The sequence below is a fragment of the Lycium barbarum genome, chromosome 5 (assembly GCF_019175385.1).
Source record: "Lycium barbarum isolate Lr01 chromosome 5, ASM1917538v2, whole genome shotgun sequence".
NCBI lineage: Eukaryota > Viridiplantae > Streptophyta > Magnoliopsida > Solanales > Solanaceae > Lycium > Lycium barbarum.
In genome coordinates, this window is record NC_083341.1 from 123,194,350 (window position 1) to 123,266,438 (window position 72,089).

General features: G+C 36.4%; 2 protein-coding genes, 2 long non-coding RNA genes and 2 pseudogenes across 4 annotated transcripts; 4 read left to right on the forward strand and 2 right to left on the reverse strand.

The window, feature by feature from the left end:
* The first annotated feature begins 25,900 nt into the window (after positions 1-25,900).
* Positions 25,901-27,387, forward strand: LOC132642682 (uncharacterized). The gene is made up of 2 exons (XR_009583299.1): positions 25,901-25,943; positions 27,112-27,387. It is a non-coding gene; the product is annotated as an uncharacterized LOC132642682 (long non-coding RNA).
* Positions 27,388-33,366: 5,979 nt separating this feature from the next.
* LOC132639720 (uncharacterized) lies at positions 33,367-36,700 on the reverse strand. The gene is made up of 7 exons (XM_060356150.1): positions 36,315-36,700; positions 36,151-36,233; positions 35,359-35,530; positions 34,873-35,243; positions 34,228-34,732; positions 33,633-34,167; positions 33,367-33,579 (listed from the first exon to the last, which is right to left on the reverse strand). Exons 1-7 carry the CDS (start codon positions 36,698-36,700, stop codon positions 33,367-33,369), a joined length of 2,265 nt encoding a protein of 754 aa, XP_060212133.1.
* A 1,965-nt stretch (positions 36,701-38,665) lies between these two features.
* LOC132639721 (uncharacterized) lies at positions 38,666-39,995 on the forward strand. Its single transcript, XM_060356151.1, has one exon. It carries the CDS (start codon positions 38,666-38,668, stop codon positions 39,839-39,841), a length of 1,176 nt encoding a protein of 391 aa, XP_060212134.1. The 3' UTR covers positions 39,842-39,995.
* A 285-nt stretch (positions 39,996-40,280) lies between these two features.
* LOC132642683 (omega-3 fatty acid desaturase, endoplasmic reticulum-like) lies at positions 40,281-42,051 on the reverse strand (annotated as a pseudogene).
* Positions 42,052-59,680: 17,629 nt separating this feature from the next.
* Positions 59,681-64,879, forward strand: LOC132641352 (uncharacterized). Its single transcript, XR_009582822.1, has 2 exons — positions 59,681-62,928; positions 64,634-64,879. It is a non-coding gene; the product is annotated as an uncharacterized LOC132641352 (long non-coding RNA).
* A 4,816-nt stretch (positions 64,880-69,695) lies between these two features.
* The window catches only part of LOC132639723 (wax ester synthase/diacylglycerol acyltransferase 11-like), a 4,415-nt pseudogene continuing 2,021 nt past the window's right edge, over positions 69,696-72,089 (forward strand).

Sequence of the window (72,089 nt, forward strand, 5' to 3'; positions counted from 1 at the left end):
CAGTGTTACACCCCGTACCTCAGAGAAGCACTGGTTAAATTTGAATGTAAGTATGTCGAGCTATTTGGAGTGTGAGGAACGAGGCATTATTAAGTATATTATTTAAGTAAAGGATGAATTATGATCTTGTAAGTCGTAATCGGGAAGGACAACCTTGGAACCAAAGGATATGACCATTGTCAAGTATGATTAGTGATAAATATCATGTATGGAGAGTTTCGGAAGATTTCGGGATCAAGCAAATCGAAGAAAATAAGTTTGACAAAAATTTGAAAAAAATTGGCAGGATTTTGGGTAGATTTTTAGTCAATTTTGGAGGGGTATATCTCCTAGTATATTAGGAGTTTTTAGCTATTTCAAAAGCCTAAGATTAAGTTCGTCGGGCCTAGTTTCTAACGCAACAAACCACTTGTCGATACGACGTCGGAGTAGAGAATTATGGACGTTACAATTTAGGCGGACAGAGTAGGTTGTGCTGCTACAGTGCTGCTACAGTGATGCCGACTTTGGCACACTATATAAGGGGCAAAACCCCATTTTTTCTTCACAAAAATTTTCCCAAATGCTCTAGAGAGTTCATCAAACATATGAGAGCCTATATATCATATAAAAGTGAGGATTTTGAGTAATTTCAAGTTACGGAGTATTAATAGAGGTCCGGACTGTTGACACCTAATTTTGGCTCGACGTGCTTAAAATTAACGTTTTGGGGGGCCCTGATTCGTTAAAGAGCACGAAATACATTTTTTACACATTTTTACATTTTTGTTTTATAATTTATTGATGATTTTCCTTATTTTAGGAATTTTATCAATTTATTGTCATTTTCCAAGAATCATTATTTTGCACATGTATAGCGTAATACTACCATTTTCGTGCAATTAATAATTGTTTCTTAATTTTATAGCAATACATTCTCATATCTTACACATTAATATTTATATTTTATACTTACGTTATTATTTATACATGTATTAATTAATTATATTTTAGTGCAGCCCGACAGTGCAGAGAAAATCGGAGCAATTAATTTTTAAACGCAGAGCAAAATCCGATCAAGTCAAGGTCTCGTCACCTTTTTAAAATAAAATAAAAGTTGACATTTGAGGTGATGGGTGGGGGACAAAGGGGTGTGACACTTTATTTTTTTGGATAATAAGATGGGCCATTTTGTCAATAAAAGAAAAGGAAGAGTCCATATTTTTCCATACACTCCAACATCATTTTTTTTTTCACTAAAACCTAAATATTTCTCTCTCCCCTCTCTTACAAAAACCGCCGCCTTCCACCATCCTCTCCGGCGACGAGCTCGCCGGAATTCTAGAACCACACCACCGCCCTTCGTCTTCCTCACCAGCAACCCGTTCCTCCCTTTCCCCTTTTTCCCGTCACTGCTCCGATGAGCTAAGACCAGCCGCGAAACAACAACCAAATCGCCACCGCAAACCACCACACCGCCGCCGCCCACCACCACAAAACAACCCTTTTCCTCCGTCCTCACTTGACCTTAACCACGACCCCATTTCGCACCATACAACCCTTCCCCTTCCACTCTTCTCCATCAGCCTCGCCACTGCCAGCCCATCCACGTCGGAGCTCCGAGCTCCGGTGAACTGCATCAACAACACCACCAACACAACCCACACACAACCAGTAACCAAAATAAAACATTAACGAGAAGCCCTTCGTCTCTCTCTCTCTCTCTCTCTCTCTCTCTCTCTCTCTCTCTCTCTCTCTCTCTCTAGCGTGCGCGCGCTGCCCACGCTGGCGGCTTAAGTCGGAATCCGGCGAAATGGAGATGACCCCAACTCCGACGACTCCCGTTTTATTTCGTGTTTTATACATTTTTCGTATACGTATAATTGTGTTTGTTTGTTGTGCCATTGTTGGGCTGTTTTTGAGCATTTTCCGGTGACTTCTATGTCGCCGGAGAATCTCCGTTTTGCTTCTTGTTGTTGCTGCTTATTGTCACTGTTTTTGGCTTTTCCCCGCGACGTGTATTTGTCTCAATTTATTTGTTGCTGCTCTGTTTTTGTTCATATGATAGCTTCCCTTAATTTAGTTTGACTAATTTCATCAGTTTCTAGAAATTTCACAGCAAGTCGGTTTGCTGGTTGTTTCGGACTGATTTTACATTTTTCTTTTACTAAATACATGTTGGTTTTGTGCCCGGAAAATATTTTTGGCGGCCAATAGCATCTTTACCGTTTTTATTATTTGTTTAAATTCATTTGGGCGAATACTAAACCCAAATGGCCGATGAAGAAATTTCCGTCGATTTCCAAGGCCTTCCATGTACAAAAGACGGGTTTTTTTATTTTTTTTTTATTTTTAAGTTTATTCATTGTTTATATCACATATGTTTTAATTTTTTTTTTTTCAAAAGCAAATCGTTCGTTAAGTGAATACCTTTATATTATATTCATTTAAAGCTAAAATTGTTAGTCACTGTAATTGTGCACTTTATTTACTTGTAAATAATCATGTAATACTTATTTTTATACATATGCAACTTACACCTTTTATTACATAAACATCATGTTAGTTATTCTTTAGTTTAAATTCTGTTAATATTTTTATAACTAATAATCAAGCCTTTTTACACATCCCTCGTATAGTTAAAATTGGTCCAGCCGGGAACCACATTTGTGGATTCTGAAGGATGCTTAATACCTTCCCTTCGGAATAATTTGAACACTTACCTAGAATCTCACTTATTTTCGTAGACCATTTTAAGCTGCATATATTAATAACTTATAGGTACCCTAGTATACCTTAAATGCTAGGTGGCGACTCTGTACATAATTAATCATTTTAGAGCTCCATAAGTTGTGCTTTGTTAAGCCTTGGTAAAAAATAAGGTGCAACACGGACAACATATAGTCGCGCTTATAGTATCGTTTTGCGGTGGATTTTGGCTTGGATTCAAGATGGATATTGGAGATATTATTGTTCTAACAAGGAAAAGGTATGAATCTCTCCTTATTGGTATTAATTTCGGCTTCTTTACGGAAATAAAGTTATTAAATAGTCGTATCACAAGTTGGTTAGTTGAGAAATTTAGAAAACATCGTGTGGGATGTTTTAGGAAATATATTGGTATGGATAATGGTGTTGATGATGTTGGTATTGTTGTTGTTGATATTATGATTTCGGGCTAGACATATAAACAGGGGAGATGCTGCCCGAATTTCGACAGAATCTAAAAGGATTTTAAGTAAAGGTTTGAGAGAAATGCATGATGACGAGCCTAACAATAGTATGAATGGTTTTATATGTAGATTGCGAGTCAGGAAGTAAGTTGGAAGTCGAGAAATTATCTTCCAGGTATGTTAAGGCTAGTCCCTTTCTTCTAAAGGCATGATTCCTTTCTTATGAATCCAATAGGAGTTTTCCAAATGTTCCATGATCCCTCTATGTGAATCCATAAATGTTTTCCAAGAATATTCTTATTCTCAAAAGCTAGAGATTCATGATTCATGGAGTTCTTATGATGCTAAAGATAAACGTGTTTTGTGATGACGATGATCCTATTTCTAGAAACTCATATGTTATAATTCCTTACATATGTTTCATAACCTCCTTACTTCCAAAAGTTAGAGTTCATGATTCAAAGGCATGACTTTTTTCTTGATAATCCATAAATGTTTTCCAAAATGTCCCTATTTTCCGAGTCAAAGAATTATGATTTTATAAGCTTTTATGACAACAACAACAACAGACATGTTTTTACAATGTTAATGACGATGCTAAAGATGAGAATGTTTCTATGATGGTTACGACGATTAGGGATGGGCGTTCGGGCTATCGGATTGGATATGAAATTTTCGGTTTGGATATTCGTCGGATTGAAGAAATTACAATCCAAATCCAATCCAAATAAGTTCGGATTGGATTGGATATTTTAAGTTCGGTTTCGGATTATTCGGTTTGGATATTTTGGAGTTTCAGATTTGACTCTTGAGACTTAAGGCAAACTTATTAGGAACAAAATTCATGTGTTAGTTCCACAGAGGTAAATCTAAATCATAATTGCTCAGTAAAAAAACCCTTTCAGTTCAAATTAGGATTAACAAATCCAAGTCATGTCCAACATTGTAAATCCATACCAAATAAAAGCATTCTGAAAAAGTGGAAATGAATAAAATAAAATCTAAGTAGTCATCTGGAAAAATAACAAAGAACTCTGCCATGGGTGACAATAACGTGAGACTTTTGAGACTTGAGAATAAGAAACACTATATTATATTTGATTTAGTAGAGAATTATACATTGAACTTAATATTTTAAGGGATAACTACGTGATATAACAAACATATAGTGGGTATTGACATTTAGTAGCTATAGTTTAACTTAATTACTTCTCATAGCAAACATTTGTGTATTAATACTATTTAGTAACTATATATATATATATATATATATATATATATATATATATATATATATATATATATATACACACACACACACACAAAATAGAATACTCATCCCACTATTCACTTCAAACCTATCCCTCCTATTTCTCTACCCCTTCTTCTCTCCACTGTTCCACCGCCGCCGGAGGTCTGGCCAAAATGTCGTGCCCTTTTTTCCATTGCTCCGGCGAAAATGTCGTCCCTCTCCTCCCCACTGCTCCGACGAAAATGCCGTTGCTATTCTCCGGCGAAAACGCCAGCTGCTTTCACTGAATCCACCAGATTTGAAGTAAAGAGCCTCAAATTCAAGATCAGATCTAGTTGTTAGCAACGACGTCATGCCTCCCGTCGCCGTCGTAGCTCTGTCGTGACCACGACCTGTGCATCCTCCAGATCTGGTTGATCTGGTTGTTTAACCCCCAATTGTTTTCCACTTTTGTGTCTGATATTTTTCCTACGCCATTAGCTACTCCACCCGCCCCCCTCAAAAAATTGTATCCCCTCGATTGGTCTTTTCATCCATGGCGTTTCTCTCAGTCCCCAACATTTTCTCTTTGGCTGGTCCTTCAATTCCATCTCGTTGCTCGACTCCATCAGCATATCAGTATTCATTGCAGCTGAAGTCATCCAGCAGACTAAACCTCCCCGCATTATGCACCAGTTACGAAGTCGGCGCAGCATTTTTGGCCAAGGAATTCGGTGCTCAAAATGGAAGAGCGGAAAATCCTGGACCTGAAAGTGGCAATTTTGATAGCTCCAGATCTGGTTGGTGGTGTTGTTGTTGTGGTTCGCCAGAGAAGTAAGCTCCGGTGATGGCTGCTGTTGTTGCTGTTGGTTGTGGTTTTATCTCTCTATGTTGTTGATTGTTGTTGTTGTTATTGTGAAATTTCCGGCCGATCTAGCCGGAAATCGTCGGCAGATCTGGCCGGAGCTAGTGGTTGGTGTTGTTCTATACACGAATACGGCGGTTGTATTCACTTTTTTGAGCTTTTTTTTGTTAAATGTTTAGATTGTATTCATTTTTTTATAGTGTATTTATTAATTTTTTGTGTATCTATGTTTTTATGTATTCAGTTTTTACTCGTTGTATTCATCAATATAGCGAGCTTGTTTATGAATATAGATAGTTATTTCATGAATACAGTGAAAAAGTAGCTACAAATGAATACAATTGAGTTTCATGAATACAGCAGAAAAAAATTGTATACAGCGTAAAAAAACGAATACAACAATTATTGGTGTATATGTATTCAATTTTTACTCGTTGTATTCATGAATACAACAAGCCAATTTATGAATACAGATAGTTATTTTATGAATATAGTTGGAAAAAAAATTGTTGTATTCATGAATACAGCTAAAAATAAATAAATTGAATACACATGTGGGAGCTAGGCTGATTTGCTGCAGAACGTAAATATTGAAACATTAGCTATGCAGCTTGTTTAACCCCCAAATGTTTGCTATTTATGTAAAATGATTTAATGGGTAGGGCCTTAGGTACTAATCTATTGGACCTTTAGAAACTAGACTTATTAGTATTGGGCACATATGATATACATTGGGCTAGATATAAGGTATAAAATTTTTGGATTTTTGGATATCCAAAAATCCGTAGTACTAAATCCATATCCAATCCGAAATCCATAAATTTTAAAAATAAAATCCGAAGTCTAATCCATAATATAAATATCCAAACCAAATATTTAAAAAGTTCGGATTTCGGTTTGGATTTTGGTTTGGCCCAAACTGTGCCCACCCCTATCGACGATGATGATGATTTCATGTTTAAAAGTCCCAAGCTTATGATTTCAATGTGAATATGAGAATGTTAAGTTATTTTCGTGATTTTCTTGATTTTTATTCATTGTTGTTGATCTCACCTTATAATAATAGTTCCTTCAAGGTGAGATATAGCGATGATGATTGCTCCATAACATAAATCGGAGGTTGCCGACCTTACATCACTCCGATAGAGTCGTAGCTTTTATTTGGCTGTCATGCATGCTTTTATATATATGTATGTATTTTCTCACACCGCGTCGCGCTATAGTCGGTCGGGCATGGCACGTAGATGTGCACACCACTGCAGTGGGCATGTTATGATATTGCCCCAAACGCGGGCTAATGATGATAACACCGAGCCTCAATGGCCGGGCATGATACTATATATATGACATCGAGCCTTAATTGTCGGGCGTGATACTATATATATGACACCGAGCCTTAATGGCCGGGCATGGTACTATGTATATGTATAAAATGTTTTTTTTAAGGCTAAGCATGCATGGCATCCACCTTATGAGGCATCCAGATGTACATGTTATATGTCATATTCCATGTTACCTTTCATATCTATATTATGTTGTCATTCATGCCTTACATACTCAGTACATAATTCGTATTGACGTCCCTTCTTGTGGACGCTACGCTCATGCCCGCAGGTAGGCAGGGAGGCGGATCAGACCCGTAGGTGGTCTATCAGCGAATTCTCAAGAGCACTCTACTTACTTCGGAGCTGCAGTCTATTTGGTATTGTCCTTATGATCATTTGTAATCTATGTAGATGCTCGTAGACGTGTGTGTACAGTTAGATGTTTTATAGCTCCAACAGTTCCCATTGTTGTATAATATTTTGGTGGCCTTGTCGGCCTTATTTTGAGCTCTTGCTACTTTACTGTTAGCCTTGCCCGCTTTATGATATACATTATGTTATGGAGACCTTGTCGGTCTGCATATGAACATATGCGCTGAATGATCGGATATTTCTATGCTGGGCCTTTTCTGCATGCAGGTGTTCTTTGAGTTATGGTTAATAATGTTCAAAGTAACGGATAAGTCAGGTGGTTCCCGGCCTACGGGTCAGAGCCCGTCATACTCTTGATAAGGGTGTGACACATAGAATATGGGAAAATCTTCCACAAACAATTGATGATAACAATATTCTAGTATTCACCCATTGAAAGATTTCTTGTCTCTTAGTCTTAAGCATTCTTGTGAAATGTTTCTTGCTTGTAAATATGCAGTCAATAACTTAGACAGTTATGAATTTGGTTTGGCATCATGTGGGATGTAAGATTTTGTTCTTTGGTTGAATTGTGTTTTCTTTTTGCCCCACAAAGGTAGGGCTAAGGTATGCGTTCATTCTACTCTTCCCAGACCCACTTCTGAAATTACACTGGGTATATTATATTGTTGTTGTTGGTTGAATTCATTACGGCATGGTTGTTCAGCTGCATAGACCAAGGGGAAGCTGATAAGATTTTATTTGGGGAAAACACCAAATCAAAACACAAACGCAGAAAATTAAGATAGATAAGAAATCAAGGGATGCGAATTGAAGAAAAGGGGATGAGAATAGAGGGATAGAAGCAAGACCCAATTAGGATTGGATTTATGGACAAACTTGGATATATGAAATCCAAACCCTCCCAACTGAATTCAACCTAGAACCTACACTATTTGAAATCAAGGTAAGAGAAATTCAATGAATTCACAAATGAACAACTCTTCATGAAATCAATGGACAATTGGTTCATAAGCCAACAATGGAATTACACTCCATCAACTAAATCTAAAGCTAAACATACTATCTCTCCAAAGGAGTAACCTCAACTCTCAATTCATCATAATTCATAAACTTAAGGAAGAAATGAAAGACTAAGTGTCTTATTTATACTAAAAGCTTTTACAACAAAAGCCCTAAAGTGGCTCTTTGCGAAAATAGCCTAACATGGGATCTTCATCTTCCAAACACCAATTATCTTGCAATTGTAGTCCAAATTACATCTCTAGCCTTGAATTTGAGATCTTGGCCATGATTTGCATATTATAGCCACAATTTGCACTTTATCCCTTTGCGCTTTTAGCCACTTGGTGTAGAAGCCTCTACAATCTCTTTCCATGCTGTCATCCAAATGTCCCACGTCCTTCGAAGCATCCTTGTGCCATTTGTGCCATTTAGAATCATATCAGAAGAGGGGTGGGGGTTGGGGAGTCTAAAATATTGGTTCAGTTCATCAATTTCTACTTGAGAACTTTCTGCCGTAGAAATAAGTAAAATTGGTAAATACTTCATTATCATGCCTTAACGGTGACCTCCTTCTGTTGCACTTCTCTGATAGGTTCTACAACAAAAAAATGATTATGACGCGGACTCTTTGTGCTTTACTTTATGGAACGATTCATCGTTGAAGCTGATGAAAGGTTTAAAAAGAAGGATATGGCAATGGTATCAATTCCTGTTCCAATTAAAGAATCCTTCTTCTTTTTTCCCTCTGATGATAAAGAATCCTCCTCCTTTTTTCCCTCTGATTATAATGCATCGACTTCTTTGTTAGTGATGTATTAACCCATTTTCAGTTTCGTAGGAACTGGTTCAAACCTAAAGAAGCATTTACAATGAGGAGGAAAATCCGTGACATACTCGAGGAAAAATTCGAGAATTCAAGTGACAACTAGTATTTTTTGTTCAACTACCATCGGTAAATAACTGCTACTGTTGACAAACAATTCTTATCCGGATCAGGCATCAATGGAGCAACTGCTTATTATACCAACACTCCTGAAGTGCCCAACTCTGTATAGCTTAAAAGTCGGATATTGTAGTTACTCACATACCCTGGTTTACTTGAAATTCTGGAATTTCTCTCTATATTCTCTATTTAGCAAGGTTCTTACGAAATCTGGGAGGATAGGTTGGAGCTACATTTTACAGGACCCAAGATGCAGGAGAATTTCATAGTTACCATTTTCTTTCAAAAGCAGAAGCTGGACCAAGTACATTTAGCAAGATATTAGGAATTGGGAGATCTTGTGGGGTTGGGGGTGGTGTGTGTGTGTGTGTGGGGGGGGGGGGGGGGCAGTGCCATTAGTACCGCATAGAGTTCAAAGTTCAAACAACTTTCATGTAAATGTTTTCTTTTTATAGATATGAAAAATGTCAAAGCTGTATATGCTTCTTAATGCAACATGATCTCGTTTTAGCATTAGTAATGCCTGGAGTTCAAAGTTCAAGCAACTCGTACTGTTTATGTAAATGTTTTCTTTTTATAGAGATGAAAAAGATCATAGTATGTGCTTCTTGATGCAAAATGATCTCGTTTTAGGAGTATACTTGAGTGAACTGGCTACCCATTTTCTTAAAAAAATCAAGACCGCCCATTTTTAACATTTTACAATAGAGGCTAAATTGAACGAGACTAAATGCCCATATTCTGCAACTATACAATACTAGTTAAAGTTCTTGAGTATAAATTTTGTACAATCCAAGGGATTAGAAGTGTTGAATCAATCAAATGCCCCTTAGATTAGACAACCATTTTAGATTGATGGTAAATGTAAAGTACATTGTGATGCTCTATCGTCTCTTTTCGGATTTGCGTCATTTCATTTGTAATAGGTAGCTCATATATGGGTTTCATTGCCCTACCAGAAAGTTTAAAAGGACAACAATATCATAAATAGCAAGGTAAAGCAAAGTGAAGATCACTAGTATAATCACTTGAACTACAGGAAATAACTTGACAACACCTGCAGTTTAAATGTGGTTAAGTGGTTCCAAATTCAAACTAGTTCGATTTTTTCCATTGCCTTATAAATATTTTGAATTAGGGTATTTAACCGAGCTTCCCGCGGTATGAGAGAAAAAATAAAAAAGTTGGCTAATGCCATAATCTTATAAAAGAAAAAATAATCTTTACTAACAAATTAAAGTGTGCTATTACAAATATACATTGACCATTATTTAATTTAATAAGTATTCTAAAATAGAAAAATACCATTTATGGATTCATGGTCCTGAGATAGCTCATGTATGAAATTACCAAAGAACAGCCTCAAAAGTGGTCCTGAGATAGCTCATGTATGAAATTACCAAAGAACAGCCTCAAAAGTCAAAATGCAATCTAAACTTTAAATTCACAACCTACCCTTGTACTCACAAGACAAAGGCACGATTGACATAATACTTGAAAACTACATCTAACCATTAAGCGTAGCTCCACCTTGATTTAAGCCTAAAATTTAAACCAAAAGTGATTGTCTCGAAGATTGGACAAACTAAAAAGAACGATAAATTAAGAACTCAATAATGCTCCTGAAACTTGGTTAAAGAACAGTCTCGGGGTGGCCACCTCCAATTTTTGATTCATGAAGTCTTGTCTTCTATTCCTCATGCAAGTAGCATGTGATGTGAGAAACTTACATGCAGGTTCTTTGTAAATTGGGTGAACATTGTCATCCTAACCTTGTAAAACGATCAATCTTCAGGTAGCAATTCCATATTCTCCTCTTCTTTAGCAGACATTTCAATCTTCTTTTACTCATGGTTTCCTTCTGTTTCTGTTTCAAATCTATTCTTGCCTGTTGGTAAAAGAATGTTAAGTCAAAAAGAATCATCTACTCAGCATAGTTGCCACATTAAAGGTCATTGAGCATATGACACTATTCGTCATATAAATGGCTAAGTAGACAAATACTTGCTCTTAGACAGCATTCAGGTCAGGCTAGTTCTGCCATCCATCAAAGAACCTCTATGATAGGAAAACTCACTTATCTTCCGCTTCTATCTTCTCACTTACTCAGTTTCTCATGGTCTTCTCGATACTCTTTTGCTTTTGTGCTATCACAGCAACAGTAATTCCAGGTAAATAATATTTTAGCAATGTTGAAGAGCATTCTTGGTCTTCTGATGTGGTGTGAGCAAAGCACGTAATGCCTAAATATTCTTGGTCACTCTGCTTCCAATTCAGGAAAGATTTCCAACACTTCCATAAATTGCAGAAAGGCTGTAACACATTCCTCCGTGTAACTGCAATAGCAACCACAACTTCGACCAAATAAACCTTGAGCAAACTTAACTAAAACATCCAACTAATGTAAACTCATATCATGATCACATTGGAACTATCATAGCACTTCCCCAATAAATAGCAAAAGGCCATGCCTAGCCCAAAATTAGAAGAGAAAGGAAAAAGTTTTACACAGAAAACCACAACTCAGGCTACATAATCTTTTTAATATAAAAAATTAAGGATTTGAATTTTTTAGGTCAACTGACTCAACGCAGACCAAATAATTAGGAAATAAAAAGAGCACGTTCAAACAAAATTCAAGCCAATAATATTTAGGAGCATGCAATAATAAGTTAAGAATACCACATTTCTTTGGTTAGAATGATAGAGCCAGAATCCTAAAGACTTTAGCCTTCATCATATTTTTAAGCCGCATGTCTGCACTGTCAAAAAGATACATAGAAATTGTGTTTGGAGTAAAATTATTTGGCTTGGAAACTTGCCTCAAAGGAGACCTCCAATAATTTTTATACAAGTCTTTCCTTTCTTCCAATGAACCACAACAGACAATGAACCTTTCAAATTGTTGGGGAAAAACATTAAACCAACAACACATTTAACTTTATCATCTTGTCAAATTATCCTTCTTAGGAATATAAATGCTTGATGTTTTGGGAAAACATTAAAAATAATTTTCATGGACCACAACTTCGTGCTCGCTCAATTGTAATTGTCATATATACATAACTAACATGAAAAACTTCGCAGGTACTTAGCTACCGTCCAAACAACTTTAAAACAACATTTAGTAGTATTGCTATGTACAAACCTTATTTCCCCTTCAGATAAGAAATCAATAGTTTATAGATTTACTGAGGAAAAAAAAGAGCAAACTACTCCATGCAGAGATATATTGGCAGCAGAATAATAAAAGCAGAAGCACTTAAGTGAAATGGAGATATACCTGTATTTGGGCTCTGTTTTCAGCAGTGATATTAGAGATTGCCCAACATGCTTCCTTCTTGATGTTTTTCTTGTGATCTTAAGTTAACAATTGATACAGGAATGGCAAGACTTGGTTGTCAATCACATATTGAAATATAAATACCAGTACTCATGTGGAAATAGAGCGAAAGAAAGAGAAAATAAGAGTACTTTCTGAACACTTAAACCCATATCGAAGTAGCAGCAGAGGTGATATTAGCAAAATTTTCTAATTTTTCAGATTATAAAGAATATATACACAACTTCATCATGAAAGACAAAGTGCCATAATAAATTTCTTGCAACGTGTTACTCAGCAGTCAGAACTTGTTTTGCTCAATAACCATTCTGCTATTCACGTTATAAAGCAAGGGAATCCGCTCAAACCCACCACCCTGGTAGGAATGCCAGATTTACCGTTAATGAATCTGATAGCTCAATGGGCAAGGATGGCGTTATAGAAGCCCTAAGAAGATCGTCGTCAAGGTCACAAGCTAAGGAGATGCAAGCCAAGGTTGCTGGACTTCAATTGGAAATCAAGAAGATACTTATCATGGAAGAAAAGCCCAAGAATAAGTTCAAGAATTGTGAAAATGAATGGGCTAAATGCTACACATACTTTATGGTCCAAGTCTAAGCCCAAGAGGAGGAAGATTGGGGTCCACATGAAGCCCAAAGGGAAGCCCAAATAGCTGAAAATCAGACCCATAAAAGGGCTGAAATTCTGCCCAAAAAGGGCAGCAAACTCACGTTTGAAGTGCCCTAGTATTAGGCAACTTTTCCTATTTTGATAGGAATAGTTTTTGGCAATTATTTTACATGCTTTCGTAGTTTAATCCTAATTAGGTTCTAGGCTTTAATTATTTAGATTCTAATCCCATTCTATTTGGGATAAGTTTCCCCTATAGGGGTGAATTTTATTATTTTCATTGGACAAATATTATTATTATTGAGAGTTTCTCTACTTTACACCTTTGTGTGTGACTACTTTTGATTTATCTTGCAACCTTATAAGAACGATTCTTTTAAGAGTTAAGATTAATTCGTACTTGATATTTTTGGTTCTTATTCGTAAATTAAAGAAGGTGATTAGTCTTATACTAATTATTGTCTCTAATTTTTTCGAAATAGGGGTCTAGATCACCTTTTGGTATAAGTTCTTGAATTGACTCTATTAGTATCTTAATTAGTCTTAATCCGCTAATTTTGAATACTAAGACCAATCAGGGTTCTTACCACTTAATCTTGAAAATTGGGGATTTTATTCTTGAATTTCGCCTATCTTAACATTCTTGTCTTTAATCTTCGTATTTTCGCTTTCGCATTATCATCTTGTTTTGTTCAAGTAACCCGATTCTTATTAGAATCCTTGCAATACAAGTTTGTTTCAACGAAAGAAACAAACTTTGCCTTCTGAAGGCATCAGAACAGTGATAGCAGAATCACAGAAATCTAAGAATGATTTGAGTAATTCTATACCTAGAATAGGAATTCAATGGAAAAATTCAAGTATATAGCTCAATTTAATGGAAAAGATAGAAATGATAGAGAAAGTAGAGTTCTTGTATTAAGAATCAAGTAATATGAAAGTGAATGAATACAATAGTGGGATCTACAACCACTTATAGCTAAATCTATACAATCAACTCATAACCACTTCTAACTAACTTTCCCGCCACCGACTAATTCAGAATATCCCTCAACTAACTCCTAACTAACTGGATAGCTGACATGGCACTTAGCTAACTAACTTTTAACCAACTGAAATGATGAATAGACTATTACAATTAATCCCCAATTTCGTGTATCAGTAATCCTCTGCTGCAAAAGATCCTTGACCTCAAGGATCAAAATGAGGAAATCTGATCTTCAAAGTAGTTGCAAGTTCCAAAGTGGCATAATCTACAGAAAGTCCTTCCCATTTGACTAGGAGCTGAGCAGCAGCCTTGTTACCCCTCTTGATCATTCTTCTTTGTAAAATACTCTCAGGATTAGGACAGTATCGACTAGCAACATCAATGACAGGAGGATAGGAAACATGTTCAGGAACTTGATGACACTTTTTGAGCAACGATACATGGACTGTAAGGTGAATTTTCACAGCAGTAAGAAAGAGTAAGGTGTAGGCGATAGGTCCTACTATTTTAGCAATTTGAAATGGGCCATAGTACTTAGCAGCAAGCTTGTGAAATGCTTGATTGGATACAGTTGACTGCCTGTAAGGTTGAGTTTTAAAGCATACCCAATCACCAACTTCAAAATGTCTCTCAGACCTATGAGAATCAGCTTGTTGTTTCATTCTGAGTTGTGCTCTCAGCAAATGATGTTTAAGCAATTGTAACTTGAGTTTTCTACTCAAAAGTGTATTTTCCACCTCAGTAGGAGCAGATTCACTAGGGAGATTGTTACACCCCGTAGTTTCGTATGATGAGATTCGAGCTACCTTTCAGGAGGTATGTGAGCCTATATGTGTTTAACTTATGGTCATAAGGGTTTAAGTTCATATAGTAAGCTATGGAAGGATCGAAGGGCACATGAATCAAGAAAATTAAATTTGTTGGAGCTTGGAAGAAAATATGAGGGGCAATTTTGGCCCAACTTGGAGAAAGAATATATTTTAGTAGATGAGGAGTTTTGAAGCAAAGTAAAATCCTAAAATAAAGTTCGTCGTCTCTAGTTTCCAACGCAACAAACCGCTCGTCGATACGGCATCGGAGTAGAGAATTATGGACGTTACAAGTTAGGCTGACAGAGCAAAAACACTGCTACAGTGACCGAGCTGCTACAGTACTGCTGCAGTACCGCTTGCTACAGTACTACTACAGTAATTGCTACAGTGACCCCGACCCGAATTTGCCCCCCTCTATAAGGGAAAAATCTGATCCTAAACCTCATTTTTCTCCATTTGTTCCCCAAAAACACTTGAGAGATTCTAGAGAACATTGAGGGATCATTTTGTAAGCGGATTAAAGTGGCAGACTATTATCGAGGCTCAGGTAACGTGTAGTCGCGCTTATAGTATTGGTTTGCGACGGAGTTGGTTTGGATTCAACACTAATAATGAAGGTTTTGTTGTCCTAGTAAGAATAAGGTATGAATCTTTCCCTTTTGATGTTGATTTCGGTTTACGTACAAAGATAAAGTTATTAAATAGTCGTGTTACAAGTTGGTTAGTTGAGGAATTTGGAAAACATAGTGGGGGATGTCTTATGGAGTATATTAATGTTGATAATGTTGTTGTTGATGTTGATATTGTTATTGTGTTGTTGGTTGCTGATATTATGATTTTGGGCTAGGCACATAAGCAGGGGAGATGCTGCCTGAATTCCGGCAGATTCTAAAAGGACTTTATTTTAAAGGCTTAAGACAAGTGTGTGACACTGAGCCTAATGATAGTATGAATGGTTTTATATGTAGATTGCGAGTCAGGACATAAGTTGGAAAGTCAAGAAGCGAGATTCTAGGTATGTTAAGGTTAAACCTTTCTTTCAAAAGGTATGATTCCTATGTTATGATTCCTTATATGATATCCATAAGATTCTTACTCATAGAAATGCCAGAGGTCCACAATTCTCAGAATTCTTATGATGACTCCAATTCTAGAGATTTCCAAAGTCCAAGTTCTAGATGTTTTCATGACATGATTGGGCGTGCTAGGAAATTCTTGATTGCATTCATGATAAGCGGCCTCATCTGATGTTAGTGATCATCCAAAGAGAGACATGATAGTAATGATGATTATGGCAGTGATGATGATTACGATAGTGATGATGATTATGGTAGTGATAATGATTTCAATTCTAGAAAGGCCAAAGTTTAAAGTCCACCATGTTTTCATGCTTCTATTGAGCTTGTCACATGATTACTGACTCCATTCATTATTGTTGATCTCACCTTATGATTATTGTTCCTTCAAGGTGCGATGTGCCAATGACGTTAGCTTCATAATGGAAATCGGAAGTATAACGACTTTACATCACTCCGATAAATTTAGAAATGTGTTATCAGGGAATATTTTGTAAGACACGAATAGAGTGCTAATGAAGGATTCCTAATGAGGTATTTGATGCTAGAAGAGAGGATTATGATGTATCTCAGGATTGGGTTAAGGTTTAGTTAAGCGGGAAGAAGTCTTAATGGCCCAGAAACGTGCTTATGAGTTTTATATGGCTATATAGGTGTTGACAGATAAGTAGAGGTGTCAAAATGGTCTGGCCCAGCCCAACCCAGCCCAGCCCTAAAGGGCCAAAGAATTAAATGGGCTAAGACGGGCTGACCCTTTTAATTAAAGGGCCTGCAAAATGGAAGCCCAACCCAGCCCTAAGCGGGCCGCGGGCTAGGATGGGCCAGCCCTTTAAGTTTTTTTCTTCTTCCGAAATAACATTTTCTAAGTGATTTTTGGTATAATTTGAACATGAAACTTTTGTAATATGAAATAGAAGAAACTTTTGCAATATGAAATAAAATCTTCTACCACCTACTCTTGCGCAAATCCATATCATAGAAGAAAAAATTCAAGAGAATAAATATAAATTATTATTTTTAATCACTAATTCAGATCACATTCAAAAGAAATTAAACATAATATAAATTTTAAGACTAAAAAGTATTACTCTAGTTTCTAATTACTAGTAATTACATTCTTTTTTCTCATTACTATTTATCTTTTTATTTAATTTACTTATATTTTTTTTAAAATTAATTAATTTATTATTATTTTCTGGCCTCAAGGGCTGGCTTCAGCCCAACCCTTGAGGTCGGCGGGCCAAGAGAGGCTGGGCTTTTGAGCCTCACTTCTATATAGGCTAAAAAAATCTTAGCCTAATCCTACTTAAATAAAGGGTTGGTTTGGGCCGGCCTCGCGGGCGAAACCCATATTGACAGCTCTACGGATAAGTGATGACCATGAGAAGTGCATAGAAGCTAGTAGGTAAAGAATGAGCACTAAAAGAATATAAATGGTTATAAAGGATATTTGGATCAGGCTACACGTACCGTAGCACTTGCATTGCATTGGATCGGGCTACACGTACCGTAGCACTTGCATTTGCATAGCACTGGATCGGGCTACAAGTACCGTAGCATTTGCATTTGCATAACACTGGATCGGGCTACACGTACCGTAGCACTTGCATTTGCATAGCATTGGATCGGGCTATACGTACCGTCATACTTGCATTTGCATAGCACTGGATCGGGCTACACGTACCGTAGAACTTGCATTTGCATATCACTAGATCGGGCCGTACGTTCCTCGACACTATTATATGTGATATAGATCGGGCCGTACATTCCTCGGCACTATTATATAGGATATGGATCGGTTCGTACGTTCCTCGACACTATGAACTATAAATGTCATGCGCCCTCGGAGGTAATTTCAGTAAGCAGAAATGTATAGATAATCAGACATATAGATGCATTCAGTCAATCAGTGTAGCTTATGAGTTTCAGATTTCCTTCATGACTATAAGGATTGTACGAAGGGTACATATATGAGCACTGATCAGTTGGGTAGTTAGTACTAGGATGATAAGTAGATCAGAACCACAACAGATATAGTTAAGCATACGAGGGTATCAGGAGACATGTATTATATATGGAACGGGTTGCACGCCACAACATATGTTCGGATAATGTTTTGGTAATAAGTTAACCAGAGCCTTGGTAGGGTATAAAGACCTAGTGGAGATTGCAAAAATATGAAGAGGTTCATATGTATATACGTATGCTAGAGTTACATCGGTAACTCAGGAGTGCCAGGTTGATTCTTATCTTTCTTCATTACAGTACATGCTTATTATGTTACATTTTCCGCCTTACATACTCAGTACAATATTCTTACTGACGTCCTTTTGTTTGGGGACGCTGCGTTTATACCCGCAGGTATAGATAGACGAGACGAGGACTTTCCGCAGTAGGCTACTTCTATGTACCAGTTTTGATTGGTGAGCTCCTCTTCTTTCTAGAGTATTGCCGAGTCTGGGATTGTATATGTGTTTTTGTGTTATGGGTACGTCGGGGGCCCTGCCCCGACTTACATACTTCGGTCATGTTCATAGAGGCTTTGCAGACAGTTTCTTGTGTACAACTAGTCTTGTTTTTGTCAGTTGATATGTCAGTATCGTGGGCCCATTGTACAGATACATATGCATGATATTAATTTCATAGTTGGCCTCCTCGGCTTATTTTGCCATTTGAGACATAGACAATGTGAGTTACAGCTTGGTTCGCTCGGTCCCGTAAGGTGCCGGGTGCCAGTCACGCCTCACCAAGACTGGGGTGTGATAGAGATATGGTAAATGCAAAGGGGGTGGCCTACTATATAGTGTTTCATATGGAGTAGTCTTGATAGAACTGTGGTAAGCTGTGTGGTACCAATATTCAACCAGTGGTAAATGTCATACCCCATTTTAACCGGGTTAAAGTAGAGTACAACATATTGGTGATTCCTATTTTTGTTTGTATTAAGGAGTCGCCACCTAATTATTTATGGTGAATTAGGACACCTAAATTTATTAAAGTTATTTTAAAGTTAACTCTGTTTAAGGTCTGCGAAACTTAAGATTCTAGGTAAGGGTTTAATTAGTCTAAAGGGAAGGTATTAGGCACCCTTTAAGACCCATTAACAATGGTTAACCGACTGGACTTATAATTAATTAGGCCAAGTGTAAATATAGTATTATAGAAAAAGAAAGTAGCTTTGTAAGTATGCTTAAAGTTATAGATAGATATGTAAGAATGCTACTTAAAATAGAACTTGTAGAAAATAATGATTTGTATAAAAGGGTACTTTTAATGCTATTTTGAAGTACTTATAAATGTTGTTAAGGTTTGAGACGAAAGTAATAATAGCGTTGTTTAAAATAATACTTGTAGAAAATAGCAATTGCATAAAAGAGTTTAGTTAAAAATAAACTAAAAGAAAGCGGGACATGTAATGTTTATATGTGGAGGAAATGACTAAAATTTAAAAGAGTTATTTAATAAAGTTTTAAAAATTATTCTAGATAAATATGTATTTCAATGTGTATTTCTAAGTGTTGAAAAAGAACTAAAAGCGAAAGGGTTGTTCGTTGAATTAGTTTGCCTTTTGTTCCTTAGAGTAAGCTAACATTAGTGTAAGATTTGCGATGTTTTAAGTTTCTAAAATAGTAAGCATAGATTATTATTCCCTAAGCCGAAAGATGTAATCATGCTATTTTGAAAATCAATTACTCAAATAAATGTTATAGATACTATATAAGTAGTTTAGAACATAAATAGAAGTGAATGTAATTTTGTGGAATTAACTACCCATAACTAAACTAGAACCGTTAATGTTACTAAAGTTTATTTTAATTAACAAGCATAAATGTTAGTCATACAATACATGTTAAATACACACAGAAAATGAAAAATAGAGGGATAGATATAATATAAATGGGCTCGGCCCATTTGGATTGCTGTGATCCATTTGCAGCTGGGCTTCGGCCCAGTAACAGTTTTTATTTGTTGCTGCTGTTGTCACGCCTATTGTGCTTCGGCCCAGATTTTATTTCCCTTGTTTGGCTGCGAATTGGTTGCTACTATATGGGGGCTGACTCGAGGAATGTTACGTTGGGCCTTTAGCCCAACACCGGATGCGGAAGATGATGACGAGTCGCTTGGACTCGTATGCGAGATGTCATGCATAAAAATGAAAGAAAAATATTAGTATATGATTAACAAATAGGACTAAACATGTATAATGCAAATTCGAAACAGGATGATAGCTTTCAATTAAAACAATGGACTGCCCTTTAGTTAATATTTCAACGATCTCCAAACGAACAATAAGAAAAGAAGTTAAACGAATGTAGCAGGGTCATATTCAATTTAGATGTCTGCAAAGAGTTTCAACAATCACACGAATAACTGAACAGCAGACCATAATAATTAAGCAACAACAGCGATCTCTCCTCGAAATAGTCACCAAAGTAAAGAATCAATCCAGCCAAATATGCATGCTGCCAAGTAAACTAAAAGCCAGTGTTCTCAGTCAATGATACTTATCACAATTAACATGCGCAGCTGTACGGAAGAAATAACTCAGAAAATGATTCGAAGAGAAATGGACAGGATGATACTCATATTTTAAATCTCAAGAAAAAGATTTTTTAAAGAAGTTTCAGCAGTTTATCAGACAGTAAATGTTAAGCTAATATCTGTTGATTCATTTAATCCTGATGGCTCAAAACAGAAAAACAGGACATGAAATAAGCTGATTACATAAATGAATTTTGATTACTCAAATTAGTTCGTCTTTGAAATCGTCACAGCGAATGAATTCTGCCCCAAAAGGTTTAACAGTTCTCAAAAATATTCCAGTTCCTTTTAATCCAATAGTACTAACTATAAACTGAAATACCTCTGCCGAGTAAAGTTTGCGAACACGCTTTATACAGTTTCGGAATAAGCACAGCCTAAACCAAAACAAAATCCAGCAAGTTGGATATATGATCCTTCATGCTTAAACAAAGAACCAGAATTTCAAACAAGAAGAAACAGTGACACTTGGTACAGGCATTCCACAGAAGGAGCATAACATTCAGCAGGCAGACAATCAAATTTGCACAATGGATTCACATTTAACAGGGAAGGAACTAGTAAAGACTTAATCTCCCCAATCAAACAAAACCAAACACCCAGTATAGGACCTTTTACTTAAATAGAACAGACAGGGCACAAGATGGACAGAAGGCAGGATTAGGAAGTAAAGTGTGGAAAGAATGAGAATTTTAAGGAAAAGCCCCTTTTTAAAGACTTATAATACCATTTGAAATACAATTGCTGCACATGAAGAGCAAAGCCTGAAGCAGTGACCAGATGACATGACAAACAATGTTTAGATCAAAACAACACATGTGGAGATAGCCAGAAGACACAACGACCCTCAAATAAACGAATGTTAATTGATGGGCCGCAACTGCAGAGACAATATAGGACACGGAAGCAAACTGTGGATGCTTTGACAAAATGCACAGCACACAGAACAACAACCAGGACTCAAAACAGAAGGATGAGACGAACAAATTAAAATGATAAAGAGTCGAAGTCTCACAGTTTTAAAGAACCAATGGCCAAATTCAAGGAATACTTAGGAATGACACCTCAAATAAATGAAAGATATGCTAATGGTAAAGTTAAGGTGTTGTCACAAGCAAGGATAATGCAGCCATGCTTGAAGGCATTCACAATTATTTTGAAAGAAAGAGAAAAGTGTGAATTAGTTTAGCTCAAACCAGATCGAAATTTCCCCCTTTTTTTTTTCAACATCTAGACTTGAGCTTTCTAAAGAAACATTTAGGCATACGTGATCTTCAAACAGTCCAACATGCATGTGTATTAATCTCCTATGATTGACAAGCTAACAATGCATTAATCATACCTCAAAGAGCAGTTGAATATAATTATCCTAGTCTGAATTTAAACATGTTTGACAGCGAACTAATCAACTAAACCAAAACTAGATTTGGTTACATTATGCACTCCACTTGAACTAACAATAACCATATCACTGCTACTGTTTTCATATCAGCGTTAACAAAAAACAGAACACCTAAACCTACAGATTGATAGACGATTATATAAATGGTTCAGTATCGGTCTGTTTTAATCACATACACGATATACCTAAGATATACACACCATGGTGTGTATATCAGATGTATATCAAATGTATATCGTCTTCTTACCTTGATAGCCCACTGTATATCCTATGTATATTCAACTTCATCTAGATTCTAAGTCCTGGAAATTTAGTCTAAACCTCCAAACCACAGCATACGTCAAATTCATTTAGCAGTTAGAATCTATCCTAACAACACCCAAACATCGAACAAATAACGTGACTACAAAGAAACTACATAATCATTAACCATATGGCAGCATAAACAAAATCTTAACCAAAACAGAAAACTGAAGATTGTAAGCAATAAATGTATCGTGTTTTACTTCTTTTGTGTGCAGTGAAGTGGGGATCGTCGAGGTCTCGAATCTACGTTTTGAACGCGACGAACTTAAATTTGACAAACCTTTCAAACCGAGAGTTTCGATATCGACGGAAATAATATACTCGTTAAAGAAAAAGGGAAATTCTGTTTGTCTCTAGAACTTCAACTGTAAGTAGGGTTCGGACTGGATGTTTAAAAAAAGTTAAAAGGAAAACCAAGACTTTCAAAAACAATTAAAATCTGGTCAAGATTTGTTGGTGATTCGAATCGTTGGAGGAGTTTTGGGATTCAAGATTTTTTGTTTCTCGATCTGTCTCCTCTTTTTTTGTTCGAGTTGATTTTTGGTTTCTGGTCTTTGATTTTTCGATTCCAGATCCTTCGATTCTTTTTCCCTCCTCTTCCTTTTTTCGATCTCCCTTTTATAGGAAGGTGATTAGGTTTTTTGTATGTGAGGTGCGGCGGTGAGTGGAGAGGAAGAGGAAAGAGAGGAGTGATGTCGGGCGAGTGGAGGGGAGCGTGTGTGGGGAAAAGGGAAGAGGAGCGGTGGTAGTGGGGAGTGAGACGAGGGAGATGAGGCGGAGGAAAGGGGGAAAAGGAAGAAAGAGAGATGAGGAGGGAGGCGGAAAAGTGGGAAAGAAAGAGAAGAGAGGCAAGGGGTAAGAGAGGCGGGGAAAGGAAAAGAAAAAGGGGGTAGGGTTTAGAATAATGAGGTAAATGGGCCGCCGGGTCGGGTGAAATAATGGAATTGGGCTGGTCCGTTTGGGCTGGCCCATTAATTTAAATATGGGTTGAAAATGTGGGTTGGGTATAGAAATGTGGGTTGTTTGTTTGGGTAGGAAATAATATTGTATTTGTATTTTAAGCCATTAATTTGCTGAAAATATTGGTCCTTCCTCCGCTATTTTAATTATTTCCGGGCTTCTAATTTAGTAACTAGTACAATATTTATTATGTGAAGATAAATAGTAATTAGTATATAGAAAGTAAGGATTTACAAAGTGTTGTCTTGTAATTAATTTAACGATTCCAAACCCGAAAGTGAAATGACGATGAACATTTAAAATTTGTGATAAATTAATACTTGTAATGTTAAAATAAAAGTAGCGAATATAAATATCAGTGAAAATAAAGTATCTAGCTCGTCAATAAATTTAGACGTCCGAGTAAATTAAAATAAAGGAGGGACAAAATTGGGTGTCAACAGATGCCCCTCTTCGACCGGAGACGATGTAAGAGTTTTCGGGCGAAGAAGTTGACGTAGTAGCCAATTTTGTTCCGACCGACAAAATACGAATACGGTTTTGGAGACACTGGGATATAGGAAAGGATACGAGATTTATGAAAAGAGTTGATTGAGTAGAGTCTTGGCAGTGTATATGAAAGAAATTATTTGGGATAACCTACGTATCACGTGTTTGTGGATGTAGGCGGAGTCGAGTTCGAGAGTAGATCCGAGACCTTTGTGTCACACCCCGACCTTACTAGGGTGTGATGGGCACCCGACCCCATATTCGGAGCCGAGCGAACCCTCTGACTCTTATTACATACTTAATTTCCTTAGACTCTTGCATTAATAAGGAATGGAAAAACATAGTAAAGCTTTCAAATTTTTTTTTTGTTCATCGTACTCAATCAATATAATCTGTGATCATATGGACTTTATAACATAACATAAAATGACACATAGGCTAGTGGAGCCGTTCACAATACCGACATCCTATACCCACGACTCTGTCTGCAAAGTCTCTAACATTTATCGGACATCATGGTACATGTACTCTGACTCGGTAACACTCCAGGAACAAGTGGAGCTTGCCAACTCTGCTGGAATATCTTCTATATTAGCTTCAACTCACCTGGGTGTACCTGCGCGGCATGAAACGCAGCCCCCCGAAGAAAGAGGGGGTCAGTACGAGCAATGTACTGAGTATGTAAGGCATGAATAATAACTGTATGGAACATAGAACATGTCATAAGATAAAAGAGTAACCTGTACATATGAGTGCCGCTTAGGCGGATGCCATGCATACTTATCTGGTCATATCATATCATATCATGTCATGTCATAGCGCCGAAATACGTCGGCTCGCCCATATATCCCGCGTTCGGGCATCCCGCGTCCGGGACGATATCATGTATCATACTCCAACTGATCAGGTGGCTGTGCGTCTATAGTGCCTTACCTTTCCCCTTACCCCATATACATATACATGTATCATGTTCATATATCAACGTCTATAGCGCTCTGGCCCCTTTTTCCCATATACATATACGTGTATCATGTACATATGTCAGCGTCTATAGCGCTCTGGCCCTTTTTCCCATATACATATACATATACCATATACATATATCATGTGAGCAGCATGCAGGAGAGCCCAAGAAATGCTATAAGTCTATCGGGGTAACGTAAGGTCGGTAACCTCCGATTATATTATGGAATAATCTGTTACACCTCGGAAAATTTTCGTTCGTGTACAGTGAATTGACTAGCGAAGGACAGTTACGAGTATCGAATTAATGGTGTCTTAATGAATTATTGGAGAAGAATTATAATTCCCCTTACGTTGGTAATGAAGTGCCAAGTAAGTTTCAAGAAGGACTCATAAGCCAAATATGGGCATAAGCCATCCAAAAAGGGCGAGTTAAGGAAACACTTTTGGAGGATCTGGTTTGGAGGGGCCAAAACTCCATTTTTAAGTCGGAATTTGGGAAAAATACCACAGTATTAAAGTTGTATATAATTGAAAGAGCTTTCTAACCATAGGTCTTGGGCCCTCACAGCATATCGGTATCAAAAGTTATTGCCATTTTACGACAGACAGTTCATCACGTTTTGGCATGACATGCGATTCGCACTTGGTGTCGCATGTTCGACATGCGACTCGCACTTGGTGTCGCATGTTGTGCCAGTGAGAACCGATCGACTGGCAAGACCTGCGACACAACATGCGACTCGCATGTTCGACATGCGACTCGCACATGGTGTCGCATGTGGTGCCAGTCCAGAATCTTCTGGACCATTATATATAGACCCAACTTCGTTTTTAACCCATTTTTTCACCATTTTTGGTCCGAAAATCCTCTAGAACCCTCTCAACATTTCATCCACAAGAAAAATCAAAGGAAATCAAGATTTACAACATCAAATCCATGAATCAAAGTGTATGAAACCCAAGTAAAGTTCATCTTCCTCAAGGAAATCCAAAGAGAGAAAGTAGGGTTTTGGTGCTAGAAGGGAAAACTCCACTCAAGGCTTGTTCAACCATCATCCAAGGTAAGTTTTATGACCATTTCATGTTGTTTGAGGTATTAGAGGGCTTAGATACTTGAAATGTAGAAGAACATAGAAAGTGGGTCATTATTGAGTGAATAGTGACGTAATTGAATGATAATGGAATTGAATCATAAATGTTGGAACGTTGTAATTAGGAATACGTTATAAATGACGTGTAGACCAAGACATGGGTGTGAATTATGCGAAATTATGATGATGGGCCATAAACCATAAATGTGAGTTAATTGGAAGAAAATGGTGGATTTTACTAAATGTACATAAATGACGATTGTGGATTGTGATATTGTGTGTGTTGGGAGTTGAATATGACATGGGAAAAGTAGTAGAAACAAAGGAAATGCTGCCCAATTTTCCCTAGAAATAGTAGCGCGTTTTTCTCGTCGATTGACTAACACGATGGTGCGAATTATCTCTTGAAGGTAGAGACGTTGCGTCAAGGGAAATCAAGCGAACGATAGCATAGTTAACGACAAAGGTATGTTAAGGCTTGTCCCTTTCTTTCAAAGGCATGATTCCTAAGTTGCGAATTCATAAATGTTTCCATGACGTCCTTAATTTCAAAAGTTAGAAGTTTATGATTCCAAAGCATGATTCCTTCCTTGATAACCCGTAAATGTTTTCCAAATGCCTGCATCGTTCCAAAGCGAAGGTTTACGAGTTTGTAAGCTCTTATGAGAACAATAATGGACATATTTTTTTATCATGATTACAATGATGCGAAAGATGAGAATATTTTCCTATGATGACTACGATGAGACGATTTCATGTTTAAAGGTTTCAAGTTATGATTTCAATGACGATGTAAGAATATGGAGCTATTTCTTGATTTCTCAATTTTATTCATGGATGACTATTATATTTCCTTTAATATTTCCAAAAGTATATAGAATGACTTCTTACAAGATTATGACCCTACTCTCTGTTCTTTTTATATTAGTCTTCGTTGACAGTCTCGCCTTATGATGATTGTCCCTTCAAGGTGAGACATGACGATCATGATTGATCCATAATATACCCGGAGGTGTTCGACCTTACGTCACTCCGATGGAGTTATAGCTTTTCCTTGGGTTCTCCTGCATGTTATGAATATTACGTACGTATGTATATATATATATATATATATATATATATATATATATATATATATATATATATATATATATATGATATGAAAATGTTCTCAGGGGAAGTGGGGAAAGGTGAGGCGCTATAGACGCATAGCCACCTGTACAGCTGGCATATCATGATTTCATCCCGGACGCGGGGTGCCCGGACGCGGGATATATGGGTGATGGATCGGGCCGTACGTTCCTTGGCACTAACATACTATACTATATATGGATCGGGCCGTACGTTCCACGGCAATATATTAATGTATGATGACATATGGATCGGGCCGTTCGTTCCGCGGCAATATATTTATGTATGATGATATATGGATCGGGCTGCACGTTCCGCAGCAATATATGATATGAAGTAAGTCAGCATGTGCTATTTCTTCTATACGTGACAGTCATATACAGTTGCTCCTTATTGATGTTTCCTTTATCTCATTGACGTCTTTTCATTGTTATGCCTTACATACTCAGTACAATTTTCGTACTGACGTCCGTTTTCTTTGGACGCTGTGTTCATGCCCACAGGTAGACAGAGAGACGGCGCCGACCTATAGGAGCTATCAGCAGATTTACGGGAGCACTCCACTATTTTGGAGGTGCTAGTCGAGCTATGATTTTGTGTATATATGTATATGTCTAGTACTCCAGTAGAGGCTCGTAGATACGCAGTGTGGGTTGTGTGGTATCCCAAGGTTGCCATTATGTAGAAATTTATATACATATATGTGCATATTATTTTGATAGCCTAAAGGCTTATGTTTACAAAAGTATATATATTTTAAACAGAAGATGATTTCTTTATGATTTGAATATAAATTGATCAAAGGAGTATTAAATTAGCAGGATAAGTCATAGAATGAGCGGTGCTCGGTGGTTAGCCCCGGGTACCCGTCACGGCCCCCTAGTTGGGTCGTGACAAAAGTGGTATCAGAGCAGTTCGGTCTTAGGAAGTGTCTACGAGCCGTGTCTAGTAGAGTCTTGTTTATGGTGTGTTGCGCGCCACACTAATAAACAGGAGGCTACATGGCATTTAGGAAAAATGACCATCTTTCATCATAAGAAATCGTGCGATAGAGCCGTATTATAAGATTATCCCCTCCCTAACGGTGCGTTATAATTTCAGCGAAGCTGATGAAGGGAAAAGCTACGGCAGCCCAGAAGGGCAAGATGGTGGTTGAAGAAGGGCTCGATCGAGAGCCGTATATATATTTGGAGGAGGGCGAACCCCAGAATAAGGCCCCACCTCGTTTTTCCAATACTTCACCTACTTTCGAGGATCAAAGGGGAGCCTCAACTTTAGCTCCAGCATTCCCCGTTCCTCCCCCAGATGCCTCTGGCCAAGAGATGAGACAGGCTATTCTTTTACTGACTCAATTGGTTGCCACTCAAGCCCAACGGCAAGATATGGGCCACGGTAACAGGGGTTGGAGAAAGGAAGGTAATTCTTCAGGGTTTGATCATGAGTTTAGGGGTGATTCAAGGCGACAATTCTCTAGGCACTCAGTTCATTCGACAAGTGGTGCTCCTCCGCAGTTCTCGAGACCCAGGTTTGATGGATCTACTTATTCTGGGTCATCCTAGGGCCTCAGAATTTCCAATTCCAGAATTCGGAGTGGTTCTAGTCCGACGAGATTCTCGGTACCACGATGTACTCAGTGTCGCAGGTTACATAGGGGACCCTGTCGTTTTGGCTCGGATGTTTGTTATGCCTGTGCCCGGCCAGGCCACGTAAAGCGCAACTGCCCATCGCTATGTGGTAAAGATAAGGTTCGGACTACGAGAGTGGTAGTTGGCTCTTCGTCATCGGTATGCCTCCCAAGGCCAGGGCCATATGTGTTAGTAGGTGCTGGTAGAGACCAAAGAGGGACGCCTAGTCCGAGTAGATCCCGGCGTCATATCCATGCATTAACTGAGCGACAAGATCTTGAGTCCTTCCCTGACATTGTTCCAGGTATATTGTCAGTATCCTTTTATGATATGTATGCATCGATTGATTTGGGCCTTATGACGTCATCTATTACTTCAGATATTATTGACTGTGTTAGAGTAAAAGACTGGGCCAACCAAGCAGATTGAGATGTTTATATTTGTTAGTGAACCAGTGATTTCCAGAATCATGATTTACGAGTAAGTTGATTGACAGCGAGTGAATATAAATAATATGTGTATGTATGTGGATGTTGGAATCATAAACCGAGGGTGCAGGCACAACTTGTGAGACAAGCACTATTATTTATATCCCTTAATGGTAAGTGATCTTGTGTTGTTCGCTTACGTATTAGGTGTTACGATATATGTCCCATTGAGAAATCGGACGTGTTTCTAGGCTATGTGCAGGTTCGAGATTGTTGTGTCTACAAGCGAAACTCTGCCGAAATTTTCCTAGAATCTAAAGGAGATAAAATATAAGCTTGTGACATGTTCCAGCGAGAAGAGATGTTGCGCGACAAGGTAACAGCAGGACGAGATTAAGTTAGGAGTATCATTAATAACTACACGAGGTGAGTTAAATACTATTGGATGGATGGTAACAGTAGTTATAAGGTAGTACTAAACCATGTCATAGGAGAAAAAGGGTAACTCCAATAGAGTGTGGTACTGAAGTATTGATGGAAGGGATAAGCACGAGGAAGATACGATAAGTTTATTGGCAAAATAAAGTGACGGCATCACGTAGACAGAGATACGGGTATGAAGGACTATAATGAATGTAAATACATTGGTGAAGTGACTTATGTGGTAAGTGAAATAGGGATAATCAGAAAGAGAAACAGTTTAAGTATGATCACTTCGTAAAGTTTAATCTATTTTATGAGCAAGATTTGCGAATGATACCAAGTAGTGTCACTCTATAGAGTTGATTATGATCAGGATATAATGAGGACAGAGCGATAGCTGGGATACACAGTAAGTAAAGTATAGCAAGGAAACGACAAAAAAAAAATGTGACATGCCCCATATGAACAGGGGGTGAATGCAAGTATGAAGCCAACAGGCGAGCCATGGGGCAGTAGATGAAGAAGCTTATAAAGCCTTGTTAAAGGAAAGTCCAACATGGAGGTTCTTCAATGACAAGAAATGATGGCAAGCAATGACAAAAAGGTAAGTCAACTTGATAAAGAAACTAGAGAAAAGTGATATGACAAAGTCGTAGTAGTTTGTGATTGGTTTAATCAAGAGTAAAAGAGCATGAGGCATAAGGGGTATTAGTTACGCATGAGACTTAGACCCTCGAGAACAAAGATGACGTTACAAGCGAACTTTGACCAAAAAAAAAAAGAAGAGGGGTAAGTGATATTATATCGATAGTGTGGATAACTAGACCTACTACTGTTGTGAGCACCCCTATGGGACGAAAGTTGTTAATTGGAGCGGATTTAGATATTGAATTATAACTACCAAAGGAGCTAAGTAAAATACATTATTGTTCGGATTACTATGCCAATTGTATCACTCGATTACAAAGCTGCAAGGTGAGTATGTTAAGATCTCCCACATGAATTATCGTAGTTATAAATTATGGGAAACAACACAAATGAGATATAGTATATTAAGGGATATGTTAATTAAAGATTTGAAAGTGAGGCAACGGAATTAAGAATAGTACAAGCAAAACCCTTAAAGGGGGGGAAGCGAGCAAAAAGAATACAAGTGTAGAAATTGGAATGATGGACCCTAAGATGTAAGAGATATACTCTAGAACTAAGAGTGAGAGTTGTACGGAAATAAGTTTAACGATTGGTAAAAAAAAAAAAAAAAAATGAATACGGATTGAGCAGGCATCTGAGGCTACATTGGAAATCATCCGCGAAGACCATGAACCACGTGACATTGGGAGCAAACAACTCAAGGGACATTGTAACGGATGGCGATGTGATACTAGAATGGAGACAAATGCACTAATGATAGAGTCGTTGTAATGATATTGTGACTTATAAGCGACAATTGATAAGAGAGACTTAAGGTTTTCTATAGTAGGATGTAAGATATAAAAATCAAATTGAATAAGATGAATAAAGGAAAGAAGAGAGCACGACGCGGTAAGTTGCTACGGATAGACAAAAGATTTTGCAGTTCGAATAATCACCGAGCCTAGTCATAGTCGGGTACGTGAAACACCGAACCTTCGTAGTCAGACATGCTATGTAAAAGATGTGAATATGAATATGACCATGGATACGATATGTGAATGAGTACGATTATGAATACGGATGCAGATACAGACACATGTACACGTACAGATGTGTATGTACACAAATCATGCAAGAACAATTATGTAACTTGCAAGTAATTATACGTCGCCCATGAAACCAAGTGGCTGCTTAGAAAGAGGTAAACAAGAATAGCGTGGTCATGCTACCCCCGGGACAGTTGAGGGGAAATATATGGTAAAATTAGTTGAAATGTGGAGTTGGGGTTAGTGTTAGGGATAAATAGGATAATTACTTCGAATATGACATAAGTGCATGTTATACGCTGATTACAGTGACCTGGGATGTGACAACCTACGAATGCATAAAGAAGCAGCCTCAGTCAAGACCTTGTGGCAAGACGACCACTAGGAAGGAATGACCTGGGAAGAAGAAGAGAAAATGAAATCCATGTACCCGTTTTTATTTTAATCCCCGGGAGAAATCCAACATGAGATATCAACATTTTGAGGTATGTGATGCTTTATATTTCTGATGTTGCGGTCGTGTGTGGCCCTTATTGTTGTCATTGTTATGGCCCTGTGAGGCATTAAGTATTATGGGTTGTTGTGACAGGTTAGTAGTGCCTCGTATTCTTCCCTTTCAAGTCAGATCATCCGAAAACGTTTCCTTAAATCGTCCTTTTGGAGGGCTTATGCCCATTTTTGGCTTATGGGTCCTTCTTAGGACTTGCTCAACTTTCCATATACTACTCGTATGTATCTTCATATATCCTTTATAAAACTTTGACATGTGGGCCCCACTTAGCTTGCAGAGCGAGGGCTTTTCGTCAATTAACATATGAACTAATTTACACCATATGGTCTCCAAATGTCATATATATGCCAATATTGCCTTCTTATAACACAACCTTCATTCTGAAATTGATTTTCAGATTTTTGTTCAGCGCGTTCGCGCTGTATTGGCCCTTTGGCCCATTCTAAGCCGTCTATAGTTTTTGGTAACGCAAAATTTTTCCGGGGTGTAACACTTTGCTTATGAGTTTGATATTCCTCTTCAGCAAATTTTCCCCAGTTCACTGCGTAAGATAAAGTTCCAAGTTGTGTTGCGTCTCTGCAGGTTGTACTTTCTGCCAAAACTGAAATTCATGTCAAAATTGGTAATAAAGTTGAAATTATAAAGAGTGTAAAATGATAGTAAATATGAGTGTGAGAGCGAGGACGAAGCCGTGTGGCTTATAATGATGCAGTATGGCCAAAATATTGTCTCTGGTTGTCTTCAGGGACTTGAATGAATGTGTGATGCGGATGCCGAGGATGTAATAATATCTCTAGTTGCAGTTTGGAGCTGATAGTGATACGGCCTCCGGCTGTCTTCCGGGACTCGATGATAAATGATATCTGCGAAATTTAAGGTAAACTCGTTAAAGTAGGTAAAGTAGATGATGAAATAGAGAAATAAAGTAAGGAGTAAAGTAAGTGTATAGCCGTTTGGCTTATGCAGGTGAGGCCGTGTAGCCATGCGATGTCTCCGGTTGTCTTCGGGGACTTGATGATATGTCTCCGGTTGTCTTCGGGGACTTGATGATATGTGCCATAATAGCATATGTTCCATTCTCGTCACCTGTCCACAACCCTTGCAAAGTTATAAATCCATAAGCAATGAGAAATCTTCAAGTTGCTAGGGGAACTAAGAGTGTAGAATACGAGGATCTCTGTGTTCAACCTGACGTCGATTTACCCGTAGGCTACAAACCGCCGAAATTTGACACGTTCAATGGAACAGGCGACCCTCATACACACTTAAGGGCTTATTGTGACAAACTGGTTGGAGTGGGCAGAGACCAGAACATAAGGATGAAGCTCTTCATAAGAAGCTTATCTGGCGAAGCACTTACTTCGTATACACAACAGGACGTCCGTAAATGGCGCGGTTGGAGTGACATGGCGCAAGACTTTATGGACAGATTCAGTTTTAACACCGATATCACGCCAGATAGAGTCTACATGACTAAGTTAACCAAGAAATCAGCTGAGACATTCCGCGAGTATGCGTTACGTTGGAGGTCAGAAGCGGCTAGGGTTCAACCTCCGATGAATGATAGAGAAATGACTGCTACCTTCATTGAATGCCAGACTGGCATATTTTATCAGAAAATGATAGGTATGATGGGACAAAATTGGGTGTCAACAGTAAACACTCAAACCAATTTGTAGCATTTTCAGCACAAAAACACCTGAGATATATTTCTAAACACTTATTCACAACCTCAGTCTGGCCATCAGATTGAGGATGATATGCTGAAGAAGTGTTGAGTTGGACCCCTTGAATTAAGAACAACTCCTACCAGAAAGTACTCAAAAAAATAACATCTCTATCACTTGTTATATTGTCGGGCAAACCAGGCAACTTAACCACCTCATTAAGTACTGCTTTAGCAACTGACTGTGCAGTATATGGGTGTCTCAGAGGGGTAAAGTGAGCATACTTGCTCAGTCTGTCTACAACCACCAGTATAACTTCATGACTATTAGACTTAGGAAGACCATCAATGAAATCCATGCTGATTTAGGACCATACCACCTCAGGAATTGGGAGGGGTTGCAGTAGGCCAGGGCATGCAGATAAATCAGACTTGTTCTTTTGACAAGTAACACAACATTTCACAAACTTCTTGACATCCTCTCTCATGCTCTTCCAGTAGAATAATGTCAATAACCTTATTAAGGTGGCTTCCACTCCTGAATGACCACCATTTGGAGAAACATGCCAATATCCTATAATGTCTTGTCTCAACTGAATGACTTTGCCCACCACTAATCTGCCTTTCCTTCTCAACTATCTATTACACCAAGAAAAATGAGATTTCAAGTTTGGATTAGCCTATAAGTGCACCAGTATGGCCTTTATTTCAGGATCAGTTTCCCAACTTTGAGCTGTAGCTTGTAACAACTCAGAACCTGCCAAAGCTAATATCTCAGATCCAGTCACCTTAGAGAGAGCATCAGCTGCTTTATTATTAGACCCCTTCTTATACTCAATAGTATAGTCAAATGGCATGAGTTTGGTTAACCACATGAGTTGAGAGTTAGTGTGGATCTTCTGCTCCATTAAGAACTTCAAAGCTCTATCAGTTCTTATAATGAATTTTTGACCCAGTAGGTATTGAGAACATTTAGTGACAGCATGCACAATAGCTAGCAACTCCCTATCATATACAGACATTGCAACATGCTTGGAAGAAAGTATTTTGCTGATGAATGCAATAGGATGACCTTCTTGCATCAGAACAACCCTAATGCCATAACCACTAGCATCAGTTTCCACAATAAAGGTCTTGTTCATATCAGGTAAAGCCAACACACGAACTTGAATAAGTGCTAGCTTCAGTTCCTCAAATGCTTTAGTAGCCTCAGAAGACCAGCTGAAGCTATCCTTATTTAAAAGATCAGTCAAAGGTCCACTAATCAATCCAAATCATTGCACAAACCTCCTGTAATAACTAGAAAGGCCAAGAAACCCTCTTAGTTGTTTAAGAGTGGTTGGTATAGGCCAATTCTTGACAGCTGAGATTTTCTGAGGATCTGTGGAAACCCCTTCCTCAGAAATAAAATGACCCAAATACTCTATCTTTTGAACACCAAAGAAACACTTGCTTTGTTTGGCAAAAAGCTGGTGTTTCTGCATTTCTACAAAAGCATATGTCAAGTGCAATAATTGATCCTCAAGGTTCTGATTGTAAATCAAAATGTCATCAAAGAAGACTAACACATATTTCCTGAGAAAAGCTTGAAATACTGTGTTCATCAACCCTTGAAATATGGCAGGGGCATTTGACAACCCAAATGGCATGACCAAATATTCATAATGACCAAAATGTGTTCTAAATGCAATCTTTGGTATATCATCAACTGCCATTCTCAACTGGTGATAACCAGATCTAAGATCAATCTTTGAAAAGATCTTAGAACCACCTAATTCATCCAATAAATCCTCTACAATAGGGATAGGAAACTTGTTTTTCACAGTACTTTTGTTCAAGTCCCTATAATCTACACATAGCCTCCAAGTGCCATTTTTTTTCCCACTAAGACAACAGGAGATACAAATGGACTGCAACTAGGTTGTACTATACCTTGATCAAGCATTTGTTTTACCAAGCCTTCAATTATATCCTTTTTAACAGAAGGATATCTATAGGGTCTCTTGTTAATGGGTTCGGTACCAGAATGTAAAACTATTCGGTGGTCAAAAACACCCCTAAATGGTGGTAACTGAGTAGGTTCATCAAACAAACATTTGAACTCTTTTAACAATTCAGTCAACCTAGATTCTTCCACTGATTCTTGTATTGTTTTTAAAGCATGGCCATGTAACTCATAAAACATAGCAGGTACTACTTGAATCATACAAAGTTGTGATCCATTACCTGATACTTTGTCAATCTTTCCAGCTCCTGATGTCACAACCTGCTTGCCTGCTCCTCTTAACAAGTGTTTTTTTTCCCTTATACACAAACTCCATAGTGAGTTTACTGAAGTTCATTTTGATATCCCCTAATGTCAGTAGCCATTGAACACCTAGCACTACTCTATAAGACCCTAGGTGTAGTAGTAAAAACTCAGCAGTGAATTCAGCACCTTGTAGCAACCAAGTGATTTCACAGATCTTATCCACTCTCATGTCATTTTTATTTGCTGCAGACACTTGATGTGGTGTAGTTACTCTAGTTGAACACCCTAATTGCTTCACCATATCAGGGTCAATGAAGTTATGGGAACTACCAGTATCAACTAAGATATGCAATGGTTTCTTAGAGATAACCAGTAACCCTTAGTGTTCTGAACCCAAATGAACCATTTAGAGTATGTACAAAAATCTCCATCTATTCCAGAGATTGGTTTGGGTCCATTATTTCCATCTCTATGCTATCTATCAACTCCTCCTCTATGTGATAGTGTTCTTCAATTGTCTTCTCTACTTCCAACAAATACAGTTGTTTTAGATTCTTGCACTTATGCCTCAATACATACTTTTCTGGACAAAAGTAGCATAACCCTTGAGCTCTTTTCTCATTCATCTCCTCAACACTTAGCTTTCTTCTGATGATCCCTTTATTGCTTGTAGTGTCCCCCCCCCCCCCCTCCAGGAGTAGGTAACAAAGGTTTAGTTTGGACTTTTTGCTCACTATTCCTCTTATAACCATAACTAGAGTTTGTTGATGACATTGATGCATATCTGTAAGCCTTTTCCTGAGCATCTAGGAAGGATTCTTGCATCCTAACAGTTCTATACGGTTGAGAAAGAGTGGTAGGACTTATCAATTTAACAGCCCTATTCAAATCATCCTTAAGTCCTCCAATGAATCAACTAATTGCATTTTCTTGAGATAGATTGACTCTAGTCAATTTACTTTCAAACATGGCTTGATAATCTTTCACAGAGCCAGTTTGCCTGATCTTCTTGATCTCTTCCATTGGGTCATTATAATCAGCCCTAAATCTTTCAACTAAAGCTATTACATATTCATTCCAAGTAGGGGGGGGGGGGGGGGGAGGGTAAGTGTATTGCCTATACCTCATAAACGATTGGTGCCACTTAATTGGTTCACCTTCAAGATGTATTGCTGCTAATCCCACTCTCTTGTCCATGGCAATGTTATCAAAGTTAAAGAATTGCTCAACCTTGAATAGCCATGATTTCAAATCATCACCAGAAAATCTTGGAAAATCTACTTTTGAATATCTAGATATCCCAGGGTAGTTCTGATAATTTGTATTGTTTCTATCTCTATGTTCATCATCAACTACTTGCTTATCCCTTGACACTCTTTCTCTTGAAGTTTCAACAACATTTATCACTGGTGAAGTTTCAATTCTGGTTCCCTCTACATGTTCCTTCAATTGGGCCACAATTTGATCCAATCTCTTCAATGAAGCCACTCCCCCAGTAAGAGTTCCCATGTCTGTAACCAATTTCTGCAACAATTCTCAAACATCAACACCTTCCATGGTGTTTTCAGTCCCTTGATCCCTATTTGACCTAGTTCCCTTCGCCATTTTTAGCCGAGAATCATAAAGCTCTGATACCAATGATAGCAGAATCACAAAAATCCAAGACTGATTTGAGTAATTCTATAGCTAGAACAGGAATTCAATGGAAGAATTCGAGTGTATAGCTCAATTGAATGGAAAAGATACAAATGATAGAGAAAGTAGAGTTCTTGTATTAAGAATCAAGTAATATGAAAGTGAATGAATACAATAGTGGGATCTACAACCACTTATAGCTAAATCTGAACAATCAACTAATAACCACTTCTAACTAACTTTCCCGCCACTGACTAATTCAGAATATCCCTCAACTAACTCCTAACTAACTGGATAGTTGACATGGCACTTAGCTAACTAACTTTTAACCAACTGAAATGATGAATAGACTATTACAATTAATCCCCAATTTCGTGTATCAAACAATCACTTTGCTTGCTATGTGAGCACGCAGGTTATAGCAGTAAAGAGAACAGACGAAGATGGTCTGAGTAAGGTATCTCCTCTATTATTTCTGCCTCTAAAGAAGAGAGCGCAGAAGAACAGAAAATAGGAACTTTCTCTCTGCTTTCTAAAAAATCCCTACATAAAACTAAATCATAGTGTAATATATAACCATGTAATGATAAAGGACCGTCTGTTTGTCTTACTTCTCCAGACTTCCTTTAAAAGATCATTATTTTCTTCACTTGTTATCCTAATATCTGCCCCAAAGCACAAGGAAATCCATTTTAAAAAAAGTTCTCTACAGTGTAAAAACAGACCCTAGCTTTTACTAAGAGGATTGAAAATTTTAATCAATATAAAAAGAGAATGAGAGTATATGTAGGTACCATATTTGGTCCGAGGTCGTTTTGCGGCTATCAGAGGAAGAGATTCCGATTGTATCCAACCGCCAGAGCACACCCAGTAAGAATCCTGCAAGACAAGCTGACAAAGATGGCGGAAGAAATTTCGGCAAAGTCAGAGAATTAAAAGGGAGTTAAGAAGTGGGTAACTCGTTTAGGAGCGGAGGTATTTAGTGGAGAATTGCATAATTTTTGCTTGTAAATCCGTCAACGTTATCTAGTTCCGCTCTGGCTCCAGCAATGGTAGCCATGGATATGAATCGTTCAAGAAGAGCAATCTTCGCGGGAGAAAGAAGAGGAAGAGACGGAAGCAATTTTGAACAGTGAAGACGGTTCATCACTTTTTTCTTTTCATAATATAAGGCGTGTCCTTTTTTTTTTTTTTAGCGCAGGGAAATTCTAAAAAACTAAGAAATATGACCAAAAATTTGAGAGAAAAGATAAATAGGTTTTCTGATCATTGAAGCCTGCCACATCAGCGGGCCTAAGCCCTGGCTTTATATAGATATATAGATGGTCAATATTGTGAGTTATAGTACTTTTACCATAATTTCTAAATATGAAAATTTTATAAATATTCTATGTTCAAATTTACGTTGATTAAAAAGTTGACTCTCAAAATTCGAACGATACCACAAAAATTGGGAAAGAGAGTATAACATATATATTACCACAAATCATCAAGAACCTAATGTCACATTTAAAAAGCTAAGCGACTCTCTTCGTCATGGAAATTTCCATATTTAATTGCACTGTGATAAGAAATTAAACATAAAGAAACTAATTTGCATTAAATGCTTAATATTTTCTTACTTTTTGAACGTTCCTTTATTTGACTCGGTAACTAAACTTTATTTAGTTTAGGAAACCCTCACCTTATTCCTATAGGAAATCGGAAAGCCTAATGTTACCTATATATATCATAGTGCACATAGTAAATTTTGTATATACACTCAATTCTTTACACAGAGCTTAGGGCTTAGTAAACCTAACGCTTTGTTCTCAGCCAAAATTTGCCGTCGAAACTAAGATGGCTTGCTGCCGGAAGAGGAAAATCTCTCAAGTTTCCAATTCCGGTCATGATCTTAATGTCACGATGTCTGAAAAAGACAACCAACAAATCCGAGCTGCGATGCTCAAGAAACGTTTTGCCAACGCAATATTCAAGTCCGAACAACAACAACTACTACTTGGCAATCATGAGTTTGATGAACAGCATCAGTTGCGTGAAGAGAAAGTGAAAGTCAAGTTGCTGAAGACACAACGGCAAAGAGAAAGAGAAGGCGCTGCTCGTAATAATGTCATAGAAAGATGGGTGGATTTTGACGATAACCTGAAAGCAAAAAGAAAGTTGTCGATGTTGACAAAGGTGCAGATGTTAAAACGTACCAGAGATTACTCATTTTTATTATCCGATGATGCAGAACTTCCTGCTCCATCAAGAGGTTCCTTATCTCATAAAGCCTCTGATGGGCGAGTAGCTTTACCACCAAGCAGCAAGCAATATTCTTCAACCAATACAGCGAGAAAGCTGCTAAATGATCGTCAAGTGCACGGGAAACCTATATCGGGAAGCAGCCAAATGCAATCGAAACTGTTGAATCAGAAATCAGTTTCTCTTAGTAAGCAAACTCAACTAGCATTAGGTCCAAATGGAAAGAGGGTTTTGACACCAGATGTCAAGAGCACCGTGCCTGCTTTGCACAAGCCAACCCCTTCAAAGTTGCAACCTTCTATTCCAAGGCAATCCTTGGTACAGAAAAAGGAAATAGTACTACAATCTGGAAAGTCAAAGGTGATGCCAAAACAAGCTGAGCCTTCATACAGACCTAAGCCGATTATGCAGAAACAGACAGTGCCATTGTCCAAACTGCCTCCTAAAAACGCAACTCGTTCTTTGGAAGATAGGCTCCCAGTAAGAAAACCAATGAGACACGACGATGAAGATGATGATGGAGCAGAAGCTATTAGTATGATCATTAGGAGGATGTTTGGGTATAATCCCAACAGATATCGGGATGATGATGATGATGATGATGATACTAGTGATATGGAGGCTAATTTTGATGACATACTGAGGGAAGAAAAACAAAGTGCGAAAATAGCAAAGGAAGAGGACGAAGAAGAACTCCGGAAGATAGAAGAAGAAGAAAGGAGGGAGCGGTTGAGAAAACAGGCAAAGAAGCAAAAGTTGAGCCATCAATGAAGGCAAATTCTTGAAAATTGCTTTTAGTTACTGCAGTAACTTTTAACATAATAAGTTGCTCAGTTTTAGGATGGATTTGAATTTCAAATTTCTATTAGATTTGTTTAGGTTGTTGAGTCACTTTAGCCTTTTGAAATTATTCTACAGATTTTCTGTTGTTAAGTTAGCTATTTAAACCCTCTATGCTTAATAAAAATTGAGAGACAATTTTCAATCAATACTTTTAACCTTTTTGTTGCACCATGTTTTAAAAAACCAACACAAATATGTTTTCCCTTGCTTCATAGATAGAGTTATAGATTCACATTTTCCTGGCTAGCACAGAGTAAGGGGGCTGAGGGGAGTTTGTAAAGGAATATCATAGTCTCCCCTTAATTTAGCAGTTGATTAATTTGTATATATTGGTTGTATTGAGCGTTGGCGCTCATTGTCCAAGCAGTTGTAACAGAAGTTTTTTAATCATTTTGCAGCTGTAGTAATTTACTGCCCCTGTTTGCCAAGCCAAATCTGAGAAAATTCTCAGGTACATGGGTACTTGTTGAGTTATTTGGTACATTAACATGTGCTGATTTGGATTATTTACATTCTCCTTACGTTTAATTCAAGTATTAGTTTGTGAATTTTCAAAAAAAAAAAAAAAAAACACATGTGGTTAGCCAGTAATATTTTATAGAACTACGTTGGGCTTGATTTTCTTGAAAGGTTTTAGTATGAGTAGGGGTTACGTAGGCTAACTTAATTTTTTCAGCCATCAAATCTATTTTCCAATTGTTTGACATTACAAAACTATAGCTAAGACCAAGTTTCTGAAACTAGTTAATTAAGTAGGTTGCGAGTTTCTTTTAATTTTTCTTTCTCTCTGTCTCTCTCTCTCCCCCATGTGAGTTGCAGAGATTGATTCAGTCTTGCTTTGGAGGAGAAGATTGGAAGAGGTGTGGATCGTTCTGATAGAAAACAATCTCCCCAGAATCGCTAACATAATGATCCTGTTTCATGCTCCTTGTACCTTCACCAAGTGAAAAGGAATTGCCCCTGATTGCTTTTTGGCTCTCTGTAATACTCCCCAAGTACTGCTTTTGTCGCTTCTCTCAATTGATAATGTGTTATCTGAGGAAATAGATGGTGATTAACATTTGTTCCAATGTCACGATGTATGTTACTGAACAATCTGTAGTCTCTATTAACTGTGGTTAGACCCCCTCGCCACGGTACCGGGGAAGTTTCTTCTCGTAGCCATGGTGATGCAGGTAAGTAACAAAGTCCGACCACATTACAAAAATCAAATAAGGAGCGCTATAAAAGTTGAAGATTTAGAGAGTACCAAAGAGGGTGCATACATAAACCAGGAGAGCTGCCATGATAGTCCAGCATACAGTTGATGTTACAATATATTTTCTCTCATGGGGTTGAAACAAATCACTGTACGGGTTGCAATGAGAACCAGATTTTCCTGGACTTCTCTTCATCAAGTACATTGGATATGCTAACAATGGAGATGGGATCTTATATCTTAGAATCTTTGTTGAATTACCTACTTTAATTTCTTGTCTAGCTTTTCCGGCACCCGCACCCAAGACTTAGCCGTCTCCACATTTCCTTGGTTCTGATGGTGAGCTTTGTGTTGATCCTCCATCCATGGTAGGTTACCAGAATAACAGAATGTAGTATGTGACCAATTACATTATTTAGCAACTGGCTGTCTGAAAAGCTGTCATGCCCACAATCATGTCCAACGCGGAGCCAGGATTTTCACCTAGGAGGTCAAATATATGAAGAAGTAAATACACAAAGAAGCCAAGAGGGTTCAACATCTACTGTATATACATAATTTTTTTTAACCTGATATATACAATAATTTTTCGTCAAGGGGGTTCGGATGAACCCCTTGGAGGCTACCTAGCTCCACCCCCGTGTCCAAGAACAAAGATTGCCCAAAATATGGTGCCTTGATCGCCCAATAAATTGGGTAAAATAACCAACTATCCAAGCAATTAAACTGCAGTCCCAATGAATGTAGCAACCAATATTAGGTCCCTGAATATATAGCTCAAGGACCTGAATGGACCCTTAGCCCAACAATGCTTAGGAATTGTATTTCGTATCTCAGCCAGCCTAAATGGAGGAGGGGCACTGGGATCGAATTCAAACTCCATCTCATTAATCTCATTGCTGCTCTGATAATCAATCTCACTTATTCCAAGAGACCCCATTTAATTAATGCTCTCGTCTAGAGTCTTCAACTCTGAACCTGTTTTGGGTTTGAGAGTAGGCTAACTTATGAACAAGATGATAGTGCCCCTATATATATAAAAATAACAAATCATGGTTATGTTACTTTTTATTTTGTTGATCTTAGTATGTAATTTTAATTTGTTCTCAAATGTGTGTGTCGGTCTAGCTACTAGCTAAATGGTCGTCATTTAACTTTCCGTTGTGTATTTTTCTTGCATGAATTGAACAATCGTTTGTCCCCTTCAAACTTATCGGCATATTTTCAGTGTTGGTCATAGTAAAAGAAAAACAAATTGTCTGGAGACTATGTATTGTCACGAAAATTGAACCACCTCCTGGTTGTCACCGCTGTATACATTTTACTAATAGGCTAAATTGAGTGCCTCTTAATCGATCTCTCTAATCTGCAATAGACTAGCAAAATCCTCTTGGATATAAATTTCATAAAATCCGATAGACTGTGAGAGTCTATTCAAACAAATGCTCTCGTAGAGAAGCACAACCATTTTACATTGATGGTAAATGTTGTGATGCTCTCTGGCCCCTTTTTGGGATTTGCATTAAGTACTTGCTGAAGTGCACGTCTACTTGATTTTGGGACCACTATTTAAAATATATTCGGAGTGCGTAAAAATTTGTATGTGTACTCATTTTAGATATACGGTGTCTAAAGCTTCATATGGATGAAGTTCTGATTTAGTCATTTTTGCTTGAATTCCAAACACATATGACTGAAATTAACCATTTTTACCTGAATTTTAACTATATATGTCTGAATCCAATCTTTCTTTTGTTTGAACTAAAGGAAAAAATGCTTCATCCATATATAACTTCAAACATTTTAAGCCTGAAAAAGACACCACATGTCTAAGTTGTTTCAAATTACAGTAGGTACATATAATTTTTTTTTTAAAAGTAGGTACAAATTAAATGGTGATGTTCAAATAAAATACCACGTGAAACTTTTACGTGGGTCTTTCTTATAATATCATTTCCCTTGTAATAAGTTTCTCCTATAATGGGTTTCCTTTTATGTGCATTGCCCTACCACAAAATTTTAAAAATTCAATAATATCAGAAATAAAAAGGTAAAGCAAAATGAAGGTATTTATAATTACTTGATTTACAAAGAATAATTAAACAACACCGCCTACAGTTAATTGCACAACGACTGCACTTTGATAGTTTAAGAAATTAAATATTTAGGAAACGCGTTAGTTCAAGAAACTAGGTTGCATTAAATTGGTTAATGTTTTTTAACTTTTGAAAGTTTCCATATTTGATTCGGTAACTCGCTTTGTTGGTTTAGGAAACTCTCACCTTATTCCTATAGGAAATCGGAAATCCTAATGCTACCTATATAAATATATTTCGTAATGCACGTAGTAAAATTTCTATATACTCAAATCTTTTACATGTACAGTGCTTAGGGCTTAGCAAACATAATGCTTTATTCTCAGTCAAAATTTGCCGTAGCAACTAAGATGGCTTGCTGCCGGAAAAGGAAAATCTCTCAAGTTTCTGATTCCGGTGATCTTGATGTTACGGTGTTAGAAAAAGAAAACAAACAAATCCGAGCTGCGATGCTCAAGAAACGATTCGCTAATGTAATCTTCATGTCCGAACAACAATTACGTGAACTTGATGAACTACAAATCAAGAAGAAAAAAAAAATCAATTGTGTGAAGAGAACGTGAAAGTCGAGTTCATGAAGACACAACGGCAAAAAGAGAGAGAAGCTGCTCGTATTGCCATAGAAAGAATAAAAAGAACAGTGGATTTTGGCGATAGCCTGAAAGCAGAAAGAGAGTTGTTGATGATGATCCGCGCTGCTTGAATTTGTTCTCAGAAAGTTAGAGTTCAAAAATGCGAATTGTTAGAAATTTCTTGAAGAGCCAAAGGTATTAAGCACTGAATTAAGTATAGTTCATTTACGTTCAATTTTTTAGTATTCAAGCATTTCACTTAGTGTAAAGAAGAAAAAGGGAAGGCAAAGTATTGATCAGTGGCTAATTTTGTTATGTAAAGAACTACGTTGGGCTTTATTTTCTTGAAAGGTTTAGTTTTAGTATTAGTAGAGGGTGCGTTGGGAACTTGTGAACAAGATGGTGTAAGTGATGTCCCTATACATATAAGAAAAACAAATCATGTTGATGTTACGTTTTATTTTATTGATCTTAGTATGTAATTTTAATTTGTCCTCAAATGAGTGTGTCCATCTAAAGATGAGAATGTTTCTATGATGATTACGACGATGATGATGATTTCATGTGTAAAAGTCCCAAGCTTATGATTTCAAGGTGAATATGAGAATGTTGAGTTATGTTCGTGATTTTCTTGATTTTTATTCATTGTTGTTGATCTCGCCTTATAATAATTGTTCCTTCAAGGTGAGATAGAGCGATGATGATTATTCCATAATATAATCCGAGGTTACCGACCTTACGTTACTCCGATGTATTTATAGCTTTTATTTGGCTCTCATGCATGCTTTATATGTATATATATATATATATATATATATATATATATATATATATATATATATATATATATATATATATGTATGTATGTATTTTCTCACACCGCGCCGCGCTATAGTCGGCCGAGCATGACACGTAGATGTGCACACCACTGCAGTGGGCATGTTATGATATTGCCCCGAATGCGGGCTAATGATGATAATACCGTGCCTTAATGGCCAGGCATGATACTATATATATGACATCGAGCCTTAATGGCCGGGCATGATACTATGTATAAGACATCGAGCCTTAATGGCCGGGCATGGTACTATATATATGTATAAAAATGTTTTTTTTTTAAAGGCCAAGCATGCATGACACCGCCTTATGAGGCATCCAGATATACATGTTATCTCTCATATTCCATGTTATCTTTCATATCTATATTATGTTGTTATTCATGCCTTACATACTCAGTACATTATTCGTACTAACGTCCCTTCCTGTGGACGCTGCGCTCATGCCCGCAGGTAGGTAGGGAGACGGATCAGACCCGTAGGTGTTCTATCAGCGGATTCTCAATAGCACTCCACTTACTTCGGAGCTGCAGTCTATTTGGTGTTATCCTTATGATCATTTGTATTCTATGTAGAGGCTTGTAGACGTGTGTGTACAGTTAGATGTTTTATAGCTCCACCGGTTCATATTGTTGTATAATATATTGGTGGCCTCGTCAGCCTTATTTTGAGCTCTTGATACTTTACTGTTAGCCTTGTCGGCTTTATGATATACGTTATGTTGTGGCGACCTTGTCGGTCCGCACATGTACATATGTGCTGAATGAGCGGATATTCCTATATTGGGACTTTTCTGCGTGCAGATGTTCTTTGAGTTATGGTTTATAATGTTCAAAGTAACGGATAAGTCAAGTGGTTCCTGGCCTACGGGTCAGAGCCCGTCATACTCCTGATAGGGGGTGTGACATCTCTAATCTGTAATAGACTAGCTAAATCCTCTTGAATATAAATTTCATAAAATCCGATAGACCGAAAGAGTCGATTCAAACAAAAATGCTCTCATAGAGTGATAGAGGCACAACCATTTTAGATTGAGGGTAAATGTTGTGATGCTCTCTGGCCTCTTTTTCGGATTTGCATTGGCCTGGTACTTGCTGAAGTGCACGTAGACTCGATTTTGGGACCACTATTTAAAATATATTCGGAGTGTGTACAAGTTTGTAGGTCTACTCATTTTGGAACAATTTTAGATATGCCGTGTTTGAAGCTTCATATCGACGAAATTCTGATTTAGTCATTTTTGCTTGAATTTCAGGCACATGTGACTGAAAATCAACCATTTCTACCTAATTTTAACTATATATGGCTGAATCAGGAAAAAATGCTTCAGCCATATATAACTTCAAACATTTTAAAGCGTGAGGAAGACACCACATGTCTAAGTTGTTTCAAATATAATTAAAGTAGGTACTTTTTTTTAAAAAAAAAGTAGGTACAAATTAAATAGCGATATTCAAATAAAATATACCCCGTGAAACTTTTACGTGGGTCTTTCTTATAATATCATTTCACTTGTAATAAGTTTCTCCTATAATGGGCTCCCTTTTATGTGCATTAATTACCCTACCAGGAAATTAAAAAAAATCAATAATATAAGAAATAACAAGGTAAAGAAAAACGAAGAAATTATTACTTGATTTAGTAGAAATAATTTAACAACACCGCCTACAGTTAATTGCACAACGACTGCACTTTGATAGTTTAAGAAATTAAATATTTAGGAAACGCGTTAGTTCAAGAAACTAGGTTGCATTAAATTGGTTAATGTTGTTTTTACTTTTGAAAGTTTCCATATTTGATTCGGTAACTAGCTTTGTTGGTTTAGGAAACTCTCACCTTATTCCTATAGGAAATCGGAAATCCTAATGCTACCTATATAAATATATTTCGTAATGCACGTAGTAAAATTTCTATATACTCAAATCTTTTACATGTACAGTGCTTAGGGCTTAGTAAAAATAATGCTTTATTCTCAGTCAAAATTTGCCGTAGCAACTAAGATGGCTTGCTGCCGGAAAAGGAAAATCTCTCAAGTTTCTGATTCCGGTGATCTTGATGTTACGGTGTTAGAAAAAGAAAACAAACAAATCTGAGCTGCGATGCTCAAGAAACGATTCGCTAATGTAATCTTCAAGTCCGAACAACAATTACGTGAACTTGATGAACTACAAATCAAGAAGAAAAAAGAAAATCAATTGTGTGAAGAGAACGTGAAAGTCGAGTTCATGAAGACACAACGGCAAAAAGAGAGAGAAGCTGCTCGTATTGCCATAGAAAGAATAAAAAGAACAGTGGATTTTGGCGATAGCCTGAAAGCAGAAAGAGAGTTGTTGATGATGATCCGCGCTGCTTGATTTATTCTCTGAACGTTAGAGTTCAAAAATGCGAATTGTTAGAAATTTCTTGAAGAGCCAAAAGGTATTACGCACTGAAGTATAGTTCATTTTCAATTTTTTAGTATTCAAGCAATTCACTTTGTGTAAAGAAGAAAAAGGCAAGGCAAAGTATTGAGCAGTGGCTAATTTTGTTATGTAAAGAACTACGTTGGGCTTTATTTTCTTGAAAGGTCTAATTTTAGTATTAGTAGAGGGTGCGTTGGAAACTTGTGAACAAGACGGTGTAACTGATGTCCCAATATATATAAGAAAAACAAATCATGTTGATGTTACGTTTTATTTTATTGATCTTAGTATGTAATTTTAATTTGTCCTCAAATGAGTGTGTCCATCTTGCTACTAGCTAATTAATTAGTAATGTCTGTCATGTCATTCTCTGTTGTGTGTTTCTTGCATCAACTTGGAACAATCGTTTGTCCACTTCAAATTTTATCAGCGTATTTCCAGTGCTGGTCATAGCAAAAAAAAGAAAAAAAATTGCTTGGAAACTATGTATCACTACTGTTGTCTCGCTAATCACCGAAATATAATTGAATTTGAGAAGATATATTATCTTTAAAAAAGGTAAAAAATAAAAATTGGGTTGCGCGATATGAAAAAGCATATAATTATGATGTATTTGGGAAAATCAAATCCAAGTAGATATCTATTATTTGATTAGATCATTGATCTCTTTTATTTCTCTTGTTTTTTTCAATATTCAATAATGCTACACACATCTTTTTTTAGGAGGTCTTCAGCCATTACGTGACATAGGAGTAACAAGTAGTAATATAACTCTAGATTTCCATTTCTATGGTACAGGATAAAATTAGCTCTCCCTGAACGCATCCTTGAGTTAAGCTTAACATGGTATTATCCTTGAGACGCAAAAATTCAATAACTTGATCAATAGAGAACAAAACTAACTAGAATATCCAAGATTATTATCCTTTGTAACAATATTTAGATAGTAAAATTTTGTACTGCCGTGTACTTTACAATAATAAGTAGGCGTTTGAACATGAATAGGGTGATATTTCAAAAAAATAAAAAGAATTATTTGAAAAAAGATATTTGAAAGTTGAAGTTGTGTTTGAACATACATTTAACTTGAAAAAATGTTGACTTTTTGTGAGAGAACTTTTTACCTTGAAAAAATGGTTCACTTGAAAGAAAATATTTCAAGTTGGAGAGAAAAATTGATTAAATGTATAACTAAATAAGTAATTATTTGAATTTTTTTTTCCCAAGAAAAGCAGATTTTTTTTTATATCCGAACAGGCCCTATAAATGATTTAGTGCCACGGCTAATTTGCGCAAATAGTCACTTTTGTGGCCTTGTATCTAAAAAGTTGGCCATTTTCAAAATTAGACCAGTGATCTGAAATCCAAAGTAGCTTCCTTGTCTGAAGTAAACAAGAGGTAGTTTTCATAGTTTAAAATTGTGACCTCCTGGTCACTTGCCAACAACTTATGGTTGCCGCCAAGGCTTCGCCTTCAATACCTTTGACTATATACAAAGTAGGAAAGAAAATTTTCTACTCAATAGTGCTATTCAAACTTATTTCTCTTTTTGAATATGGCATGTGTAATTCTCAGATAGCAAGAGGAGTTTCAGAGTTTTGCCCAACAAGGTTGATTGGACCAATGGTGCCATCATTATATTTGGATGGTAGAATTTCATGTGACAAAAAATTCAAATTGCCTCAAGGGTGTAGAAAACAGAAGGGTACCAATGATATCCGCTACAAGATGTTTGTTTTAGATTGTGTTCTTTAACTTGACCTGTTACATAGTACATACTATATAGTATATATGTTTTGGTAGAACAATAGAACTACTCAAAGTATACGATTAAAAAGCAATCAAGAGTTTCTTCTACTTCATCTAGCAGGCTAAATTTAGGCCTCAAACCAATTCTCCATATCTCATCTATAATTTTAGCATCCGTCAATTGATAGGACCATTAAGGCATCGGCACCATTGGCAAGCCAAGGATCAATCCTTTGAGAGTCGAATTTCATCCACTATGAGTCACGAAACAATCAACGGCTTGATTTGCTAGTGTTTCTAGCTGGTTGCACCGTGACACAATTAGTCCTTTTTGAGCAATTCCATTTGTGGATTCTATGAATTACGGAGCAATTGTGATACTCAGTCGATATTGAAAATTTGATGCTTTTTGTAGCAAATCACTTTGTCACTTTTTCTTTCCCGTAAGACTTAATATTATTTTGACACCTTGTATGTGGGCGATTTTCCCCAACACCTCAATAAACTATCATAAAAAAATAGTTTCAGTAAAGAATGAGAATGCTATACTTAACCGTTGTGGCTTAAAGAGATAAATTAAATAATATTTTTTGGATACTACATCACGAAAAAATTGCACCAATAAGAAGTATTTACTCCATAGAATGAGCTTACATTATTTGTCATTAACTTGTTAAACGTGAAATAGCAAAACACATTAAATTGTTGATTTTTCTAAAATACTATTCTTCATATTCGATGCAAGAAACAAAAAATGCTAACTTGATAATCGGTAGATCTAGCGCGATTTTCCATTCATCGGGTTTGGGAGAAGAGGTAGACACTCCCCCCACCCGATCCCTTTCCTACGCAGTCTATCGTTTCTAACAAGTCACAAAAGAAAAACAGAAGGAAAGAAAAAGAATCACAGTCCAAACGCTTTCCATAATAGGCACACAAGAAATCTTGGGATTCTTTTTGTAACACCCCGTATCTTGGAACTAAGTTTAGACTTATATCATTAGAGTTTTAGTGGAAAAACTGAAGGTTTGAACGTTTCGCGAAAATGGTTGATAGGCCTACTTCGGGCAGCAATAACTCCTTGATTAGTTGGGAATTTGGGAAAGTACCCTTAATGAAAGTTGTAGTATGTAGAAATACCTTTCTAACGATATAAGGAACAGGCCAATCAGAGATCGGAGCAAGGAGATATGATTGTCTCAATATGGCTAATAGTAAGGCACTTAAAATTCTATAGAATCGGCTAAGTTTTCGATACGTCTGCCTTCCAGTCAAATTTGGTGAAAATCCGTTGGGAATTTGAGGAAACTTAAAAAATGAAAGTTGTAGCCCTTTGAAATAGATTTCCAAAGGTATATTATGGAGCCCAAACAGAGCTCTGTACAAGACGTTATGTCCATTTTACCTAACACTGTGCAGAACCGACACCCGTCGCTTCTCGGGGCGCGTGAGGGCGCGTCGGAGAGCACGCGATGGCCCCTTTTCGCGGAATGATCGCGAAACTCTGAGTTTTTAGCTGTAGACTATTGCGCGATGCACCCGCATCGCGGAACCATCGCGAAACAGGTCGATTTCGGGTTAATAGTTGGGATTTCGCGTTTTAAGTTACATTTAACCTTGGGGTTTATTTTCCTAACACCCCTAGTCACGAAAAATCACCCTAAAGTCAGAGGGAACAAGTCCCAAGCCTCAAAAACCCTCCAAGGTAAGTTTTATCATGATTCTAGGTTGAATTCAAGTCCCTAATCTCTTTCTAACTTGAGTAAACCCTTCTAATCGATAGAGTTGTGAGTGGAACATTATTGTTGGGCGTGGAAACCCTAGAACTTGAATTCAAGAGGATTGAACGTCAAAAAGGTAATGTTTCTACACTCTAATCATTCATAATAGTGAATTGATGAGTTCTTGGGAGAATAGTAAATGGGTTTAGTAAAGAGAATTACACGAACTATAGTAGGGTTTTGAATTGTTGACTTGAGATTGTTATAATGATATGCGTGATGGAGAATGATGTTAATTACATCTAATTGAGATTGTAGAATCACCTAGAAGTAATAGAATGGGAATTGGGTGAAGAAACACCATTAATGGAGATTGTGGAGCTTTATGCCCACTAAGTGTTTGATAAAATGCTTAGATCACCAAAGCATGAATATTATTGCTAATATAGAATCCCTTTGGCTTATATCGATATAGATCAGAGTTGAAAGGGGTGACGAACATTGTATTACGCTCAAAGGCTGGAATTAAGGTATGTGAGGTTGACTATCTACGTTAGGGAATGTTCATGATTCTCCCTACGCCTCATTCTTCATACTTGTCAGTAATATGACTCAGAATACAATTTAGCCCTAGTTTCATGATATGTTGTAGAACTGTTATCTTCTAGGGTTGCAGTTACAGAATTCGTTCATGGTTATCAATTTGAATATCATGAACTCAGCACGTAATCTTTATAGACTTATGTATTGTTACCACATGAGTCTCAGTCTAGAAATCCAGTATGCTCAGAAACAGTCAGTGTTTTCAATTCAGTCCAGCATGACTATTTCAGTTCAGCATTGTTCATTGTTGTTATGGTCTCAGTCCTTATTAATTAACCATAATTATACATATCTGATTTTGCCCGAGGGCACAACACAGTCTTGTGTATACGTATACATGGCCGAGGCCATTGACTGACGCACTACTAGGCCGAGGCCATAGCGTGTATTTATTATTGGGCCGAGGCCCCACATATACTAACACAGATAATACAGATGATTCAGATACAGAGCAGGGAGTATTCATGTCTCTACTTTCTTACTATTATAGTTACAGTTATCAGTTTCAGTTTCAATTTCAGTATTTTATTGCTTCAGTTGCTTTACATACCAGTACAATTCAAATGTGCTGATGTCCCTTTTTATTGCTTGGGGGCCTGCATCTCGCGATCAGGCAACGATATACAGGTTGACGACTCAGCTATTTAAGAGCACGTATCAGCTACTGGTGAGCCCCAAATTCCTTCGGGGCGTTGTCAGCTATCCAGTCATTTCAGTTTATAGACAGCTTTATTATTCAGTGCTCTTAGAGGCTTCATAGACACAGTTCAGACAGTCAGATATTTATTATGTTAGCCTTGATGGCAATTGTTCAGTCGTTTTGGTTTAGCCATATTGGCTACTTTTAGATATATTTCAGATTGTCTATGTATTTCCGCATTATAATTTCAGTCAGACCTTTAGTATATCAGCATGTGTTTAGTTGTTTCCACATTCAGTTATGTTTTGATATCACATGTTGATTCAGTCAGCCAGTTGGTTCGCTCGGTCACATGCACTCAGGCACCGGGTGCCGTGTTACGTCCAGGCCCAAGTTCGGGGCGTGACACTTTTGACAGTGAAAATGCCATAAAGCGCGATCCAAGATCCATGATACGAAAGCCAAAATTAGAATAACAAAGAAAAAGACATCCGGATGCATTTCTAACTCCAACTCTTAAGACTAAAGAATTATACAATAGGAAAGATCATCTAAAGAACCTTATCTCTATCATAATAGCTAAAATAGTGGGAAAAAAGGATCACCGAAAGTGAAAATAAAAAGGAACGGTTTCTGAGAACATAGCAGAGGAATTCCAATTAGGAGAAATCTTTAACGTGAGTAATTTTGCTATGGTAGTAAACAGTGCAATACAAGCATTTGAATCTTTCGTCAACGAATTAAAGGTATCATTAAAGTTGTTTTAGTTTGTTGTTCTACGAAAGGGTCTGAGTACTTAATCATCATTTGATTATAATTAAGTTGTCTATGTACCCCTACTAATTAAACCTTTAAATGAGGATCAAGCCCTAAATAGTTCTTTTACACGACAAAAAACATTCTTACACTTTTCGATCACATAGAACACCAATCAACAATTGAAAAAAAAAAATCCTTTCAACTTATCGTCAAAATCTAGTCCTTTTTGTGCTTTCTATAGCAATCCTCGCAACATCCCTTTGGCACGGTAAGTTTAACTTGGCTTTTCCAATCTCTTCAAACAATTCCTTTTTCCATATCTCTCGTTTCTTCTTCATTTATTGTGAATATAACTTCACCTTGGCTTCTTTCATCTCTTCACCCAATTGCTTTTTCCACATCTGTTTTTTCTTTTTCATTTGTTCTTCATCAAATTCTTCCTCACCAATCAGCAACAAAATTTCTTTTTCTCTCGGGCCATGTGAGTGCAAAGACTTCTTCCCTTTATCGATTTCTTCGAGCAATTCATTTTCCCACATTTCCTTTTTCTTGTTGCAACAAGTCATCTTACATGAACAAAGTATAGATTACTATAAGTAAAAACCGAATTTTTTGGCTAATAATGAAGTGTGTAACTATAAACTTTGCGAGAACAAGTAGAAGAAGAATGTAATATATATAGGCAGGATTAAGCTTTCCTCTTCCTATCGGAAAAGGAGTTCTAAAACTTCTAAAACGTGTGTTTCCTAAATTCCATTCCTATAGGAAAAAAGAGTTCCAAAACGTGTGTTTCCTAAATTTATTAAGGTAGTGTGTAATACCAAGTTTCAATTTCTTTGTTCATTTTTTAAATAATTTGTTTAAGTGCCTATTACAATCAAATCTCTCTATAATTGCTATTCGTTCTAACATCATTTCATTATAACTGCCTGATTTTCTCCGGAATCGATTTTTCATGTTATATTCTACTTCTTTATAGCAACATTCTACCTATAACGATACACTCTTTGTAAAATTACCTCTCTATAACAGCATACTCAAATATTGTGTAATACTCTAAGATTTTGTAAGAAATATATTACGAAGAGTATCAGCCTAGTGCTACTTGGGGCGAGATAAAAGAACTATTAAGCTCTTAGACAACATTCAAGGGAAAACTATTTAATTCCCTTTTGCTGAAAGTTTGAAAAAAATTCTTTGTCAACTTAAACATTATATTATCACTAAGAGACTGAAATTTACGAAAAACATACAATTGTAGAACTCTTATGTCAAACTTGAAATATTTAAATTCTCAATTAACTTAAAATGCATATGTTCCTTAGATTTTAATTCTTCATCGGTATGGTACAATTAGTTATGGATTTATTAGTAATTTATTAGTCTTTTTAACTTTTAATTAATGAGATATGAAAATCAGTTGAGATTTTAAAATTTTACAAGTAATTTAATCTTCGAACTACAAAAAAATAATTGTTTGCGTATTTTTATTTATAACAGCTAAATGGGATCTAAACATCAAATGTCAGTATGCATACATAACACCTCACTACAACAATGATGAAATTTCCAGACAAACACTGTCATTATAAAGCGGTTTGACCGTACAATATTTAATTATCTTTATATATAACATATCAAATTTTTAAAAAATATCTTTTTAAAAACATTTTGATAAAGTTTGTCATGAGTCAATTTGGACGACATATCAGTTTGACTTTAAAATGAACTGAATTGGACGCGTCAAAATGGGCGCACCGCCCAAACCTATGTGAGTTTGTGGAGTTAATTTTGACACGCCTAATTTTAACTTATACTCCCTCTGTCCCAAAAAGATTGTCCTCCTTTCCTTTTTAGTCTGTCCCAAAAAGATTTTCCCTTTCTATATTTAGAAACAATTTAACTTTATGAGATGATTTACAGCCACACAAATATCTAAGACTTGTTTTGTACCACACATTTCAAAAGTCTTCCTTTATTTCTTAACCTTTGTGCCAAGTCAAAAGAGGATAATCTTTTTGGGACGGAGGGAGTAGTATTTAAATTTTTCTTGTAATTCAAGTAATTATTCTAGTGATCATCAGTTTTCTTTACTTCTTGTTTGTGAATTGTGATATGATTATGATCAGTCAAATGTGCTATTCGGTTATTTGCCCCTCCTTTTTGTGGAGCTTAGCTAATGCACTTAAAACGTACACTTACAAGTATCAGATGCATATATCGAATCAGTTTAATATATCTTGGTTAATTGATTTAATGAAGTAAAAATATGAATTAATTAATTAATTAACCATGATTAATTTGCTAAAACTCTATACTAAATACATGCAACCAGCATCTATTAGAGACAAGTATGAATTAATTAAACAACCCCATGAATAAGTTTTTAGCAAAAGAAACGTACCATTGGAGATATTCTACTACAACTTGTAATTTATATGTTGTAATTCCAAATCTAACAAAATTGCACGAGTACTGTAAGAACCAATGGCAGAACCTGAATTTGACTTGTAATTGTGTAAATTCCTTTTATGAACATATGTTTGTTTATCTTTTCTGTTGATATATGCTTATGAATATTTATTTATTGTTAATTGATATGCATTAACATAATGTTGTAAAGGGATAAGACTTAAAGAATTTGTGTGATTCTAGTCACGAATATAATCAAATACACATTAAGAAATGATTTTAATTTTGGTTATACATTTAGTTCGTAGATGATAATTGGAAACTTTTGTGACCTTTCGATTTTACACTAGATGTGAAACCTTTATGAAAATTGATTTGCTTGAATGTATATATCACATGCTTTTACTTTAAGGGTAAATATTGATGAGTAAAAACTTGCTTAATTGTCTCATTCAACAGATATGGCATCTAAGAGCATCGTTGCTGATTTAAACAAGGGTGAGAAACTAAATGGTGAGAATTACGATATCTGGAGTCGTAAAATGTGGTATGTACCGGAAGAGCAAGATGCTCTGGAAGGTATTAATCATGTTTTGATTCACCCAGAAGAGGGTAACGCTACCCAACACAGAAGAGATCTAGAAACTTACAATGCGTGGAAAAAGAAAGATTCTACTGCACATGGAATTATTGTGAGTTCTGTTGTTGATGATCTCATTCACGAATGTGAGGAATACCCTACTGCTCATGCTATGTGGGCACACTTACGACAGACATATGGGGGTACTACTGTGAGCCGCCTTAGACAGCTGACTATCAAATTTGACACTTACAAGAAGCGTCATGATCACAATGTCAAACAACACCTTAGGGTGATGTCTAACATGATTGCTCAACTCAAAAGTGTTGGTCATGTTCTCTCTGATGATCAGCAGGTTCAGGCAGTGATCCAATCTCTTCCCAATAGTTGGGAACACTTGAAGGTTAACTTAACCCATAATGATAGCATCAAAACTTTTTCTGATGTTGCCCATCATGTTGAGCTTGAAGACGAGCATCTTGGTACTGCCAAAACTGTATCCAGTGCCTATGTGGCAGAATCAAGTGGCATAAAGTCTTCTGGTTTCAAGCGCAAGAAGAATTGGAAAAATGACGGAAAGGGTAAGGAGATCGGAGAAGGACCCTCCAAGAAAAGGAACAAGCCAAATCCTAAGAAGGGAAAACAGTTTTTCAAGAAGAAAGACAAGAGTAAGATGAAATGCTACAACTGCCATGTTTTGGGGCATTTTGCTCATGAGTGTCCCGAGCCGAAAAAGGTAGCATTTCAAAATGCTTCTCTAAGTGCTACATATGTTTCTAGCATTGTTTTACTAACTGAATCTTATCTCGTGTGGATTGTAGACTCAGAGGCCACCGACCATGTGATTCGTGATCGAGAAACATTTGTGGAGTTTCGTCGAGTCTCACCTGGATCAAGGTGGATATATGTAGGAAATAATGCAAAGCTTGAAGTCAAAGGGATAGGCACTTGCGTGGTGGCCGAACTTTGATGTTGCATGGCGTCCTATATGCTCCAGAGATCCGACGTAACTTTGTATCTGTGTCTGTTCTTCTAGATCTAGGTTTTGATTTAAATTTAGTCGCAATGGTGTTAGAATTACTCAAGACAATATTTTTTATGGTTTTGGACTTCGTTATGATGGTTTTATCGTTTAGATTGTAATCCTTCAACTTATGACTATTATGTTGACCTTTGTGCAATGACATGTTATTCTAGTAACAGTGATGTTGATGTTATTACATGGCATGCAAGATTAGGTCATATAGGGCAGGACCGGATGAATATATTGACAAAGGAAGGGCATTTAGGTCCTTTCTCCAAAATTGAAATGCCAACTTATGAAAATGGTCTTGCCGGAAAGATTACACGTAAACCATTTGGGAAGGCTAAGAGAGCAGATTCCCCATTGCAATTAATTCATTCTAATATCTGTGGTCTAATGAATGTGAGAGCAAGGTCTGGTGCTATGTATTTCATTACGTTTATTGATGATTTCACGCGTTTCGGTTACGTCTATTTGATTTCTCACAAATCTAAAGCGCTTGAATGTTGTAGAAGATATATGAATGAAGTTGAGAATCAATTGGATAAAAGTATAAAGACTTTAAGAACCGATAGAGGCTGTGAATATTTATCAAAACAGTTTGAAGAATTATGTAATGAAAAAGACATTACCAGGCAGTTAACTACTCCTCACACACCTCAATAAAATGGTGAAGCAGAAAAGAGGAATATCACATTATTAAACATAACAAGGTCAATGATGGCGCAGGAAAATTTACCTATCTCTTTTGGGGGAGATGCGTTATTGACTGCGGCCTACATAATAAATAAAGTGCCTTCTAAATCAGTTACTTCCACTCCCTATGAGCTATGGGCTGGTCAGAAACCGAACCTGATTGATCTATGACTTTGGGATTGTGCTGCATATGTAAAAGATCATTTTGGTAAGTTTGGAAAACAGATTCCAAAAGGGAAGAAATGTATCTTTATAAGATACTCAGAACACTCCAAAGGGTATGTGTTCATTGGTGAATTAAAAGATGGGAGTACAACTGAAATTGAATCATAAGATGTCACATTTCTAGAGAATGATTTTCCCAAAAACGGCGAAATAAAGGAAGGAAAGCCTCTTTATGAAATATTGAATTCAGATGACCAGACAATGTCTTCAGACATGTTTGATAGTTAAATAGATCAAAGATCGGTTCCTGATCCAAGTGGGAGTTTTGAATCCCATAATCCTATTGAGGAATCTGAACTTCAATTGCTTAAAAGTACTAGAAAAGGTATACCTAAACGATCACATGAGATTGAAGATTACGTTTTCTTGGTATCTCCCACAGAATTGGATGAGCCTAATTCTGTGACTGAGGATTTGGCAAGTCCTGGAAAAGATGAATGGATGAAAGCAATGAAAGAAGAATTGGAGTCCATGAGAACCAACAAAGTCTGGGATCTGGTTGACCTTCCTTCTGCGCGTAGAGATATTAGGAACAAATGGGTTCTCAAGGTTAAACGTAAAGCGGAGGGGTCAATAGAAAGATACAAGGCACGATTGGTCGTAAAAGGTTTTACCCAACAAGCTGGAATAGATTATGAGGAAAACTTTTCACCAGTTGTTAAGTTTACCTCAATTCGGTTACTTTTGGCTATTGTTGCACGTCTGGATCTAGAGTTACACCAAATGGACGTCAAGACAGCTTTTCTCAATAGAGAACTATATGAGGAAATATACATGGAACAACCTGTAGGTTTCATCGTTAAAAGCCAAGAAAAGAAAGTCTGCAAATTAAAAAGATCTATTTATGGCCTGAAGCAGTCTTCAAGGCAGTGGTATTTGAGATTTCACAAAGAGGTAATTTCATATGATTTCACCATGATCGATGAAGACCATTGCATCTATGTGAAGTAATCCAATGGAATGTTTGTAATTCTTTCCCTTTACGTGGATGATATTTTATTAGCCAAAAATAATTTGGAGTATGTGAAAACTATCAAGTCATGGCTTTCAAAGTCATTTGACATGAAAGACATGGGTGAAGCGGATTATATATTAGGGGTTAAGATCCAAAGAGATCATTCTAAGAAGTCTTTGAGTCTATCTCAAGAAACTTATATAAAGAAAATTTTGGAACGCTTTCGAATGAATAGTTGCAAACCCATGGATACTTCTATATCAAGCGGTGAGACTTTAAGCCTTGAAATGTGTCCAGAGATTGAAAAAAAGAAAAAGAAGACATGTCTCGAGTTCCATATTCTAGTGCGGTCGGGAGCTTGATGTACGCTATGATGTGTACTCGTCCGGACATTTGTTATGCCAAAAGGTCTGGTTAGCAGGTATTAGTCTAATCCTGGAAGGGATCATTAGAAAGTTGTGAAGAGGATCTTTAGGTACGTGAAAGGGGTTGTTGATTATTCACTATGTTATAGTGGAAATGATTTACACTTGAGAGAATATACAGATGTTGATTGGAGTGGTAACCGGAACGATAGAAAATCGACATCCGGTTATGCTTTCTTACTTAATGGTGGTGCTATTTCATGGAAAAGTAAGAAACAAACTTGCACAGCTCTTTCAACTATGGAAGCTGAGTTTGTGGCTTGTGCATCTGCAGTACAAGAAGCTGTTTCGTTAAAAAGATTCTTTGAGCATTTGGGCATAGCAAAGAATTCTCAAGGATCAATGATTTTACATTGTGATAGTCAAGCGGCTATTGCATACACAAAGGATCCTAAGTATCACAGCAAAACCAAACACATTGACATCAAGTATAACTTTGTAAGAGACACAGTAGCAAGTGGAGACGTAACTTTACAATACATACCTACGCGAGAAATGATAGTTGATCCTTTTACAAAGGCGATATCTAGAGACTTGTTTGAGAAACATGTTATGGCTTTTGGTCTGCATAGGACATAATTATATTTCTGTATTATAAAATGACTTAGTTGTTATGATATGTTCATCAATATTCTACTCTTGAATTTGTGTTCATATCTTATATGCGTGTGATGATGTAATTTTATTGATAAAGTGTGTCGAACATGTCGCGAACACTACAAGAAAAAGTCTTATCTGCGACCAACAATTAACGACGGGTTATAAATCCGGTCCTAAAAAGTATAGGTATAGGGATGAGAATTTTTTCTAGTCTATAATTCCCCAATAGTTGGCGAAGATACTACTTCTAGTCCCTAAAGATATGCATATCTGGTCCTAGTAGTAATACTTGAGCGGGGACAAAAAGCGCCACTTATTTATATAAAAAAAATAAAACACCTAAAGTTAAACACAAAAAAATTGGGCCGTTCATATATCTCCTATTCTCCTTCATCATTTTGGGGATAGATCCAAAATCTTGTTCATCAAAAATACCTAAAATTTCAACTCTCAGGTAATTATTTACTCTTGCTACTGGTTATTTTGTTGTTTCCTCAAAAATACTGAGTCAACCCACTCCTTCCTTCCCAGCAAAACCCTATAATCCCCATGCGTTCACACATTCAAAAATTCTATTCATATAATAAGTCAAATTCGATAGTCAAATTTATACTAACTCCATATTGATTTGGAAATTCCAATTTCAATTTAAGAAAATAAAATGGCATCAGAGATCTAGGTGGTTGAGGAGGTGGAATAATAAATGTCGAATCATCATCGTCTTCAATGATGGTTAACTGCGGCGGCGTTGAGGAGGATAATTTAAGAAACGATGTGTATGTGGCAGCGGCGTTGTTGGATATGGAGAAATTTCAGAGATTGGCATTTCTGATTTCCTTATTCTAATGTCGTTTCGGTGAGATCTTTTGTGCATTCTTTGTTTCTTCTCTCTATTTGTGGGCTTTTTATGAATGTGGGCTTTCTCTTCAATTTGTTGTTGGATGCTCTTTACGATTTTGGGTGCTTCTTTAGCTATTTTCTCTTCATTTTTCAACAGATGAATGCTTTACCTATTTTTTCTTATTTAGAGTGTTTATTTTAGAGCTCTCTCGTTTCGTAGATATGTATTTGAACTCTTTCTTTCGCTAACATGAGCAAGCGTTAAGGTTTTACCTTCCAGTTATTCTTCAAATTCTGAGATAATCCTTACTTATGTGGTGACAAATTCAAGAATGATAAGTTTATGCTATAAAATTTACGCTATATGATTTGCGAAAGTTGAGAATTTGTAGGATCTATTTTTTCTTGGTATGGGATCTTGTTTAAACCCATCAATTGATGATACTAATAGTGCAATTTTACTTAAATATCCTATTTTTACTGAACTTTGTTGGGTATAAGAGATTATCGTTGGGATTGCAATCTGTTCAGTTGTTGGTTTCTACACTTACAAAATGTCTCGCGTATGGTATACTTGCAGGAATCATCCACCTATATTAGCTGAATTATATCAAACCAAGGGCTGAATATGATTCTGCAGGACATGGACTATAAAGAAAAAAATAAAATAAGAATGTCGCATTTTCTTTTCAAAAGACTACTTAAATACTTTCTGTCAAATTGCAACATTATTTCAACTATGTTAGGAGTTTCTCATGTGGTGTTTAAATTCTATGAAATTGTCGGTGAAAAAATATTGGAGCTATACACATTACCCTTGTGCTATTGACTTCACAAATATAATGCCTTATTTTTAAGCTCACATGTTATCTGAATCATGCCTCTTGCATAAAAAAATACCCAATAAGTAGTTTTCTAAACATTGAGTCATTTTAATCTTTGTGTCGTTATCTGTGGTAGATGATGTAATGAAACGACCCGCCAGGTCATTTTGGTAATCAAATAACTGGTAATAATGCCTCCAAATAAATGATTGTATTCAATATTTTTGGATTTTGTTGTCCCGAAGCACAAAATTTATGGCCAGGAAACTATTGCGTCTATCGTTGGAGCTGGTGTGTATGGAAAATCTATGTGTAATTCACAGAGTTCATTTCATTTCTCACTGTATGTTTATTGGTTCACTCTAACTTATGTATTTAAGAGATTTACATCCTTTGTAGTGAGTACCTGACATTGAAAGTAGGACGTGTTCACACAAGTGTAGTTTTGGATCTGTTCTCTAAGTTGTCATCATAATTGGTAGCAAGTGTGAAGAGTTCACCTGCCTTCGATCATTGGTTAGATAACCATTTATCTCACAATTTTCAGTAGAAAATAGTTCTCGCTCTAGTTAGCTATTTAGCTTTTCATTATTAAGGTCCGAACTATGACGCCCAATAGGTTCCTTGTGATTTTAAGTTTGGAACCTTCAGTATTTTAAAGGTTTGGAATAAAGCATATAGATAGAGCTACTTTATGAAGAGTTATGGAACTATTAATGTTATGCTGGGCTGATTTAATATGTAGGTTTCTTGAATGTTGTAAAATTTCTATGTTAAATACGAGGTTCAGGTTTGTGATCACAAATAATGAAAAGTCGCCTACACAAAATTAGGTTTAGATTGTTATGCTATGTTTGTTCTTACTATCAGCCTCATTTTTCTTGCTGCAGGAATTCCAGGTTGGTTCATTATCTTGAACAGATATAGCACGTGTGATCTAAATATTAGTTTCAGTCCTTCCTAAAATATAATGTTCTTATTCTTTCTCTTATTCATCTGGTCATATTATTGCTTCAGAGTGTATTGCTCATTTTTTTTCCAGTTGCAATTTGTTTCTTCCTATTTTTGATGCTATCTTATATCCGACCCTTCTTGCTATTATAGCAGCCTATCATTTCCATTACTATAGTGTTTGTCAATAAAAAGGAAATAATCAGCTAAACTGCACACGATATAATATGGATACGATTTGAAACCTTGTTCCTTTATTATATGTACATGGTGTCAAGGTGAAGATCTCTTCTTTCACTTAGTGTAATATATATGAAGAAGATCTGAATATAGGTTGTGCCTGCTTAATGTGCATTCAACCATATGATGCGTTGTGATATCTATTTAATTTCCCTTTCTTAGTGCCTGGGTTCTAAAATAATACTTTCTGCACTTTTCGTGGTAGCTAGCCACTGCAGAATCAGCCCTGTTACTATGCATCCATCTACTTTTATCCTCCTCCCGGGGTCACTTTAAACATGTTTTAGATGTTTAACAGGTTCAGCAGCTGGGTAATTTCCTACTCATAGAAATTTCTCCTCATTCTAATGTATTTCCCGTAGTATCATTTACTTGTATACCTTTGCAGTTTTAATACAACCAGGAACAAAAAGTTTCAATCGTCTCTTTGTTGGGATAAGGCTCAACTTGACTCTTTATTTTTTCTTCTTCATCCAGTAGCACAAGTATTTACAATGTCTAAACTTGTTCAGCTAAACTTAACTCCTTTTCTTTTCTTCTTCACCCTGGTAAGCATAGGTTTTTTTTCTTCTCATGTTTGGCAAGAAGATACTGGTGCACTGCAGGTTTTAGGGAATATATTGAAGAAGTATATGCTGCATATGATCAACACAAACTAGAGACCATGGTAACTTCTCTTTTCTTTATCATCTTAATTTAGTTTTAACGTATGGACGACCTATTATTCTAGCATCTCTGTTGAACTGCCATCTCTTTCTATTTTTCATAGAGGTCGCATCTTATCAGTTTCTTTTCATATGTCCTTTTTCCCCTAAGGCTATATTCATTTTAAGTTTCTTTTACCAACTCTTTTATATGTTTTTCTTTTTGCTCTGTTGTGACTTTACTTTAATATTTTCAAATAAATGCTTCTTAACGCGTATAACCATTTCAGTTCTAGGTTAAAGATGATGTTAGCCATAGACAATAATTATTTTTATTTGAGTGGAGACATAAATGAAGAATAATTGGAGGTTTCATTAGATTGTGTAATGCCCTTTGTTTTCAGCTCTTATTTATGTAATTTGCTTGATGTCTAGCTCTCAAAATAGTTTGGTTATAACGTTAACAGGTTTAGTTTTTCCTGTAATCTTGAAATGTGTAATTGGACTATATATGAAAATGGAATTCTTTAAAGGAGAAGAAAGATACAGTATCCAGATTTTTCTATCCAATATGTTATCTTTTAGATACAATCCGATCTTTATAATTTTCTAAAGAGATTTGACTTTACAATCCGATTCTAGACTTCTGGTTTGGTTATGGAGATATGCTCAGTTAATCTGAAGCTACACTTTCATATATAGAAGACACCTTTGGTTACTTAGAACATTTCTTTAAATACTTGAGCTCAATAGTCTAGCCATGTGGTTTTGGTTAAACCAATTGAACGGGTAGTAAAAATTTATGTTCAAGTGTACCTTCTCCGTGTTAAAATTCCACTTTGTTTCTTGGTGAACTCTGTTATTTCTAGTCTTTCCCCCGACAAATTGCGTTAAAGCTAAAATTTATGTTTTAGCTAATAGATCCACGTAAATTAACTAATTTTCTTAGTATATTATTATTCCTTATGAAATTTATTATCATCCTATGCTAAGAGGGAAAACCAATAATTAGCTAAAAGTAGTAGGAAATAACAATCTCAGTTAGAAGCAAGTCTAACTAGTAATAGTAAGCAATCAAGCATATATTCTGAGCGTTGTAATTTGTTCTTTAGCTTATATTTACCCTTTAGCTTTGTTACTAGTCAATGTGTGAACTTATTTCATTCTATTTAGTCTGTGAATTCAAGATCTATAGATCTTTATGCATAATGGAGAACTGGTATTATGCATAGATTCAGCTAACATCATTTTAGATTAAAGTTTAGTTTGGGGGAATCCTAAAAAGCATTGTGTATCGGGTTTTTTTATGCTCACACGTCACTCATCCATAAAATTTCTGTTTGTATAACAAAGGGGTCAATTGATTGTGATGAAAAGGAAAAGAATGCAGCGGAAACATTGGATAAAGTTAGAAATGCATTATATTCTTAATCCATGCCTTTCCTTACAATTTCTTTAAACTAATCTACCACTGACTTAGTAACTATTGTTGCTGGTGTAATTATAACTTACTTTTAACTTTGTACTCTTGTTTAACTAGCTATATCAAAAGAGAGTATTAACTAAATATGGTCATTTTCTAAATCCTTTTTGCTATGATTGGCTATATTGTTACTAGTTCAGAACGTGTTTGGTATATGCAATGACGATGTTTAACAATTATTCGACCAATTTTTAAAGTCGATATTGGTAGTTTCTATTAAGAGATTTTCTTAATTTTGTTTACAGGTTCTGAAGACTCGAGTCTATAAAGTGAAGATGCAAATTTTGAAGACTTTCTTACGAGTCAATTATCATTTTGCTAGGAGTGTTAGCCTGAAGCTTATGCTATTTAGGAATATATATATATATACACACACACACACACTTATATTTGGCTGGGGTTTTGTGTAATAATACAATGACTAATAGGCTACTTTATTTGCTTTTTCTAATTAATAACAGAAGTATGAATGAAAGAATGGTACTTTCTTATGACGTTGTTTATAAATGTTAGATTGTATCACAAATTGTATGATAGTTTGTAATGAAGTGTGACAGAGGATCATAAAATCATGTGTTCGGTCCTTCATACACTTCCAGCGACCAGATGTTCTGGTCGTAAATAAGTATAGCCAGCTCATATATTTGATGCTGAAATCACTTTAAGGACAAGAAATCTGTTCGCTGAAATATTTTTTGGGACCAGTAAATCACTGGTCGCTAAAGGTGTTTAGCGACCAGTCATTTAATCTTGTCGTAATTGACCTTTAGCGGCGGAGCCTATAGCGACGGGTGGCGACCAGATTTTTCTGGTCGCTATTGACCATTAGGGACCAGAAGTAGGCTTTTAGGGACCATTTTTCCCTTCGCTAATGGCCATTTTTCTTGTGGTGGAAATTGGCTCTCTCACACTAGCAATCGCTTCTTACGTTGAGTAACGTGAAGAGATGAGTTCCACCACCATGTTATGACTTGTTTGTAAGCCAGATATGAGTTTCTCTAAGAAGATGGATTTGAGGATCATTGAAGAGAGAAGCTCAGGTTAGAGATCTGGAGGTGTCTAGATCAAGATCTGTACGGTGTTGAATAAGTAAATGAATGAGACACACGTGCCGCTAGAAGGTGAGAACACCGTATCACGTGTTTCATACCACATGTGCTAAGCGACCAATGGGTTAATGGAAGAATGGATCCCTGCTTTTTCATTGTGTGAGACCCTGAAAAGTTACATTAACTTTTCATTAGAATACCCTTTGACCTTTGAGTGTTTCTTGAAGTTTCAATCAGTGTTGCTACTTTAGCATGTCACTAATAGCCATGAGTGATTCGGCAATGCGGTGCATGTCTAGGAAAGTAGTTCATCTGAAATAGATAGATTCAAGTAGAAAGGGAAGACAATTAAAGAAATTAGTAATTTAACTTGTATTCACAGGCCGGCCATTACATTTACCATAAGGGTATAAAGTGTAATTGTGGATATAAAGTTAAACATGAACTCGAGTTCACCTCTATAGAGGACGAGGGATCAGATAACTAGCTACTGGTGTAGCGGATGAAGTCTGGAGTATTGCGAGTAATAAAATTCTCATGCTAGCTAGCAGTGAAACTTTTCACATGTGATTGAATTCCTACATGGAGCTCTTGTAAAACCTTAATAGGTGTAGCTCTTGATGCTTGCAGGTCGCACGAACTATTTGTCTGTATGAATAGCGTGTGTTATTGACATGGTATTGGTTTGTGTCTAGTCCACCATGTGGGAAGTGGGAGATGTTGGATATTCAGGTCTGGGTCGCCCATGTGGACTGACCCGGCCCGTTTTAGAAAGGATAATTATTGGGAGAAGTTACATTATAACTAAAAAGAAAAAAAATAATAAATAAATAAAACTGCTCCTAAACGTGGATACAAGAATGGAACGGTTTCTTTGAAAGGCGGTTCTTTTTTTTTTCTTCTCCTCATATAAGGGTAACAGTTCCTATAGAGAATGGAACTTACAGAAAAGAAGCAAAAATCCTTTCTGTTTCTTCTTCCTCAAAAACACCCAAAAGGTGACATCTAGTTTTTGAAGAATACTCCGTTTCCAAGAGAGATGAAGTTCGACTTGGAGCAATTGTTTTGGTGGTGAGTTCAACTATTTCCTCTGCAATCGAAAGGTACACAATTCGTTGTTGACTTGCCCCGATATTGTTTTCTAACAATTAGAAATGTTATTTTATGTACATTTCTGGAGTTCATCTTTAACCAAGTAGGCCCGCGTGCTCAATTGCACTATAGCTATCTCAAGAGTAGATTTCATGATGGATTATCCTCTATTTATCTATTTTAGTCTAAATTTGCTACACCAATTTCTTCATGTAAATACCACAATAACATATTGTTAAGGGAATAATTATAGGTTTTCTTCTGTTATGCTCTCTGGGATATAGTCCAGAGTGCAAGGATTTACTGAAGAAGGCCTTTGACTAAACAGTTTCTCAAAGTGTCTGATTGCGGCCTTAGATATTTTATCATTATCTTCTAGCCAGTTGCCTCTATGGTATTTAATTCTGTGAAGCTGGAGTCTCCTTCTTTTATCCTTGATGAAATTATGGAAGTAGCTACTGTTACAATATCCTTCCTCAAACCACTTGACATGAGCTTTTTGTTTGAGGAAGGACTCTTGCATTGTCATCCACTTGACATATTCTGCCTGAGCCTTATTAAGATCAGTCCTAGATTTCTCAAAGCTTTGGACAATATCCACCTCCTCAAGCCTTAACACCTCATCTTCTCATTCCTCCAACTTTTTAGTATACATTGCCAATGTCCTTTTGGACCACTTGCTAAGTCTCATTCCAAGATATTTAAGTCTCTGTTGAAGGATCCACATCGGGTTACCATCGACATGTGTACCCCAAATATCTTGAACAATATTCGCTTTTGATTTGAGTAATATTTGAAAAGAAAACTTTCAAAAACAAGTCACAGTAATTTTCCCAGCTGTCGGCTATTTCCTTCTGCTCTTCGTAGAGCAAATGGCACAAGGATAACCATTAAACTTGTGTTTAAGGTTTTGATTGCACCAACCACCGAGTTTTAAATGCGGATTTAAGATTTTTATTATGTATATCTGAGGATCTAAGAGATAAGAGAATATTAGCATTGCATTCATTATTCCTTTATACTCCTTTGGTCCAAAAATAAGTGTCGTCCTAGCAAAAAGAATTTGTCTCAAAATAAGTGTCGTCACCTGAGGAATTCAAGACTAAAATTGGCAAGTGTTTCCAACTATGCCCTTAGCATTAAAGAAATAGTCCTCTTTAATATTGCTCAATTCTTAAAAACATTTAATAAATTGAGGTAGTTTAGTAGACTCCACATCATGTTTATTGATTTCTTAATGGGCGTTAAGAATAGGTAGGGATGACAAGATTTGAACCCGTGACATTTTTTACCGAAAACAAAGGCGCTACCAAACTGCGCTACACCTCTTTCAAACGAATCCATTCGATTCTAAAAAGGATTACTAATCCTTAAATTTTCGAGGAATCCTTCATCGGTGGTTGTGAATGAATGATTTTTTCAATCTTTTCGACCTTGGTTTCATAGGAGCAAGTCGGAAAGATTGAGAAATAGAACCATCTGATTTAATTCGTTCTCAATGGCCACGCGAATTTGATATGACATTGGAGAAGCAACCCTTTATCAAAAATTATATTATTATATTATTTTTAATAATAAAAGGGGTTCCAACGATAAGATTAATTTGTCTAACATATATAATAATAATAATAATAATAATAATAATAATAATAATAATAATAATAAATAAGACGAATAAATGAGTTCTTTTTTATTCTGCATCTTCACGTGACTCAATAGGATAGATTGACCTATTTCATACTTCTATCATTTCCACTGAAAAAAAAGGTAGAGCATATAGATATTCCTTCTGTCTCAAATTACTTGTCGTCCTTATTAAAATTATACATCTAAATATACTTGCCATTTTAACTAACCAAGATACAAGTAAGTAGGTTTTTTCCCATTTTACCCTTTGTATGAATAACAACATTGAAAATGGAGTAAAATAGTCAAAATGATATTCTTATAGTAATGCTTTCTTATGGATAAAATAGTCAAAATGCTACCCCTTTTTAATATTTTCTTAAGTGGCGTGTAAATAAAAAAACGATAACTATGTTGAGACGAAGGAAGTAGCAACCAATTTAGCAATAACTAAGAAGGTGCAATGTTTCTAAACCATAACTTTCCCAAAAGTAAATTATCAAGACAGTTGTGCTTTTAATGAGAGCTTCCTTGTACGGTTGAAATCTCTCTACTCAAAAAAGAAGAAAAACATTGTCTACACCCAATAAATATTCCTTTCTTCTTTAAATATAATTGGAACCTTTTATCAGCAATATTGGTCTCATAGTTGGGTTAATCAGATATCATCATTTAATAAATATTGGTTCTATACATGGAGCGTGGTGGAGAAAAGATAATTCTCAAACCAATCCGAATATCAAAGAATTTTAATGAAGAAAAAGAAGCAATATTACTGAGTCCACCAACTCGAATGTTTCATGAGCCTAACTACAATGTTTACATTGTAGCTATTATGGGCTGGAAAGTACCAATTGAGGTTGATGCCATCAAAGCTGAAATACAACGCAAGTTGCTTAAACACCCACGCTTTTCTAGTTTGCAAGTAATTAACAAAAGTTTGGTTTACAGAATAGTTCCCTTACAAATAATCTGATTGTGTTTTTGCATTGTTAATTCATATTGTAAATCTTAAATTAAACTTGTAGGAAAATTGATACTGGTTTGTGCATTTAGCACAAATAAGGTACTATTTCATCTGTTCCATTTTATGTGACACTTTACTATTGAAGATTCAAATGCGTTTTTAGTTACCATATTTTAAACACTTCTTTAATATTTTAAATTATTAACTATTGTGACTTACATTACTTTTTCTTTAATTTGAAAAAAGAACTTGACGATTCTTTGTTATTCACCGAAAATAAATTTGGCCCTCGTATTACGATTGTGTCACTTAAAGTGAAATGGCTGAGTAAACTTTAAGCATATAGAAAAGTGCTTGAGTCATGTCGGGTGCATTATTGTATCTGATAAGGCAGAAGTTACTCTGCAACAATAAAAAATTGTTCCCTTGACAAAAATTATTAAGTAATGACGAAGTCAGGAACTAGCGTACAAGTTGCTTTAGACAGCTATCTACTATCATGTAGTTTTGGCACTTAATTCAGTGTCTAGCTTATATGTAATGACAACTTAAAATATATCAATGTTATCTAGTTTATTATAGCAGGTGGGGTTCAGGCCAAACAAACAACCTCTTGCAGAAATGTAAAGTAAGGTCCAACCCTTCCCTGAGAGCTTAATGCCCCAACTAATTATTATTTGTAGTTGTTTTTCTAAATATATGGCCAGATAGTACCGTAACATCTTTAATTATAAGGTTGATGTATAAAATTTAAGTTGAAGTTTCCAATTTGCGTTGAAACGTTAATAGGTTATGGACGAGAGTGATGGAAGAGGAGAAATGAGATGGGTTCCCACGACAGTGAACATAGATGATCATATCATAGTGCCCCAAATCGCCGATGATAAAATGGATACTGACAAATTGGTCGAGGAGTATATATCAAACCTAAGCACCACAACTATTGACATGTCGAAACCTCTGTGGGATTTTCACACCCTTAATGTGAAAACCTCACAGGCTAAGGCAACTTCAATTAGCCGTATTCATCATTCTCTTGGGGATGGAGTTTCCCTCATGTCCCTCTTACTCTCTTGTTTTTGGACAATTTCTGATCCTACTTATCTGCCGACACTCCTAGTTTCATCTTCTTCTAAGGACAAATCAAATTTGTCAATAAGCAATAGAGAAGATATTTGGTCGTCGATATGGCAATACCTCGTAAAGTTGTGGTTGCTCATCAAACTTTTATTCAATACAGTTGTGGATGTTTTGCTGATTACAGCGACAACGCTCTTCTTGAAGGACTCTCAATCACCTTTCATGGTTGCACATAGGTCCAATCGTCAAAGATTTATCTATCGGACTGTTAGCTTTGACGACATTAAATTTGTTAAAAGTGCAACAAACACTGTAAGTATATACTCCATCTGTTTCATTTTGTCACGGTGGGCAAATATGATGGGAAAGAGATTTGAACTATATGCTATTTTAGAAACTTTAAGGGTCAGATGACATATTTTCTCTCCTGCTCTTATTCATTTTAGCCTCAACTAGCATCCGCTTTTTTGGTGTACTCCCTACGTCCAAATTGATGTGGTACAATCTGATTGGGCATGGAGTTTTTTTAAAATATAAAATTTTTGAAACTTGTAGTCTAAAATAAGATTTAGACATTTGTGTGAAATAAATCGTCTCATTAAGTTGTAAAGTTCTAATTTTAGAATTAAATTACTTTTAATATTGAAATGTGACATTATTTTTAAAATTAATTAAGAAAAATATGTTACATAAATTGAGACGGGGTGGGTGGATATATATATTTCCTAGGGTGCTCCAAGCCTAGGCAATAGTGCAGAGCCAAGTTGACACATCAAGTCCTTGACAGCAAGTTATTGTGATGGACCTTCCCCTAAAATTGAGTTAATTTCATGTGATCGCTGACCACGTATTAAATATTATGTACAATAATAAACTGAGATAATTTGGCTGTACGTAGCTGACAGCCTGCCACATCGCACCCACCTAATTGATGATTAAGGGGGTCCAAGATTGATCTTACTTTGATAGCTTAATCCCCATACATATAGTTCCTAAATAAATATAGGGCATTTTATGCCTGTGTAGCAGTAAGTAAATCTTTCACGAAACATAGGAGTTTACTCTTAAGATCCTAAATTATTGCAATGAGTGTCATTAGATAGATGCAATTTTCCATCGTAAAAATTTAGAGGACAAAAATGAAATTCTGATTTTGGAATATTGTTCGGTAAGTTATGTGCATGACTGCCTTAATCTAGCTAGTAGTAGAATTTCCTGAAGAAACTGGATTTTGAGTGCATTTCTCTATTTCACCAGTTTATTCTATTTTGAATTTTGAAAGTAACTTTATTTCACTGTTTTGGCCTTTATGGCTGGGACCTAAGCCCCTTTTTGTATTCTTCTCTTGTAAATTTGGACAGTTAATGACGATATACTGGGGATAACACAAGCAGCTTTATCCCGTTATATCCACCGAATATACAGTGATTAAGCTCCATATTTAGCTCAATTTTAGAAATGTAATTTTATGTACAAAGTTGAATTTCTGGAGTTCATCTTTAATTTTACAAAAGACTTCATGCTCAATTGCACACTCTAGCTACACAAATTTTAGATTTCATGATATCCTCTCTATTTATCTCTTTTTGTCTAAATTTGCAACCCATATTTTCCCTGTAAATACCACAACAACAGATTGTAAAGGGTATAAGATGTATTTCATCACAATAAATAAGTAAACAAACATAATAGATAAATCGATGTATCTTGCCCAGAACTCAAAACCTATAAATCATGTTAGGGGAGAGTCAAAAGGGTACTTTAAGAACTAATATTTTTATTTTTAGCTACGTAATTAAGGTTGAAAGTGTTCGACCAAAAAAAAAGAACGGAAAAGGGCCAAATATACCCCTGTACTATTGGAAATGGGCCAAATATACCCCTCGT

What these genes read in the sequence shown, in the direction of transcription:
- LOC132639720 (XM_060356150.1), bottom strand. Translation starts at nt 36,700, where the DNA reads ATGGGAACTCTTACTGGGGGAGTGGCTTCATTGAAGAGATTGGATCAA. An exon ending in TGGCACCAATCGTTTATGAG is followed by an intron (nt 36,234 to 36,314) that starts GTATAGGCAATA and finishes TGAAAGATTTAG; the next exon opens with GGCTGATTATAATGACCCAA. An exon ending in TTATCAAGCCATGTTTGAAA is followed by an intron (nt 35,531 to 36,150) that starts GTAAATTGACTA and finishes TGCATATCTTAG; the next exon opens with TTGATACTGGTAGTTCCCAT.
- LOC132639721 (XM_060356151.1), top strand. Translation starts at nt 38,666, where the DNA reads ATGGCTTGCTGCCGGAAGAGGAAAATCTCTCAAGTTTCCAATTCCGGT.